We start from the raw sequence: 72,089 nt of genomic DNA, 5'->3' as shown, positions 1-72,089 counted from the left end.
ATGTCATGCAATAAAATGCAAATTAATTACTTAAAAATCATACAATGTGATTTTCTGGATTTTTGTTTTAGATTCCGTCTCTCACAGTTGAAGTGTACCTATGATAATAATTACAGACCTCTACATGCTTTGTAAGTAGGAAAACCTGCAAAATCGGCAGTGTATCAAATACTTGTTCTCCCCACTGTATAAAGATGATATCTCTATCATTCTCTGTCCCATTATGGCGTCTGGTTATGAACTGAGCAATAGCACCTGGGTCTGTTTTGTTTATGCCCAGTATTTTTATATCAGTAGGCCGTGTTCAATTTGTCACAACAATGGCGCATACCATAAATGGACAAATGTAAATTGCCTACTATTATATGCGCCATTGTTGTAATTTTTCGCACTTGAATAACATCAACAACATGATTCCTGACTCAGCCCACCTCAGTGGGAGGGAGGAGTGAAGGACAAGGAGCCCAGATACAGGACTCCAGGGCCAGCCGAGGATTGCAGCCTATTGCCGTCTTCGGCAGGCTGTGTGTGAGGGCCGCAACCACGGTTTTATTTTGGCTAGAACACACCACATGGAATTAGAGACAAAATGCTGCTGCAAAGAATTTACATCCCGTTATCCTAGTAAAACAAATAGTCAGCAAACACTTTTAGGATTATTGTGGGATATTTTGCGAATGTTCAGAATACAAATAGTTACTCGTTATATCATTTTGAGTGTCGTTAGGCTATCCATTCTTGGACATTTCATTAAAAGCCAATTTACGCTTGATCCGAAAATGTGGTAAGAGACTCCGTATGGAGGGCCACAGAGGCCAAATTGAGCTAATATCAAATCAAATCAACTTTTATTTGCCACATGCGCCGAATACAACAGGTGTAGACATTACCGTGAAATGCTTACTTACACAAAAAGTGTTGAGAAAAAAGGAGCAGAAGTAAAATAAAATAACAGTAGGGAGGCTATATACAGGGGGGTACCGGTGCAGAGTCAATGTGCGGGGGCACCGGCTAGTTGAGGTAATATGTACATGTGGGTAGAGTTAAAGTGACTATGCATTAATAATTAACAGAGTAGCAGCAGCGTAAAAAGATGGGGTGGGGGTGCAAATAGTCCGGGTAGCCATGATTAGCTGTTCAGGAGTCTTATGGCTTGGGGGTAGAAGCTGTTCAGAAGCCTTTTGGACCTAGACTTGGCGCTCCGGTACAGCTTGCCGTGCGGTAGCAGAGAGAACAGTCTATGACTAGGGTGGCTGGAGTCTTTGACAATTTTGAGGGCCTTCCTCTGACACCGCCTGGTATAGAGGTCCTGGATGGCAGGAAGCTTGGCCCCAGTGATGTACTGGGCCGTACGCACTACCCTCTGTAGTGCCTTGCGGTCGGAGGCCGAGCAGTTGCCATACCAGGCGGTGATGCAACCAGTCAGGATGCTCTCGATGGTGCAGCTGTAGAACTTTTTGAAGATCTGAGGACCCATGCCAAATCTTTTCAGTCTCCTGAGGGGGAATAGGCTTTGTCGTGCCCTCTTCACGGCTGTCTTGGTGTGTTTGGACCATGATAGTTCGTTGGTGATGTGGACACCAAGGAACTTAAAGCTCTCAATCTGTTCCACTACAGCCCCGTCGATGAGATTGGGGGCGTGCTCAGTCCTCTTTTTTTTGTACCACATCGCTGTGCCCCTCCCAAATTTTTTAATAATGTGGAGGGCTCCGGATAGCTCCGCATTGACATGATTGGTTGATGGTAGGTGGGGGCGGGAGGTCCTGTCTAAACACAAACTCACTTCCTTGACAACTTTCTTCACAACAGCTCTGCTCTGCAAAGCGCAAGAAGTATGAATGCCCTGACTTCTGCAAGAGGCCGTATCACCATAAATGCTGCAAGGCCAATGCAGATGTCGGATTGATGTGCTATTGTCTCGCAGTTTCTACCCAGCAGTCAGGAGATGCTTCTACATCTGCATTGCTTGCTGTTTGGGGTTTTAGGCTGGGCTTCTGTATAGCACTTTGTGACATCTGCTGACGTAAAAATGGCTTTATAAATAAAATGTGATTGATTTAAAATTTGACTCACATACAGGTGTGATGCGTGTTTTAAAAGAGAAAAATGACATTTCCGATCAATGAAATAACTCAATAATAGACCTTTATCAGGAATATGGAATCATGAGGCAAAAACGAATCTCTGATCCTATAAAAGGGCCGACTTGTGTGCCTATGCCATAAATCTCACAACAACAATAATAGCAACAACAACAGCAAGACACATTTGGAAATTAAAAATAGGCCCAGGCAAGTCTATTCAATTGTAATAAGGAACTTAACTAATTTACTATTGAGATCAATCGTTAATGATTATCAATCAATAATCATCATTATTACTGATGATTAATCACTGGTTATTTTAACAGGGTTTGAGCAGTTATTTTGAGTTAAAACTCCATGTAGTCTCAAATCAAATGTATTTGTCACATGCAACGAATACAACAGGTGTAGACTTTACCGTGAAATGCTATACAGCCCTTTTCCAACAATGCAGAGTTAAAAAGTAAAAAGAAATTGCTAAATAAAAACAGGAAATAGTAACACAATAAAATAACAATAACGAGGTTATATACAAGGAGTAACGGTACCAGGTCAATGTGCAGGGGTACGAGGTAGTTGAGGTAATTTAGGTAATATTTACATGTAGGTATGGGTAAAAGTGACTAGGGAATCAGGATAGATAATAAACAGAGTAAAAGCAGCGTATGTGAAGAGTGTGAAAGTGTGTCTATGGTCATGTCTACACTTGACACTTACATGCGACTACTGCTATCAGAATACGAAGATCGCATTGAAAAGACGGGTCTAGACGCACAAAGTTTAGCTGGCAGGTTAGCTGCAGTAGTTAGCTACTGCCATCAGTTGTTGTTGTGTCCAGCTACAGGGGGTGGCTTGGGTCTAAAAGGATTTTGTGAGCCTTCTGATTCCAATGCAGGGTGAAAGGGGGCCACAAAATTGTGAACCGCTATAAAAAATGGTATAGAAAAGTATTTTGTATTTTGAAAATACAAATTACAGCTCTCAAAAATATCTTGTTACAATATACATTGGAGTGTAGTTCAGCCCAGTGTAATACAAATCACAAAATACGAAGAAGTAATTGTAATACATATTTCAAATACATGTAACAGAAATACTGCCCATCTCTGGGCACAGGGACTATGGTGGTCTACTTGAAACATAAACCAAAAGTATGTGAACACCTGCTCGTCGAACATCTCATTCCAAAATTATGGCCATTAATATGGAGTCCATTAATATGGAGTTGGTCCCCTCTTTACTGCTATAACAGCCTCCACTCTTCTAGGAAGCCTTTCCACAAGATGTTGGAACATTGCTGCGGGGACTTGCTTCCATTCAGCCACAAAAGCATTAGTGAGGTTGGGCACTGATGTTGGGCGATTATGCCTGGTTCGCAGTCGGCGTTCCAATTCATCCCAAAGCTGTTCGATGGGGTTGAGGTCAGGGCTATGTGCAGGCCAGTCAAGTTTTTCAACATCAATCTCGACAAACCATTTCTGTATGGACCTCGCTTTGTGCACAAGGGCATTGTCATGCTGAAACAGCAAAGGGCCTTCACCAAACTGTTGCCGCAAAGTTGTAAGCCCAGAATCGTCTAGAATGTCATTGTATGCTGTAGCGTTAAGATCTCTCTTCACTGGAACTACAGGGCTTAGGCCGAACCATGAAAAACAGCCCCAGAACATTATTCCTCCTCCACCAAACTTTACAGTTGGCACTATGCATTGGGGCAGGTAGCGTTCTCCTGGCTTCCGCCAAACCCAGATTTGTACGTCGGACTGCCAGATGGTGAAGCGTGAATCATCACTCCAGAGAACGCGTTTCTACTGCTCTAGAGTCCAATGGCGGCGAGCTTTACACCACTCCAGCCGACACTTGGCATTGCGCATGGTGATCTTAGGCTTGTGTGCGGCTGCTCGGCTATGGAAACCCATTTAATGAAGCTCCCAATGAACAGTTATTGTGCTGACGTTGCTTCCAGATGCAGTTTGGAACTCGGTAGTGAGTGTTGCAACCGAGGACAGAGCATTTTTACGTGCTACGCGCTTCAGCACTCGGCGGTCCTGTTCTGTGAGCTTCTGTGGCCTACCACTTCGCGGCTGAGCCGTTGTTGCTCCTAGACATTTCCACTTCCCAATAACAGTGCTTACAGTTGACCGGGGCAGCTCTAGCAGGGAAGACGTTTTACGAACTGACTTGTTGGAAAGGTGGCATCCTATGACGGTGCCACGTTGAAAGTCACTGAGCTCTTCAGTAAGGTCATTCTACTGTCAATGTTTGTCTATGGAGATTGTATGGCTGTGTTCTCGATTTGATTAATCTGTCAGCAATGGTGTGGCTGAAATAGCCGAATCCACTCATTTGAAGGGGTGTCCACATACTTCTGTATTTATAGTGTAGGTATTACAGACTGGGTCACGGAGAGGTTGAAAATGTCAGTGAAGACAAATGCCAGCTGGTCAGCGCATGCTCTGAGTACGCATCCTGGTAATTAGTCTGGCCCTGCGGCCTTGTGATTGTTAACCTGTTTAAAGGTCTTACTCGTATCGGCTACGGAGAGCGGGATCACATAGTCTTCCGGAACAGCTGGTGCTCTCATGCATAGTTCAGTGTTGCTTGCCTCGAAGCGAGCATAGAAGGCATTTAGCTCGTCTGGTAGGTTCACGTCACTGGGCAGCTCGCGGCTGGGTTTCCCTTTGTAATCAATGATTTGTAAGCCCTGCCACATCCAACGAGCGTCAGCGCTGGTGTAGTAGGATTTGATCTTAGTCCTGTGGTGGCGCTTTGCCTGTTTGATGGTTCATCGGAGGGCATAGCAGCATTTCTTATAAGCGTCCTGATTAGTGTCTCTGAAGCAGACATACCATTTTGTTTTGAAAGCTAGCACATCTTCCCTGTCTGACAAGAGATCTTAAAATTTGGTAATGTAGCTTAGATTATTATGTTGAGTTTGAATCTCAAGGTTACTTTTGTAACCACGGTTCTCTGATAATATGAGTGAGATGTATCACATACAGTGCATTCGGAAAGTATTCAGACCACTTGACTTTTTCCACATTTTGTTACGTTACAGTCTTATTCTAAAATTGATAAAATAAATTTTTTTCCTCATCAATCTACACACAATGACAAAGCGAAAACAGGTTTTTAGAATTTTTTGCAAATGTATTAACAATAAAAAAACAGAAATACCTTATTTACATAAGTACAGACCCTTTGCTATGAGACTCAGGTGCATGCTGTTTCCATTGATCATCCTTGACATTTTTCTACAACTTGATTTGAGTCCACCTGTGGTAAATTCAATTGATTGGACATGATTTGGAAAGGCAGACACCTGTCTATATAGGGTCCCTGTGATGGGTGATTTGAAGGAGTTAGGCGCAGGAGGGTAAATCACAGAATAACATAGTTTATTGCGCACTGGAACCAACAAGGCACACGGGGAAATACCCCGGCAATACAAAATACAAGGAGCTCAACCGAGCTTCACTCTCCTCACAATAAACAATCACACACAAAGACAAGGGGGCAGAGGGAACACTTATACAGGTACTGATGAGGGGATATGAACCAGGTGTGTGTAATAAACAAGACAAAACAAATGGAATGATGAGATGAGGAGCGGCAGGGCTAGAAGGCCGGTGACGACGAACGCCGAAGCCTGCCCGAACCAGGAGAGGAGGCAGCTTCGGAGGAAGTCGTGACAGTCCCACAGTTGACAGTGCAAGCCATGAGGTCGAAGGAATTGTCCGTAGAGCTCCGAGACAGGATTGTGTCAAGGCATAGATCTGGGGAAGTGTACCAAAAAATGTCAGCAGCATTGAAGGTCCCCAAAAACACAGTGGCCTCCATCATTCTTAAATGGAAGATGTTCGGAACCACCAAAACTCTTCCTAGAGCTGTCCGCCTGGCCAAATTGAGCAATCGGAGGAGATGGGCCTTGGTCAGGGAGGTGACCAAGAACCCGATGGTCACTCTGACAGAGCTCCAGAGTTCCTCTGTGGAGCTGGGAGAACCTTCCAGATGGACAACCATCTCTGCAGCACTCCACCAGTCAGGCATTTATGGTAGAATGGCCAGACGGAAGCTACTCCTCAGTAAAAGGCACTTGACAGCCCGCTTGGAGTTTGCCAAAAGGCACCTAAAGACTCTCAGACCATGAGAAACAAGATTCTCTGGTCTGATGAAACCAAGATTGAACACTTTGGCCTGAATTCCAAGCATCACATCTAGAGGAAACCTGGCATCATTCCTACGGTGAAGCATGGTAATGGCAGCATCATGCTGTGGATATGTTTTTCAGTGGCAGGGACTGGGAGACTAGTCAGGATTGAGGGAAAGATGAACAGAGCAAAGTACAGAGAGATTCTTGATGAAAACCTACTCCAAGCGCTCAGGACCTCAGACTGGGTTGAAGGTTCACCTTCCAACAGGACAATGACCCTAGACACAAAGCCAAGACAACGCAGGAGTGGCTTCGGGACAAGTCTCTCAATGTCCTTGAGTGGCCCAGGCAAAGCCCGGACTTGAACCCGATTGAACATCTCCGGAGAGACCTGAAAATAGCTGTGCAGCGACGCTCCCAATCCAACCTGACAGAGCTTGAGAGGATCTGCAGAGAAGAATGGGAGACCCTCCCCAAATACAGGTGTGCCAAGCTTGTAGTGTCATACCCAAGAAGTCTCGAGGCTGTAATTGCTGCCAAAAGTGCTTCAACAAAGTACTGAGTAAAGGGTCTGAATACTTATGTAAATGTCATATCAGTTTTGTTTAAAAAAATTCAAAAACCTGTTTTTGCTTTGTCATTATGGGGTATTGTGTGTAGATTGATGAGGAGAAAAAACAATTTAATCAATTTTAGAATAAGGTTGTTATGTAACAAAATGTGGAAAAAGTCAAGGGGTCTGAATAGTTTTTGAATGCACTGTATGGGGATTCACTGGTAGGCGGATCTCTACGAAGAGACCAATCACACAATGTCTGGTGGAGACAGACAGGACGAGTGGTGAATGAGGTTAGCCCCTCCCTCTTTATAAGGCGCCACTCGCCTGTCCTCTGGTCAATCTCAAGCATGCTTCTACTCCTTGCTCTCTTGCGAGCAGGGAAATGCAGTGATACAGTACATCTCTGATATTATCAGAGAACCCAGGTTACGAAAGTAACCTTGAGTTCTCTTTCAAATACTTGTTTCGATGTATCATATATGGGGATATGGCCAACTCCTGTATCGCAGACACGCTTTCCGAAGCCAGGGTAGTCCCAACAGCATCACCCCTCAGAGGCTCAGACTCTGAGGACAGTATGCCCCAACGAAGGTGCAGTGAAGTCTAGTCGGTAAAACTTCAAACGTATAAGGGGTGGCCCAACATACCGAATCGGAAATCTATTGTAAAGTGAACATTGCCCAAGAGGTAGCCATACCTCTGGTGGAATGAGCCCTTGATATTATAAACCAATGGGATAGCTGTTGGGATAGCTGTTGAAGAGAAAGGGGCTTCCCCCTTGCAGGGAGTTGCCCAAGAAACAAAGATTTGGTTGCTCTTGAAAAAAGCTCTCATTCTATCCAAGTAAATGTGCAAATCGCATACTGGACATAAATGCCGGAAATGCTCTTCTTCTGTAGAAGACAGGGAATATTTCTAATAAGTTTGGTTTTTAATCAAATGTAATTAAAATAAATATCAATATGTTTTTTAAACCAACAACATTTCTAAATAGGATTCAGTCAGAAGTATGATAACACAAATCACTTCTCTCATTCCATGGCACTGTCTGCCACCTAGTCGGCTCGGGGATTAGAACCTGCAATCTTTCGGTTACTGGCACAACGCTCTTAACCACTAAACTACTGGCCGCCCCTAGTAGGAGTGGGAACAATGGACGGGATTATTCAGTGAAGTGTTTGTTGTCATTCAACGAGAGACAACTAGTTTCTATGCAAAACATTCTACTTAGATGTAAAATAATGTGACTAAGACCTTGGCAAAAACATCAGAATTAATTACAGATTTCTTGATTTATCTTAGATGAATTTGGACTATTTTGAGGCTGTTGTTGTTGCTATGGTGTCGCAAGAGGGACAAACAGTAATATTACCACTTTTTTCAAGTTTTTCAAGCAAAGGTATTTTAAGGGAGTATGCGAGGCAAAGACGTTCGCTTGACCTAGCCACGTTCTGCTAGGAGCAAACCTAACCTAGTAGGCGGGCGCCTTTAGTGCCAGCCGAAAATAGAGCTCCTAGTGGTACAACTGAGATGGTGAACACCATCAACCCCAGCACTCAGAAACACTGTGGAACAGGGAGAGGCACTGTTGGAACGACATAATGCGGTGTAGCCTGATAAGAGAGAGAATCCAGCTTGACGCCTAGGTATTCTATTCTCTGTGTGGGCACTAAACAGCTATTTATCTGGTTGATATTGAACCCTAACTCAGTGAGGTTGGTTACAAGGGAAGCCAAGTCTCACACTGCTAGCTCCTGTGACGGGGAGAAAAGCAGGTAATTGTCTATGTAGGTGGATACACTTAGTCCCCTGATTATCAGGGGTGCCAGAGCTGCCTCCACACACTTGCTGAACATCCGGGGAGCTAACCCGAAGGGGACAGCGAGGTATTCGTAAACTGTGCCCTGAAACCAAACCTGAGAAATCTCCTGTGTGCTGGCAGAATACTTATGTGAAAATAAATGTCCTGCAGGTCGACGGAAGTGAACCAGTTGCCTCGACGAATAGAGCGAGACAGCACATTGAACATTCATTTTCTCAGATAGCTGTTGAGGACCCATAGGTCCAGAGTGGGTGCCCCCTATTTTGCAACCTGTATGGCGCAACTGTCAACATTTTGGTCCTCAAATGAAACTGGTATATTTTTCAATTTATGAAGAAAAAAAAAATCATGCAATTTTGGTCTTTAATATAACATACTTTCTCCTCTTTTGACTTGCCTTCTCCATTTCTGTGGTAATGCTGCAATCAGTTGGTTATACAGTAGCTTTGGATAGAGCAAACATTCCCATTTATTTTTGATAGCTGCATGTGTGACATAACGTCACCATTCATATTTATAATATCATTAGTAAAGAATGTTTTTTTAGCAATCAGTATATTTGAGTTTAACCATAATATTTGTTGTAATTTTTGATCTGGCTTTCCAGAGGGATGAAATTGAAATTGTAACCAGCTTTGCATTTCTTGTTTTAGAAAAGGAGATACTTTGAACAAGGTTTCATTTTCAATTAACCAAAAATGAGAGGTTGTAATCTGGATAAAGGCAAAAGGGCCATTTCTGAACAGCTGGTGAGCAATTCTTATTAATCTGCTGGAGAACCAGTTTGGGTTTAAGTATAACTTTTGTATGACTGAAGCTGAAAGGGTTTAGTGAAAGGGTGTAATGCTTTCATATTTAATAATTTTAGCCCCCAAACTCGTATCCATTATATAAATAAGCACATTTAATTTTGTCTGGTTTACTGTTCCAAATAGTTTTTGCTCATATAATTTGAAAAACAAGTCGTCTGGAGTAGGCAGCGACATAAGTAAATAAGTCAACTGTGCTATGACTAAAGAGTTATCATTGTAATTTTACCATAAATAGACAGGTATTTACCTCTCCATGGTTGCAAGTTCTTGTCTATTTTTGCTAACTTTCTTTTGAAATTTGTTGTAAGGAGTTCATTTATTTATTTAGGGATATGAATAGCAAGTATGTCGACTTCACCATCAGACAATTTTATTGGTAAACTGTAGGGTAATGTAAAAGTTGTGTATTTTAACGATCCAATATGTTAGTTAGGTTTTAGTCAAGAGAGGCTAGAGAAATTATCTAGATCTCCAATGAGATTGTGAAGGGATCCAGATTGCGGACTTAAGAGAACTAGAGTCATCGGCATACATTGACACTTTTATTTTTAAGCCCTGGATTACTAACCCCTTGATATTATTGTTGGATCTGATTTTAATAGCTAACATTTCGATGGCCATAAAAAATAGATATGGAGACAGTGGACAACCTTGTTTAACTCCTCTTGACAGTCAATAATTACCATTACTTTATATTTTAAATCTGGTGTTGCTATACATAACTTTAAGCCATTGTATAAGAGATTCACCAAAATAAAAATTGTCCAGGCATTTATATATAAATTCTAGTTATACTTTATCAAAGGCCTTTTCAAAATCTGCTATGAAGACCACGCCTGGTTTCTTCAATGTTTCATAGTGTTCTGTTGTTTCAAGTAATTGTCTTATATTATCTCCAATGTAGCATCCATGTAAAAAACCTGTCTTATCAGGATGAATAATATCTGGTAAAACCTTTTTAACTCTATGTGATATGCATTTTGACAGGATATTTGCATCACTACATTGAAGTATAAGGGGACTCCAGTTTTTTAAGTGGACTGGATCTTTATACTTAACACCAGGTTCCTGTTTCAGTAATAGTGAAATCAGACCTTCTTGCTGAGTATCTGATAGTCTACCATTTGTATAGGAGTAGTTAAAACATCCTAATAGTGGATTGTTTAGTACAATGGTATGCAATCAAGCCCTGGTGTTTTTCCAGACTGAAAACATTGAATAGCATCAATAAGTTCCTCCTCTATAATTTGGCCTTCACTCAAATCTTTATGTTCAGTTTTACACTATCATTAGGAAAACAAAGTCTTTACAGTTAATATCATTCAGTGAAGATGGAGGAAACTGAAAAGAGAACATACAGTGGGGAAAAAAAGTATTTAGTCAGCCACCAATTGTGCAAGTTCTCCCACTTAAAAAGATGAGAGAGGCCTGTAATTTTCATCATAGGTGCACTTCAACTATGACAGACAAAATGAGAAAAAGAAATCCAGAAAATCACATTGTAGGATTTTTAATGAATTTATTTGCAAGTTATGGTGGAAAATAAGTATTTGGTTAATAACCAAAGTTTCTCAATACTTTGTTATATACCCTTTGTTGGCAATGACACAGGTCAAACGTTTTCTGTAAGGCTTCACAAGGTTTTCACACACTGTTGCTGGTATTTTGGCCCATTCCTCCATGCAGATCTCCTCTAGAGCAGTGATGTTTTGGGGCTGTCGCTGGGCAACACGGACTTTCAACTCCCTCCAAAGATTTTCTATGGGGTTGAGATCTGGAGACTGGCTAGGCCACTCCAGGACCTTGAAATGCTTCTTACGAAGCCACTCCTTCGTTGCCCGGGCGGTGTGTTTGGGATCATTGTCATGCTGAAAGACCCAGCCACGTTTCATCTTCAATGCCCTTGCTGATGGAAGGAGGTTTTCACTCAAAATCTCACGATACATGGCCCCATTCATTCTTTCCTTTACACGGATCAGTCGTCCTGGTCCCTTTGCAGAAAAACAGCCCCAAAGCATGATGTTTCCACCCCCATGCTTCACAGTAGGTATGGTGTTCTTTGGATGCAACTCAGCATTCTTTGTCCTCGAAACACGACGAGTTGAGTTTTTACCAAAAAGTTATATTTTGGTTTCATCTGACCATATGACATTCTCCCAATCCTCTTCTGGATCATCCAAATGCACTCTAGCAAACTTCAGACGGGCCTGGACATGTACTGGCTTAAGCAGGGGGACATGTCTGGCACTGCAGGATTTGAGTCTCTGGCGGTGTAGTGTGTTACTGATGGTAGGCTTTGTTACATTGGTCCCAGCTCTCTGCAGGTCATTCACTAGGTCCCCCCGTGTGGTTCTGGGATTTTTGCTCACCGTTCTTGTGATCATTTTGACCCCACGGGGTGAGATCTTGCGTGGAGCCCCAGATCGAGGGAGATTATCAGTGGTCTTGTATGTCTTCCATTTCCTAATAATTGCTCCCACAGTTGATTCCTTCAAACCAAGCTGCTTACCTATTGCAGATTCAGTCTTCCCAGCCTGGTGCAGGTCTACAATTTTGTTTCTTGTGTCCTTTGACAGCTCTTTGGTCTTGGCCATAGTGGAGTTTGGAGTGTGACTGTTTGAAGTTGTGGACAGGTGTCTTTTATACTGATAACAAGTTCAAACAGGTGCCATTAATACAGGTAACGAGTGGAGGACAGAGGAGCCTCTTAAAGAAGAAGTTACAGGTCTGTGAGAGCCAGAAATCTTGCTTGTTTGTAGGTGACCAAATACTTATTTTCCACCATAATTTGCAAATAAATTAATTAAAAATCCTACAATGTGATTTTCTGGATTTTCTTATCAATTTGTCTGTCATAGATGACGTGTACCTATGATGAAAATTTCAGGCCTCTCTCATCTTTTTAAGTGGGAGAACTTGCACAATTGGTGGCTGACTAAATACTTTTTTCCCCCACTGTATGCTTAAAATATTTTGCTTCTTATTTCAAGATATCAATCGGTTTATCATGGTTGACTCCATCATTTGTAACGAATTTCTGTAAATTCTTTTTGGTAGCATTTTTATGTTGAAAATTCCAAACAACTTTGGCACATATTTCTACATTTTCCATCCAGTTCGCTTTATTTTTGTAATATATTACACTTGATCTTTCTTGAATAAGATTCTCCAGTTCTTTTTGTTTTAACTCTAACTTATTCTGTGCCTCTATGGTACAGTTTTTATTGCCATCCACTTGTGATGTTAGTTCCTCTATTTCCTTTGTTAGTCTAATCTCTTTTGACCTAAATTCGCCACGGGGGGCCAGTTCATTTCGCCACGGGGGGCCAGTATGAAAATGTATGCACTCACTAACTGTAAGTCGCTCTGGATAAGAGCGTCTGCAAAATGTACATGTAAATTAAGAACAGATTGCTATCCAGTAGGCTTTGATTACATTTCCAATATCCCCGCCCACGTGGGAATTCTGTAAGAGTTATGTGGATGCCAATTAGATGTTGGTCCGATCGCATTCTCTCCCCTATCAACACTTTTTAAACTTTTGGTGCCAGCAAAAAGGACACAAGAAAGTAGTCAAGATGACTATATCTCACTAGGTCAGGGTTTTTAAGCCTCCAAATATCCACTAGTTCTAATGTGACCATGATAGTCGTGGTCTCCTTAAGTGCATGAGGGTGATAGTTTGTAGTTTGATATCCTTTTCGGTCCATTGAAGCGCTCAAACCGTGTTATAATCTCCCACTATATTAATAGGATAATTTGTGGCTTGCAAGCTACAGTGGGGAAAAAAAGTATTTAGTCAGCCACCAATTGTGCAAGTTCTCCCACTTAAAAATATGAGAGAGGCCTGTAATTTTCATCATAGGTACACGTCAACTATGACAGACAAATTGAGAAAAGAAAATCCAGAAAATCACATTGTAGGATTTTTTATGAATTTATTTGCAAATTATGGTGGAAAATAAGTATTTGGTCACCTACAAACAAGCAAGATTTCTGGCTCTCACAGACCTGTAACTTCTTCTTTAAGAGGCTCCTCTGTCCTCCACTCGTTCCCTGTATTAATGGCACCTGTTTGAACTTGTTATCAGTATAAAAGACACCTGTCCACAACCTCAAACAGTCACACTCCAAACTCCACTATGGCCAAGACCAAAGAGCTGTCAAAGGACACCAGAAACAAAATTGTAGACCTGCACCAGGCTGGGAAGACTGAATCTGAAATAGGTAAGCAGCTTGGTTTGAAGAAATCAACTGTGGGAGCAATTATTAGGAAATGGAAGACATACAAGACCACTGATAATCTCCCTCGATCTGGGGCTCCACGCAAGATCTCACCCCGTGGGGTCAAAATGATCACAAGAACGGTGAGCAAAAATCCCAGAACCACACGGGGGGACCTAGTGAATGACCTGCAGAGAGCTGGGACCAAAGTAACAAAGCATACCATCAGTAACACACTACGCCGCCAGGGACTCAAATCCTGCAGAGCGAGACGTGTCCCCCTGCTTAAGCCAGTACATGTCCAGGCCCGTCTGAAGTTTGCTAGAGTGCATTTGGATGATCCAGAAGAGGATTGGGAGAATGTCATATGGTCAGATGAAACCAAAATAGAACTTTTTGGTAAAAACTCAACTCGTCGTGTTTGGAGGACAAAGAATGCTGAGTTGCATCCAAAGAACACCATACCTACTGTGAAGCATGGGGGTGGAAACATCATGCTTTGGGGCTGTTTTTCTGCAAAGGGACCAGGATGACTGATCCGTGTAAAGGAAAGAATGAATGGGGCCATGTATCGTGAGATTTTGAGTGAAAACCTCCTTCCATCAGCAAGGGCATTGAAGATGAAACATGGCTGGGTCTTTCAGCATGACAATGATCCCAAACACACCGCCCGGGCAACGAAGGAGTGGCTTCGTAAGAAGCATTTCAAGGTCCTGGAGTGGCCTAGCCAGTCTCCAGATCTCAACCCCATGGAAATCTTTGGAGGGAGTTGAAAGTCTGTGTTGCCCAGCGACAGCCCCAAAACATCACTGCTCTAGAGGAGATCTGCATGGAGGAATGGGCCAAAATACCAGCAACAGTGTATGAAAACCTTGTGAAGACTTACAGAAAACGTTTGACCTGTGTCATTGCCAACAAAGGGTATATAACAAAGTATTGAGAAACTTTTGTTATTGACCAAATACTTATTTTCCACCATACTTTGCAAATAAATTCATAAAAAATCCTACAATGTGATTTTCTGGAATTTTCTTTCTCATTTTGTCTGTCATAGTTGACGTGTACCTATGATGAAAATTACAGGCCTCTCTCATCTTTTTAAGTGGGAGAACTTGCACAATTGGTGGCTGACTAAATACTTTTTTTCCCCACTGTAGGTAGATTGTTATCTATGTATATTTTCAAAGAAGTGTGGATCATCATTATTAAGACCGTATAGATTAATGAGAAAACATTTTATATTGTCCACTAGCATTTTTTAAAGATCCACCTTCCTTGCGGGTCTGTTTGGAAAATTTGCACATTAGGATCGAAATGATTGTTAATTAATATCATCACCCCTTTTGAACTTCTTTGCCCATGACAGAAATAAATTTCTCCCTCCCAGACCTTTTTCTTAACAGCTTCTATCACCAAGATATAAGACTGCTGAACAGCTGATCAAATGGCTACCCGGACTATTTACGCTGCTGCCGTTTATTATCTATGCATAGTCACGTTACCCCTACCTACAGGTACAGTACCAGTCAAAAGTTTGGACACACCTACTCATTCAAGGGTTTTTCTTTATTTTTACTATTTTCTACATTGTACAATAGTAGTGAAGACATCAAAACTATGCTGTAAAGAAACCACTACTAAAGGACACCAATAAGAAGAAGAGACTTGCTTGGGACAAGAAACACAAGTAATTGACATTAGACCGGTGGAAATATGTCCTTTGGAGTCCAAATTTGAGATTTTTGGTTCCAACTGCTGTATCTTTGTGATACGCAGTGTGGGTGATTGGATGATCTCCACATGTGTAGTTCCCACCGTGAAGCATGGAGGAGGAGGTGTGATGGTGTAGGGGTGCTTTGCTGGTGACACTGTCTGTGATTTATTTAGAATTCAAGGCACACTTAACCAGCATGGCTACCACAGCATTCTGCAGTGATACGCCATCCCATCTGGTTTGGGCTTAGTAGGACTATCATTTCTTTTTCAACAGGACAATGACCCAACACACGTCCAGGCTGTGTAAGGGCTATTTTACCAAGAAGGAGAGTGATTGAGTGCTGCCGAGTGGTGCAGTGGTCTAAGGCACTGCATCGAAGTGCTAGCTGTGCCACTAGAGATCCTGGTTCGAATCCAGACTCTGTCGTAGCCGGCCGCGACCGGGAGACCCATGGGGTGTCCAGGGTAGGGGAGGGAATGGCTGGCAGGGATGTAGCTCAGTTGGTAGAGCATGGTGTTTGCAACGCCAGGGTCGTGGGTTCGATTCCCACGGGGGGCCAGCATGAAAAAAAAATATATAATAATAATAATGTATGCACTCACTAACTGTAAGTCGCTCTGGATAAGAGCGTCTGCTAAATGAGTTAAATGTAAATGTGCTGCATCAGATGACCTGGCCTCCACAATCACCCAACCTCAACCCAATTGAGATGGTTTGGGATGAGTTGGACTGCAGAGTGAAGGAAAAGCAGCCAACAAGTGCTCAGCATATGTGGGAACTCCTTCAAGACTGTTGGAAAAGCATTCCTCATGAAGCTGGTTGAGAGAATGCCAAGAGTGTGCAAAGCTGTCATCAAGGCAATGGGTGGCTACTTTGAAGAATCTCAAATATAAAATGTATTTTGATTTGTTTAACACTTTTTTTGGTTACTACATTATTCCATATCTGCTATTTCATAGTTTCGATGTCTTCACTATTATTCTACAATGTAATAGTAAAAAATAGTAAAAAATAAAGAAAACCCCTTGAATGGGTTGGTGTGTCCAAAGTTTTGACTGGTACTGTACATATTACCTCAACTACCTCGACTAACGTGTACCCCCGCACATTGACTTGGTACCGCTACCCCCTGTATATAGCCTCATTATTGTTTTTTACTTTAGTTTATTTAGTCAATATTTTTCTTAAGTCTTATTTTTCTTAAAAACTGCATTGTTGGTTAAGGGCTTGTAAGTAAGCATTTCACGGTAAGGTCTACTACACCTGTTGTATTCGACGCATGTGACAAATACAATTTGATTTGATTTGATTTTCCGCACAACCTCATCTATAGTTGTAGAGTGAGTTTCCTGTAAACAATATATATTATATTCCTTCTCTTTTAGCCAGGTAAAGACTGATTGTCTTTTTTTATAATCTCCATCTTAACTCCTCCTTCACATTTACTGGATTGGTTGAATAGTGCAGAAGAGAACCTCCCCTGACATTTTTTTTCTTCTTGTTGTGAAGTCCAGTATGTAGATGATCTAATTTCAGGCATTTCTTTTACGCCTGCTACATTAGGTTACTGTTACATGCTGACCATACCGCCCGCGTCGCGTGTGCGAGCATTGCAAAATAAATGTACACATATCATATCATCATTGCATCCACACTGCTCGCGCACGTCAACGAGCGTCTGCGTAGCCTGGCGCTAAAATAGAACTTGATTATATTTGTGACGCCTGATGAGCTGCAAATCCCGCCTCTCCCATCTCCTCATTGTTTTTTTGGAGCATATACCCACGTGGGTGATTGAAAGATGAACTGAGGTCCACACTCCAGTCCAGGATTAATTGTCGGAGTAGAGGACCTTGTGCATTTCAGGTAAAATAATAACCCAATGTTTATATCCCAGGACAAATTAGGTAGTAACAGCAAGCTTGCTAGCTAAATTGCCATAAATGTTTAATGCTTTCTGACCTGTCCCCAAATTAATATAGTTGGTTCAGAGTTCGTTTTGATATTTCAACCTGCGTGTCCTGATCGCGTCTGGTGTGGGTGGACAAAATCAACATGCGCACTATGTACGCCTGTATTGAACACCACACATAGGCTACATCATATAAATCAAAAGCTATTTCCATGTGAAAATGTTATGGGATTTGCTCCATTTGAAGTTCAAGTTTCCGATCACAAGACCAAAAATTTAGAGGGAACATTGGACACAAGTGTAGCCGGCTGCATACAGTCTAGTTGGACGCAGATGACAAACAACATAAATGGAATAATAGCGCAATCTGTCGGGCTGGTTGGGCTAGACCTACGGCTGCTTGACAATATGAAAATCCGACCCATTTGTGTTCATAACTACATAATTTCTTGTAATGACAGCTTTATATTACAGCATTACTACCTTGCTAGCTAATTACTTTCATTGATCTGTAGCATGTTATCTTGAATGGGCCAGTCAGCTACGACACTCACCAGTGGAAATTTGAGCTAATGCGTTTTCATATTGGGCATCTTCCTGGCTGACTTGTCGAAAAACCTTATAAATGAATTATTTACCTCCTGTAATCATAACATATTTTCACATTACAATAAAGTACATGGTTTAAAGTATCCAAAACAACCAAAATCTCAATTTCTTCAAAAACAAATGTTCATAGCACACCATGGCTGATAGTTCCCACTATGATTTCATTTGACCATTTAAAATGTTACACCAGGCAACAGATACCAACGTTTTTGAGGATACATAAACAAAAAAGTAAAGAGACTTGTTTCCATTGTGGTCCTCTATTGGTAGGCAAGGGCTGTAGGGCAAAGTCAAGTGTTATGGGCACTCTGTGCCATACGTTCAACCAAAGGTCAAATATTTACATACACAGTATTAAAAAAAGCAAATATACACGCCTAACAAATAACTCTACTAGCGCAGAGTTGTTTTTGTTTTTTAGGGGGTTGTTAACACTAGAACATTATCTCATCATTAACCAAGCCTTGCAGGAGTGTTTGAACCTATGACTGGCAGAAACGGTTTTAATTGCAGCCAGTAGTTTTTTCCACTCTACCACTGCCGTATATAAAAAAGTGTTCTGACCAGTACAACTCTTAAATCGACATGGCACAAAGTCTATGGCACTGCCTCTCGTGGCGTTCGAATAAGAGTCCCTAACTGAAGTAAAATATTTTTCCAGATACTAGGGGACTGTGCCATATAAGATGTTGTGGGTCAATCCCAACTTCAATTGAATGACCCTTTTATCAACCGTTAGCCACTGGAGGTCTCAGATTCAGTATCACCCATGCCATTTTATTGTGTGCTGTTTTATAGTTTGTACCAAGTAGTGCAAGCATATTCATATTGAGGCTGCACTATTGCTATTGCAAGTGTTTTCAAGGTACCCTTATCCAGAAATGTGGCTTTTACTTCCTAGAATTGGGCTTTTACTTCTTAAAATTAATTCCAAGAAAATAGACAATCACCTACACCTAACAACACCTAGGGTTGATAAATTAGCCTCAACTTCTTTAAATGTTTAAGAGAAAACAAGTTATTCCCTATCCCATACTAATACTGCACTCCTAACATACCAGAGCCTCCAAGAAAATAGATTGCTCCTAACACCTAAGCCTACGTTTTTGTTTTCTTCCATTACCTCTTAAAGTGTTTCAGAGAAAACAGGTTACTCCCTATCCCATACACATAAGGGCTGATGGTGGTACAAGACGTGGTGATGAAGAACTCCACCTCGGACCAGGAGGGGAAGTCGTAGGGGCTGAAGGCCAGGTAGAGGACCAAATAGAGGGTCCAACTATCTGGAAGAACCCCATGGCTGCCAGGATGCCCACCGTGCTCCTCTCAACCCCTTCTTTCTCGGAGGCTGCCCCCCTGCTGCACTTAGCGCTGGCACCACCACCCTCCTCTACCCCAGCAGCACCTGGTGCACCAACATTTAGCTGACTTTTATATAATGAGTTATAATACTGTAGGTGCATTCAACTAAAGGAGGTGAGACAAACACATACCAAGACACTGTGTCAGCTGGACACCCCTGAGAAAAGTGTGGTCAAAGACCACAGATCTGGAATCAGATTACTCTACCCCCAAAACTGACCTTATAAACCATTAGACCAGAGGGATAAAGAAATATCTGACCCTGGATCAGGGGTTAGGGGTAACTTCTCCGACTCGATGGGGGTTACAGACCTTTACAATGAGACAGCTGGTGGCTGTGACGATGAATAGAAGCAGCAGGTTGCAGAGCAGGATGAAAAGGTACCTGTGGACTTGGTTAATGGTCGGGCAGTTCTCCTTGGGACACTGGAAGAAGTCTGGAGGGCAGCCGCCGTCATGTGTATAGTTATCCATATGACCGTCCAGGTTCATGAGATGGGTAGGAGCTCCTAGGAGTATGGCTAGCATCACACACAACCCACTCACAGCCCAGGCTGACTGGATGTTGTCCAGAAAGATGGGTAAGTTGCCCCTCGTCTCAGGATCTCGGCGCTTCTGGTAACGGAAGATGCTGATGAGGACAGTGAAGAGGATGCTGGCAATTTTGCCGAACACTAACATTCCAAACCAATAGATCCAAACATGATCACATTATAACATTATCTCCGCCTGACCAGGGCGCAAACTCATATAACCCTCTGCACTGTAAGAAACAAGAAGCACTAGCAATAGCCTAGAAATAGCCCACCACTGACCAAGAAAAGCTAAGCCATCCAGGGTGACAGTACTTCTAGGTCTCAGGAAGGCAGTAGCAATGCACTTTAACCATCAGCTGCTGTACTACTTTACTCTCACCGTGAAGAACTCTTACACTTGTGTGTAAGCCAGCCAGAAGAGAATGGCCTCCCTCTCTTAAGCCTAGTGCCGTTTGGAGGTTGTTCCTTGCCACTGCTGCCTCTGCTTGCTTGTTGGGAATCTAGGCCCAGATTATTTGCACAAAGAACTATACACATCAAATTTGATTGATTGAGGAACAGTTGATCTGTCGTTCTCCACACACCAACACACTGCTTGTGTGTGTGTGTGTGTGTGTGTGTGTTTGTGAGAGCTTGTAGTTTATCTGTTCTCCACATCTTTGTACCTTTCTGCCTCAGTAACCTCAAGCTCTGTTGCCATGCCTTCCAAGGCATCTGAACCCAGATTGCTGATTGGTTAAGCTCATTAGGTGACAAGGAAGCAGAGGATGCTGGAAAAGCAGAGGCCTGGGACTGGGAGTCCCTTAAATTGCAACTTGAAGCTTTGTTTGGAGAGCCTCAACTCTGAGATGAAACTTTCAAGGTGTGTCACCGCATGCCACCCACAAATTAGCTGGCATAATTCAATTGGTTTGTTTCGTAACGAGGTAGAGGTTGATTTCCACCCATTCAACTCCTTGGCAAACATTTGTCACCTTAAAGCATATGGAAGCAGAAAGCAGTACCTACAAGAATATACATCGTCTTTGAGGTCTATTTAACCCTTCATTCAATTCTGATGATCATTATATGGGTTGAATTCAGACCTAGTATGTAAAAGCCCATGAATAAAACCTCTCCACCCACTTAGAATGAAGTCAGACAAGTTCCATATGAGGCCCTTCTTGTGAGGACAACATAGAAAATAAATACAGTTTATAGGTTATCAGCGGTAACACAGTGAGGATTAATAGAAAGACTTAGCAACGGGAAAAGGAGCGAGAGCATAAAATGTAGGCAACATTATCATCAGTATATCATGCAGGTATTTGCATTTAGTGCACCTAAAACACACCTAGCTCAACATCACTGAACGTTCACTCATCCTTTCACCTTCTCCCTAGTTTCTCTCGTCAGTCCCTCACTCTTCTGTTCTTTAATACCTCATCCTCACTCCCTCATGTCTTTTTCCTCAACCTCTCATCCCTTCATTCCATCTCTCTGTCCTAATTCTCATGACCTCACTCTCACACTGCAACGCTCTCTCCATCTTTCACTCCTCTACCCTCTCACCCTCACTATTTTAATCGCTTCATCCTCCTCTCTCATTTAGTTTTCTCTTGATTGGATGGAAGACACAATAGGACAGCAAGTAAAAATATGTGGTTTGATTCTGAGTGGATAGCAACACAGTGCAGAAATCTGTAATAACACAATATCACCACACTGGTGAATTGTGAGGGAGGAGTGGAGATCGTGATGAAAAGCTTTTGCCAATTTCAGCAGGCCGTTTATGATTCACAGGTAGACAGTGTTATGCCATCTTAGAAGGGCACATCTCAATAGTCTACAGTGGCACCCTCTCCTAATCTCCTTTTCTCCATCAGCACTGACAGGTCTATTTTGAAAAACATACCTGGTCTAATTTACGATCTGCAAAGGGGAGTGAATGAGAGCAGAAGGGAAGGGATAACTTTTTAGAATGAGATTGAGATGCAGTCAGAGAGAGAGGGAGAGAGAGAGAGAGTGTGTCCAGTGGTAGAGTGCAGATAAATGACAAGGAGAGGAAACAATTTTAGTAGATTCAGATACATACAGAGTGAGTGCTGGGTAGTGTGTGTGTGAGTGAGGACAGGAGACAATGGTAGGAATCCATTTTAGATGATTGAGATACAGCCACAGCCAGAGTGAGTAAGTGCCCTCTGGTGCGTGAGCAGTCGTGTAAGATGCACCCCATCAGTGGCTCCCAAGCTTTATTTTATTTTAAGCCATGGCAAAATGTTTAGAATTACAGGAAATATTCTTTAAAACTGGAACATTTTCTCTCAGCCTCATGGCAAAATGTGTAGAATAGCATATGATTATCTATAAAACTGCCAATGTTTTTTCTCTGCCCCATGGTAAAATGTGTAGAATTGCAAGAAGTTAGCTGTTTCCCTAAAAATAAACAAATATATATATATTTTTAATTGGGCGGGGGGGGGGGGGGGGGGGGGCACTACGCCACTGTGCGGGAGGATAGGAGACAAGGGGTGGAAGCAGAGGATGAAATGCATGAATTTATTTCTAATGTGCCTAGTGGTTAAGAGCGTTGGGCCAGTAACCGAGAAGTCGCTGGTTCGAATCCTCGGGCTAAGTGGGTGAAAAATCAGCTGAAGTGCCCTTGAGCAAGGCACTTAAGCCTTGTCGCTCTGGATAAGAGACTCTGCTAAATGCCGTAAATGTAAAATGCATTCCCATCAAGAAGAGTGAGTGAATGTCCCTTGGTGCATGAGTGAGGACAGGAGACAAGGAAAACATTTGAGGAAGCTTCTGTAGTGGATTGAGATATGTACATACAGTGATTAAATGCATGAGTGAGGAAAACGAGACAAGGAAAGGAATCTACTTTAGACTATTGAGATGCAACCCAGAAAGAATGAGTGTCCACTGGTGAGTGAGGAGATGGAACATCCTCAGCCCAGCTGTTCTAACCCTATTGCCCATTAGATCTTGTCTGTTTGTTCCGCCAGTCTCAACAAGGTCTCCAGCCAGCACAGCTTTGTTAACAGCGCTCTCTTCTCATCTCCTCTCTTACAAATAGACCTGCTTTCCTCCTGCATCAGCTTAATCACCAAATATTATGTGTTTGATGTGTTGTTATGTACTGTATATACACTGTGTCTGCTGTTGAAACCATGTGGAAACTGAATATTAATCTTTCTGTTTTTACCCTGAAATGGACAATAAAGCTTTAGAATAGGTGAAAAATCTGATGATGTGCCCTTGAGCAAGGCACTTAACCCTAATTGCTCCTGTAAGTCGCTCTGGATAAGAGCGTCTGCTAAATGACTCAAATGTAAAATGTAGAACTTTCAGTCCTCCAAGTGTGTGCTTTTCTTTTATCTTAATAAAGTTTAGAGCTTCCAAAGGGCTTGTAATGCCTTCGAATACCTCAAACAAAAATCTTAAAGACAAGTGATTCGTTGCGTAATAGGGAACAGGCTATGCTCCTTGTGCCCTTGCTGTTGGCCCTTTGCCATTCTCTCTTTTAACATAAAGAGGACAAAATGGCCACTTGACTGACCTCCACATATTGTCAGTGTTCTAACAGTGGCACGTCAGACTGCATGGGCCAAAAATCTGAACATGCTCAAGTGGCTTTACCTAATACTGCTGTTAGAACTGAAATGATATGGCTTCATAAAAATATTACAAGGGACTTTTTAGCAGTTTAGCCCATCTATACAGCTTAAAATGACCTCTGCCATCCTCTGATGAAGGCCTACCTGAAATAGCGGACTAAATCATTGGATCTGATTAATTCGATTCAATGCAATTTCATCTTTGATAACGGCAACTTCCTATCTATTTGAAATGTTATGGTTATTTTGCTCAAATCTTATTGGGTTGCATATGGAACTGGGGCCATGTAAATAATTGTAAGGCTACTAATTTTTAATTCACAGGTGGCACCTTGTGTGACCATAAAAGCCTGTGTGCGATTGGACACTGTAATACCGTAATATTGTTGCAAAAGTTACTGGTCTGCCATACAGCATAGAAGGCCCTTGATGACACCTGGAATGCATTTCAATTAACAGGTGTGCCTTCTTAAAAGTTAATTTGTGGAATTTCTTTCCTTCTTAATGCGTTTGAGCCAATCAGTTGTATTGTGACAAGGTGGGGGGGTATACAGTAGATGGCCCTATTTGGTGAAATACCAAGTCCATATTATGGCAAGAACAGCTCAAATAAGCAAAGAGAAACGACAGTGTATCATTACTTTAAGACATGAAGGTCAGTCAAGACGGAACATTTCAAGAACTTTAAAAGTTTATTCAAGTGCAGTCGCAAAAACTATCAAGTGCTATGATGAAACTGGCTCTCATGAGGACCACCACAGTAATGGAAGACCCAGTTACCTCTGCTGCAGAGGATAAGTTCATCTAGGCTTTATCTTGGCCAGGTCGCAGTTGTAAATGAGAACTTGTTCTCAACTGGCTTACCTAGTTAAATAAAGGTGAAATAAATAAATACATAAATTAGAGTTACCAGCCTCAGAAATTGCAGCCCAAATAAATGCTTCACAGAGTTCAAGTAACAGACACATCTCAACATCAACTGTTCAGAGGGGACTGTGTGAATCAGGCCTTCATGGTCGAATTGCTACAAAGAAACCACTACTAAAGGACATCAATAAGAAGAAGAGACCTGCTTGGGGCAAGAAACACGAGCAATAGACATTAGACCGGTGGAAATGTGTCCTTTGGTCTGAAGTCCAAATAGGAGATTTTTGGATCCAACCGCTGTGTCTTTGTCAGACGCGGTGTGGGTAAACGGATGATCTCCCACCGTAAAGCATGGAGGAGGAGGTGTTATGGTGTAGGGGTGCTTTGCTGGTGACACTGTCTGTGATTTAATTAGAATTCAAGGCACACTTAACCAGCATGGCTACCTGTTACAGGAGGGGGTCGCAGTTCCGGAGCGACCCACTAGGTGTCATCCTCCGACAACCTTACGCACCTCCTCACTCACAGTCTGGACTAATCAGTATCCTATTGGTGTCACCTGTCTCTACCTGTTCACCTGTGTATTTATGCCCTCACTTCCCTGTGTTCCCTTGCGCCGTTTTCTCTATGTCCAGCAGTACTACTCAGTGTCTGATCGGAGACCTATGTACAGGTACTTGAGAAGTGTTCTCCCTGTTTCGTTATTTGTTTCAGTCGTAGGTAGTATTTCGTATTTTGGCTGTCAGCCGTTTTTTGGAGACTTATTTGCTCCGCCTTTCTTTTATCGTGGTAAGTCCGTTATTTTGTATTCTGGCTTCGGGACCACAAGTAAAGATCCTTGTTTCACCATCTCTGCCTACTACCTACTGTATATCCTGCACTGTACCTGGGTCACACCTCACACCAACACCAACAGCTACCACAGCATTCTGCAGCGTTATGCCATTCCATCTGGTTTGGGCTTAGTGGGACTATCATTTATTTTTCAACAAGACAATGTCCTAACACACCTCCAGGCTGTGTAAGGGCTATATTACCAAGAAGGAGAGTGATGGAGTGCTGCATCAGATGACCTGGCCTCCACAATCCCCCGACCTCAACCCAATTGAGATGGTTTGGGATGAGTCGGACGGTAGAATGAAGGAAAAGCAGCCAACAAGTGCTAAGCATATGTGGGAACTCCTTTGAGACTGTTGGAAAAGCATTACAGGTGAAGCTGGTTGAGAGAATGCCAAGAGTGTGCAAAGCTGTCATCAAGGCAAAGGGTGGCTATTTGAAAAATCTCAAATATAAAATATATTTTGATTTGTTTAACACTTTTTTGGTTACTACATGATTCCATATGTGTTATTTCATAGTTTTGATGTCTTCACTATCATTCTACAATGTAGAAAATAGTAAAACAAATAAAGAAAAACCCTTGAATGAGTAGGTGTGTCCAAACTTTTGACTAATACTTTATATAAACTCAGCAAAAAAAGAAACATCCCTTTTTCAGGACCCTGTCTTTCAAAGAGAATTCGTAAAAATCAAAATAACGTCACAGATTTTCATTGTAAAGGGTTTAAACACTGTTTCCCATGCTTGTTCAATGAACCATAAACAATTAATGAACATGCACCTGTGGAACGGTCGTTAAGACACTAACAGCTTACAGACGGTAGGCAATTAAGGGCACAGTTATAAAAACTTAGGACACTAAAGAGGCCTTTCTACTGACTCTGATAAACACCAAAAGAAAGATGCCCAGGGTCCCTGCTCATCTGCGTGAACGTGCTTTAGGCATGCTGCAAGGAGGCATGAGGACTGCAGATGTGGCCAGGTCAATAAATTGCAATGTCCGTACTGTGAGACGCCTAAGACAGCGCTACAGAGAGACAGGATGGACAGCTGATCATCCTCGCATTGGCAGACCACGTGTAACAACACCTGCACAGGATCGGTACATCCGAACATCACACCTGCGGGACAGGTACAGGATGGCAACAACAACTGCCCGAGTTACACCAGGAACGCACAATCCCTCCATCAGTGCTCAGACTGTCCGCAATAGGCGTAGAGAGGCTGGACTGAGGGCTTGTAGGCCTGTTGTAAGGCAGGTCCTCACCAGACATCACCGGCAACAACGTCGCCTATGGGCACAAACCCACCGTCGCTGGACCAGACAGGACTGGCAAAAAGTGCTCTTCACTGTCATACAAATATTTACACATGTTAAGTTTGCTGAAAATAAACGCAGTTGACAGTGAGAGGACGTTTCATTTCCACCGGTCTAATGTCCATTGCGTGTGTTTCTTGGCCCAAGTCTCTTCTTCTTATTGGTGTATTTTAGTAGTGGTTTCTTTGCAGCAATTTGACCATGAAGGCCTGATTCACACAGTCCCCTCTGAACAGTTGATGTTGAGATGTGTCTGTTACTTGAACTCTGTGAAGCATTTATTTGGGCTGCAATTTCAGAGGCTGGTAACTCTATTGAACTTATCCTCTGCAGCAGAGATAACTCTGGGTCTTCCTTTCCTGTGGTGGTCCTCATGAGAGCCAGTTTCATCATAGCACTTGATGGTTTTTGCAACTGCACTTGAAGAAACTTTCAAAGATGGCATTCAGGCCAAAGAGTTCAAACTTGGTTTCATCAGACCAGAGAATCTTGTTTCTCATGGTCTGAGTCCTTTAGGTGCCTTTTGGCAAACTCTAAGCGGGCTGTCATGTGCCTTTTACTGAGGAGTGGCTTCTGTCTGGCCACTCTACCATAAAGGCCTGATTGGTGGAGTGCTGCAGAGATGGTTGTCCTTCTGGAAGATTCTCCCATCTCCACAGTGGAACTCTGGAGCTCTGTCAGAATGACCATCGGGTTCTTGGTCACCTTTTTCGGGTTCTTGGTCACCGATTGCTCAGTTTGGCCAGGCGGCCAGCTCTAGGAAGAGTCTTGGTGGTTCCAAACTTCTTCCATGGAATAATCATGGAGGCCACTGTGTTCTTGGGGACCTTCAATGCTGCAGAAATGTTTTGGTACCCTTCCCCAGATCTGTGCCTAGACACAATCCTGTCTCTGAGCTCTACGGACAATTCCTTCAACCTCATGGCTTGGTTTTCGCTCTGACATGCACTGTCAACTGTGGGACCTTATATAGACAGGTGTGTGCCTTTCCAAATCATGTCCAATCAATTGAATTTACCACAGATGGACTCCAATCAAATTGTAGAAACAAACAGGTATTTTCAGTTTTTTATTTTTAATAAGTTTGCAAAAAAATCTAAAACCCTGTTTTGGCTTTATCATTATGGAGTACTGTGTGTAGATTGATGAGGAAAATTATGTATATAATCCATTTTAGAATAAGGCTGTAACGTAACGAAATGTGGAAAAGGGAAGGTGTCTGAATACTTTCCGAATGCACTGTATAAAAATATGGTCAGAACCATGTTTGTTTAGGCCTGTGATTCCTCATATATACTAAATGAAAGGAAAATGTCAATTTCCAAAGGTATAGCTTGTGTTTGAGTGTCTCCACCTGTTAATTTTGTGGTAGCATTGTTGTCTATAATGTATGAAAGCCCAAATGTCGATACTATCAACAACAACAAAAATGATACCCAAGTCAACATTTCGAGATAGTAGAACATACAGCACATATAGGATATGTTTCTTCATTTGCAGCATATCTACGCTGCAGAGATCAGCACAGCAGGGCAGCTGGCAAACATCTGGTGAACTGGGATTGCCCCAGCACTTTTGATTCACACAATAGGGTTGAAAAGAGGGACAAAGTACTGTTGTTTAGACTGATTTACCTCATGAGTTGTCAACTCGTGCACAATTAATTTGTGATTCAGTCTGATCAACTGTAGCCTACTGATAACAACCACAGCTGCAGGTAGCCTAGAGAAGCCTATGCGCTCTGATCCCCTCTGGCCAGAGGAAATGAGGCGGTAACGTCATGTATTTATAGCCTAAGCTATGTATTTATAGCCTAAAATAGGCCTATTTATTTGTGTTAGGAGAAAATGTGAATGTGATCAAATGTGGTTTATATTCAAACTTAGGATGGCTAGGCTACCAATACCTTATCAATCCAAAAGTATTGACTGCATTAATCAATCAACAAAATAGTGATGACATACTGTGCAAGTAACTTTTTAATTGCAGATGCAATTATGCAATCCTGCATGAAGCAAGCTCAGCCCTGTTAGTTCAGTTGAAAAAAATCTGTTCCCATCACAGCTCATATAAAACCGTTTACAGCTGATTTATTACTATGTCTGGTAAACTACGTTTATTACTAGGGCCCGAAGTTTTACCTGGTTAGGTTAGCCTACCAGACCAGGAAAACTCTGGCCCCCAGGAAAACACCTCTGAAATCACCACACAATCTGTTACAAATAAAGAAACCTATCCTATAAGTATGGTCTACTATCTCAAATGTTGAGTTATTATCTCGAAATTTGAACTTGTCTATCTCGAAATGTCGACTTAGTCTCTACATTTTTAGATAGTATCTCGACATTTTGAGATAGTAGGCTATCGACATTTTAAAAAAGGGTGGCGGGAATGGGCTTCCATAATCATGGATGCATGTTTATAACTCAAGCTAGGCTATGCCTATGCTATAAAAAGTTGCACGCAGGGGACCCATTTTCGCCCTTGTCCATTATTGCTGTTGAACAGTTGCCTGACCAAGCGCTGGTGCCCCTTTAAAAGGCTCTCCATGTTGCCCTCACATGTGATCGGACTTACAGCGGCTCCTGGATGATGCTGTTATGTAAAAGACTCTACACCGCAAAATAAGGTGTTTTGTTTTACATGCTGCAGAAAAAATGTATGCGGGAAAAAAAATCCTGCTTTGAAGACCGTTCGGCGGATGATTTTTACACTTTTGACAGCCAGTGCAATAGAATTTGCTAACAACACTTTGTTTGCGAACAGCCTTGTTTGTGACTGGTGCACAACTGAAAACTGCCTTGCACTGCCATAACCGATAAAGCGACGTGTATCTCTACACGTCAGCCCCCCTCAATCAGCGGTATCAACTCGTGTGTGGAAATAGATCCGTGTTTGAGTTGATGTAACGCTGGTAAACAGTTACAGGGAGTAGGCTACCTTTCGGAGAATAGGAGGGTGCTTGGAGTGTTTTGCTTCTTTCGTCGATTATTTTTTTTGGGTTCCTCGAATAGAGTGTGGGAAGGCTAGAGGAAGCCAAATCTAATCATTCGGCAACATTGACTTTCGCGGAAGGCTGAGTGAAGTCAAGAACAGAAGCCAGCAGCCCCAGCGTCGGACTAAGGTTGGAAGCTAGTTCGTCGTGGTTAGCGATCTATCCACCTCTAACAACAAGGTGTCCTGGTCAGGATTATACTGTAGATAGCCTACCTATAGATCGCAGATTGAAAAACTTGCCTAGGAAGGAGAGTGCCACAGAGAACCACACGGGTGAGTAGCTTGCGTTGCTGTCTCTTTTCTCCTTGCTTTGAGTTCGTTCGGGGAGTAGCTAGCTAATGCCATTAAACTAGCCCATACTATTTTGCCGTTCTTCCAGTGATGGTTATGGCGTTTGCTGTGTTTGTTTCGAGTCGAGTGTGTGGGCATTCATGAGGCAAATGGCCATGGAAATAGGAAGATGTTTTGGGGAGTGGTAGCTACTTGGCGGTGCAGCTAGCCAGCCAGCGTGCGCGATGTACACTGGCCATCCACACCAGCTCAGCTACTGTAACTGCTACTCGTGTTAGCCAAGTGAGAATTCGGAGCAATAATAGACTCGATGTTGTAGCTATGATCCTAAAGCATGCAATTAGTTTTGATATCTGGTGTAGTTAGCAATAAGTGGATGTTAGTCTTCTGTTACTACAATATTATCCATCGTGAAACAGGCATTATTGGCTTGCATGTTCTACAGGAGAATAACGTTAAGATAATTGGATAGGTCGACTGTTAAACAACTTTGTCCTTATGATCCCTTATAACATGTGTTAAGCTTATTGAACCTATTGTTATTTGGCGCATGTTTCTCTCTGTCAGTAGTATCATGGTAGTGTGTGCACACGCCATGGGTATGCAGGAGAAACGGAAAAGTGCGCAGATCAGTTCGCTATTTTGCATCATCTAGCGTTGATATATCACATCTGTTCTAAAATTGGCTTCCACAGATGCTGATAAAGATACGTCACTTTTCTAAAGAGAACATTTCTTCTGCAGTTTGAATTGTGGGTGAACCAGTAGTCATTCACTCACTGTGACACATGCAGGCAGGTGCATTGAATAGTCGATGTCACAATATCTTATGATGGCCAACGTTCCATTTACGGCATAAAGATGACATCATACATGCATTCCAATCCCACATCACAGGTTGCATTGTAACGTGCCTTCCTGGTAAATAACTTGAGAGCTCCTGTCAGTTGAAACAGTGGTTGCCTACTAAGGGCTGACATTCAAGCTAAGGAACTGCCATATTATGATGAACATATCCAGTTATTCAGCTGTTACACACATCCAGACAACCACAGGAACTGGCCATCATATTGATTAATTATTGGTTAAATCAAAACTATTGCTCACATATGACCGAAACATGTCACTCGACTACTGCAATAATGTGGCACAATTATGTCATGTCAGTTGTTATGGTAGCTGACTACTGTTAGCCTACATTTCCATCGGCTTCATGGTTGAGGGCTCAGGTTGAAGGGGAATTTTTAGTGACTGCTGAAGGGATATAGAAACGGCTAGGTGTGAGACTGAGCAGCATGTCACAACAACACCTCCAATGCAATGAGTCCATGTCCACGATACTGTATAAACTGGTCTAAGCTGTTTAGGTGGTGCTGAAATCTGGTTTGGAACTTTTTAAGAATTCTGTAGATGTCCCCCCCCCCCCCCCCCCCCCCCCCCCCACACACAGTTTATCTCTCACTGGTGTAGATGAAGTTTGTGGTGCAATTACAAGTCCAGTCAGACCTTAATGGATGACAAGAGAATGGGAACTATGTCATTTAAGGGTGTCACTGTGATAAAACTCCCCAGGAAACAACAGCAGGGAAATTTCCCTTGCCATTAGGTAGGTAGGTGGGGAAGATGGTACAGCATGGATGTGTCGTCAGATAAATGGTCTGGGAAATTACCACTTTGTATTTGTCACTCTGCTTTCTCTCTCCTTCCTGCTACATCTTACCAGAGCTGAAAAACAACTCTGTCATGGCTTTATGTTGTTTGTGAACAGCCCACAGATAGTTTGCCTTATTTCACCATAAGAGTGTTGTTTGAATCATGTCCATGCAAGGATTTGTGGATCCTTGTTTTTATTTTACTGAAGCAATGTTTCTCTCCTTTTGCAGGTTTTGGTTTAACAAATTAATAGTTACTCTTTGACACACCCTGGTTTATTGCAGTTTAGACAATCTCTGGGTATATAAAAGTTATTCTTCAGTCACTAGCTGTAGTTGTCTTGAGTGTTTGCATTAGTTTGGTTGTATCACAGAGGTCTCATCACTCTATAATGCAGTGGACTCCAGATAAATGTACCGGTGTTAATTTCGTCAACAAAAATTGTGACTACAATATTTGTCCACCTATTTTTCAGTGGCAATTGATGAGACTTTAACTGACTAAATAGACCCCAAAATATTTTTCATTTCAGTTTACTAAAACAAGATGAGATTAAATTAGCTCTGTGACAAAATCTGACTACTAAGTGGACTGGACAGTAGTTTTTGGAGAGATTGAGAGCTTTTCAGTGATAAGCACAATTAATATTAGCAGCACAGATCCGCAGTTCTGTTTAGCAGTTGGAAGGAATCGCCACACCCGGCACACACAGCCTATATCACTCAGGCGACTCTTTTGCTTCCCTGTAGCGAACCAGTCTCCACCAGCCTTCTACACTGAACAAAAATATAAAGGCAACAATTTCAAAATGTTTACTGAGTTACAGTTCATATAAGGAAATCAGTCAATTTAAATAAATAAATTAGGCCCTTATCTATGGAAATACAGATATGTATCTGTTGGTCACAGATACCTTTAAAAAAAAAAAAGGTAGGGTCGTGGATCAGAACCAGTCAGTATCTGATGTGACCACCATTTGCCTCATGCAGCGTGACACAGAGTTGATCTGGCTGTTGATTGTGGCCTGTGGAATGTTGTCCCACTCCTCTTCAATGGCTGTGTGAAGTTGCTGGATATTGGCGGAAACTAGAACACACTGTCGTACACGTTGAAAAAGAGTATCCCAAACATGCTCAATGGGTGACATGTTTGAGAATGCAGGCCATGGAAGAACTGGGACATTTTCAGCTTCCAGGAATTGTTTACAGATCCTTGCGCCATGGGGCCATGCATTATCATGCTGAAACATGAGGTGATGGCGGCGGATGAATGGCACGAAAATAGGCCTCAGGATCTTGTCACGGTATCTCTGTGCATTCAAATTGCCATCGATAAAATGCAGTTGTGTTAATTGTCCGTAGCTTATGCCTGCCCATACCATAACCCCACCGCCACCATGGTGCACTTTGTTCACAACTTTTACATCAGTAAACTGCTCGCCCACACAACGCCATACACGCTGTCTGCCATCTGCCCAGTACAGTTGAAATCGCTACACCCGCAATAACATCTGCTAAATATGTGCATGTGAACAATAAGATTTGATTTGATTAATCCGTGAAGAGCACACTGCTCCTCCGTAAAGAGCACACTGTACCAGTGGCCATCTAAGATGAGCATTTGCCTATTGAAATCTGTTACGACGCCGAACTGCAGTCATGTCAAGACTCTGGTTAGGACAACGAGCACGCAGGTGAGCGTCCCTGAGACAGTTTCTGACAGTTTGTGCATAAATTCTTTGGTTGTGCAAACCCACAGTTTCATCAGCTGTCCGGGTGGCTGGTCTCAAACGATTTCGCAGGTGAAGAAGCTGGTTGTGGAGGTCCTGGGCTGGCGTGGTTACACGTGGTCTGCGGTAGTGAGGCCGGTTCGACGTACTGCCAAATTCTCTAAAACGAAGGTGGCTTATGGTAGAGAAATGAACTTTACATTCTCTGGCAACAGCTCTGGTGGACATTCCTGCAGTCAGCATGCCAATTGCACGCTCCCTCAACTTGAGACATCTGTGGCATTGTGTTGTGACAAAACTGCACATTATAGAGTGGCTTTTTATTGTCCCCAGCACATGGTGCACCTGTGTAATGATCATGCTGTTTAATCAGCTTCTTGATATGGCACACCCGCCAGGTGGATGGATTATCTTGGCAAAGGAGAAATGCTCAAAATGTTTGAGATAAACAAGCTTTTTGTGCGTATGGAACATTTCTGGGATCTTTTTATTTCAGAACATGAAACATAGGACCAACACTTTACATGTTGCGTTTGTATTTCTGTTCAGTGTAGTTAACTAGGCAAAGGGTAGCTAAGAAACACAAGCTGCTTTACGAAATTACAAACCAATGGCAGCATTGAGTTTAATAGTAAAACAACAGTCCAGCTATGTTTTTCTCTCCCTAGAGTATAGAAAAGTAGGCTGTCTTTGATTTTGTAGTCTCAGTCAACCCTCCCACTTTCCACACTACATTTCATAGCCAGGTTCTGTAGCCAAGTCTCAATCTTTTGCTCAGATAAAATGGCTTCATAACCATTCAAAAGATATGACCCATAATACCGGCGTACATTTTTTATCTTTCTATCGTGCATTGGTGGTCCGTATTGTAAATTCATAAAGCATATCGCGGGCCGTTCTAAAACTAGGCTACTTGCGGACCGGACTGTTATCCATTTGTTTAGGCTACGCTACACCTTGTTCTGTCATGTTACGTCATGTGCTAGCTATAGCGAACAACCTGGGGTGCGTTCAGGAGGACGCAACGTTTTGGAACGTTCAAACATGCCACTGAACGTGGACCTGGTAACATTACCGGTAGCCAATATGCAAACATTTGGTAGCACAGAAAGACCAACCCGGCATCCCACTGCTGCCTCTGAAGCTAAGCATGGTAGGTCCTGGTCGGTCCCTAGATGGGAGACCAGATGCTACTGGAAGTGGTGTTGGAGGGCCAGTAGGGAGCATCCTTCCCTCTGGTCTAATGAGATCCCAATGCCCCAGGGCAGTGAAGGGGACATTGCCCTGCGTAGGGTGCAGTCTTTCAGGTGGGACGTTAAACGGGTGTCCTGACTATCGTAAGATTAGGGGTGTTAACCCCGGTGTCATGGGATATACTGCTAGGCAAATCCCCGCCTTATCTTAGCTCATTGGTCACCATAGCAACACCCACCTGTAGTATGCGCTCCAGCAGGTATATCTCACTGGTCATCCCCAAAGCCAACACCTCCTTTGGCCGCCATTCCTTCCAGTTCTCTGCTGCTAATGACTGGAACGAACTGCAAAAATCTCTGAAGCTGGAGAATCTTATCTCCCTCACTAACTTTAAGCATCAGTTGTCAGAGCACCTTACCGATCACTGCACCTGTACACAGCCCATCTGTAATTAGCCCACCCAACTACCTCATCCCCATATTGTTATTTATTTTGCTCATTTGCACCCCAGTATCTCTATTTGCACATCTTCTTCTGCACATCTATCACTCCAGTGTTAATACTAAATTGTAATTATTTTGCACTATGGCCTATTTATTGCCTTACCTCCATAACTTACTACATTTGCACACACTGTATATAGATTTTCTATTGTGTTATTGACTGTATGTTTTGTTTTATCCCATGTGTAACTCTGTTGTTTTTATCGCACTGCTTTGCTTTATCTTGGCCAGGTCGCAGTTGTAAATGAGAACTTGTTCTCAACTGGCTTACCTGGTTAAATAAAGGTAAAAAAATAAAAGAAAAAAAGGCTAAATTCCCAACTTGGCCCCATTTCATTTGGCATATATCACTTCTCAATCTGATAGCTGATGTGTGGTGAGCGTTCGGGCACAAAAATGGTTTCCGTGCATCACCAAGGTGGGTGCTACACATTGGTGGTGGATGAGGTGAGTTTCCCCCTATTATGTAAAGCGCTTTGAGTTGAAAAGTTGGTAGAAAAGGGCTATATAAATTAATTCATTATATCTGACTGGGTAAATAACTTTATTTTGAGTTAATGTGGACCCAGGGATTCAGACTTTGGACCAGAACTCGGGCACTGGGACTCGGACTTCAGCCATAGGGACTTGTGGCTCGACTCGTGACTCACCCATTGGTGACTCGGACTCGAGCACAGGGTACTTGGGACTCGATTTGGACTTGAGGTTTAGTGACTTAACTAAATCACTGGGCGAAACAGTCATTAGCTCCCGTTGTACTTTTGGACACCAATGTGGAGGTGATTGAGGTGCAACCCGTACTACTTTGCGGCACCATCTGGTGATTGTGAATGTGAAGGCAATGTACCTTCAGAAAGTATTCACACCTCTTGACGTTTTTCACATTTTGTTGTTACAGCCTGAATTTAAAATGGATTTGTCACTGGCCAACACACAATACCCCATAATGTCGAAGTGGAATTATGTTTTTCGATGAAAATGAAAAGCTGAAATGTCTTGAGTCAATAAGTATTCAACCCCTTTGTTATGGCATGCCTAAATAAAAGTTCAGAAGTAAAAATGTGCTTAACAAGTCACATAATAATTTGAATGGACTCACTGTGTGTGGATTTCACCATGAGGTTGATTTTTAAAACAGAGTTTAATGGCTGTGATAGGCAATAACTGAGGATGGATCAACAACATTGTAGTTACTCTACAATACTAACCTAATTGACATAGTGAAAAGAAGGAAGCCTGTACATAATAAAAATATTTCAAAACATGCATCCTGTTTGCAACAAGGCACTAAAGTAATACTGCAAAAAATGTGGCAAAGCAATTCACTTTTTGTCCTGAACACAGTTGTTTGGTAAGTCTAATACAACACATTACTGAGTACCACTCTCCATATTTTCAAGCATAGTGGTGGCTGCATTATGTTATGGGTATGCTTGTCATTGTTAACACTAGAACTGCTGGGCCTTAATAGACTCCCCTTCAAGCTAATGGGCAGTCATTCTGACTGCAACATTCTAACAGTGTAATTCATATGCTATTGCAAAAATAATCACTTGGTTGTGTTTATGAAGGCCTTGGGTAACATTTAGAATACGATTTTTATTTTATTTCTGTAACGTAGACGCTGGGAGCCGAGAAGCAGGTTGTACGCTTTTAATATAACAAAGAACAATACAACATAGTAGTAGCATCTTGACATGAAACACAGAAACAATACTGCCTGGGGAAAGAACCTAAGGGAGTGCCAGATAAAGGGGAGGTAATGAGTGAGGTAATGGAGTCCAGGTGTGCCTCATGTTGAAGTGCAGGTGCGCGTAATGATTGATGCCAGGTGCGCGTAATGATGGTTACCTTGACCGGTGGTTAGTAAACCCGGCGACATCGAACGCCGGAGGGGAGGAGCGTGAGTAGACGGTCCGAGGACGAGGAGCGGACCGGTCTGGGCGGCGAAGATGGAAATCATGGATGATGTTGGGATCCAGAATGTCCTCCACCAGGTACTGGAGCCAACCCCCACGATGTCGGGAGTCCAGTAAGGATCTGAAAGCATAGGTGGGACCTCCCTCAACGTCCGGGGGGGGGGAATCACCGGCCTGAGAAGGGAGACATTAAAAGAAGGGGGGCTCAGCTTCTTGCAGGGCAGGAGGAGTAGGAGGTTACTGATAGAGATCAAGACACGATCCCCAGGTGCTCCTTCTGACGGTGGACAGCGTGCTGGAGTCTCACTTGAAACCATCATTATGGGTGCACTCTGAACAGGACCCTCTCCTGAATCGTAGAGATGGGACAGGGCATTGGCTTTGGTGTTCTTTGAACCTGGGCGATAGGTCAGCGTGAAGTCAAATCTAGTAAAGAAGAGGGCCCACCTTGCTTGGCGAGGATTCAGCCTCCTAGCTGTCCGTATGTACTCCAGATTCCGATGGTCGGTGAGGATGGCGAATGGGTCCTTGGCGCCCTCCAGCCAGTGTCTCCACTCCTCTAATGCCAACTTCACCGCCAGGAGCTCTCGATTGCCGACGTCGTATTTCCTCTCTGCAGGGGACAGTTTCTTAGAGTAATACGCACACGGAAACAATTTTTGTGGATTACCTTGTCGTTGAGACAGAACTGCCCCCACGACCACCTCTAAAGCATCCACCTCCACCACAAAGGGTATTGTGGGATCTGGGTGCTTTGAGCAATGGGGCGGAGGTGAAACGTCCCTTCAGTAGGCGGAAGGCCTCGTTAGCTGCTGGACTCCACACCAACCTATTTGACCACCCTTGAGGAGAGAGGTGAGAGGGGCGGCGATGGAGATAAAGTTCCTGATGAAACGGCGGTAGAAGTTGGAAAACCCCAAAAGCCATTGTAACCCCTTTATGGTGGTTGGGACTGGCCATGACCTGACCGCATCTACCTTCTTGACGTCCATCTTCACTCCTTGCGGACTGATTTGGTAGCCTAGGAAGGAGACAGCCTCCTGATGAAACTGGCACTTCTCAGCCTTGACAAACAGTTGGTTAGCCAGGAGGCTTTCCAGGACTACTCGGACATGAGCGACGTGATCCTCCAATGTAGCCGAGTAGACCAGGATGTCATCGATATACACGACCACCTGGCGTCCGAGCATGTCCCGGAACACCTCATTGACGAATGACTGGAACACTGATGGAGCATTGGCTAAGCCAAATGGCATCACAAAGTACTCGTAGTGACCAGACAGCTAAAAGCTGTCTTCCCTCATCCCCCTCCCGGATGTGGATGAGATTGTATGCACTCCTCAGGTCCAATTTGGTAAAGAAACAGGCCCCGCGGAGCTGTTCGATGGCTGCCGGCACCAACGGGAGAGGGTAACGGTACTTGGTGGTGATCTCATTGAGTCCTCTGTAATCAAAACACGAGCGTAACCCTCCATCCTTCTTGGCCACGAAGAAGAAGCCTGCAGATGCAGGAGAATTGGACGTGTGGATGAAACCTTGTTGGAGCGCCTCATGGATGTACTCCTCCATGGCCTTGGTCTCAGCCACTGACAGAGGTTAGATGCATCTGCGCGGGGCCGCAGAGCCTGCAAGCAAGTCGATGGCACAGTCCCAGGGGCGATGAGGGAGACAGGTGGCACGGGTTTTGGAAAATACCTCCCGCAGGTCCTGGTATACCTCCGGGATGTTGGGCTGAAGGGCAACCACAGGACTCTCAACCGACGTGGAACCACAGGGGAGAGGAAAGCAGGTCCTCTGGCATTCGGGTGCCCAATCTCTGATTTTCATCCTCTACCATGAGATGGTGGAGTTATGGCGTTGAAGCCAAGGGAGGCCGAGGATGATCTTGTGAGCTGGTGCACTGGTGATGAAGGGAGTGTTCTCCTGATGGATGGACTCCACGATGAGGGTGAGTGGTTTGGTGATGTGTGTGATGGTCCCGGAACCTAAAGGCCGATTTATCGAGGGCTTGAACCGGGAAAGGAAAGGAGAGCGGGTATGAGGTGATGTTAAGAGAGGAGGCAAGGGTCTGGTCAATTAAGTTCCCTGCGGCACCGGAATCCACTAACGCTGTAGAAACCGAACATGAGGGACAGTCAACTAGTGCGATCGACACCAAAAAGGGTTTGGCAGAAAGTGATAAAGAGGGGATACTCACACCTGCCCAAGGAGGTGGAAGATCACGTGACCGTCCCTCTGCTCACGTGGATCACGAGTTGGGACGTACCGGACACTGCTGGAGCTGGTGCCCTCCTTGACCACAATAGAGACAGAGCCCCAGCTGTCTCCATCTGCGTTGCTCGGCCACGGGGAAGCGTGTGACCCCTACCTCCATGGGTTGAGGCTCTGATCCAAAGTGTTCACTGAGGGAGGGAGAGAAGCGATGAGAGTGCCGACGCTCCCGAAGTAGGTTATCTAGACGGATGGCCATCGCGATGAGTGCTTCCAAGGAGAGGTTGTCGTCTCGACAGACCAGTTCTGTCTGGATCTCCTCGCACAGTCCTCTTCTGAATACAATACGAAGCGCCGGATCATTCCATCCGCTGGATGCTGCTACTGTTCGGAAGGTGAGCGCGTACTCGGCAGCAGTCTGTTCCTCCTGCTGTAGTTGGAGTAGGCGCTCACCCCCCTCTGCCCTCCGGTGGATGATCGACGATACCTCTGAACAGAGCCATAAACCCCTCATACGAATCCAGCTCCTCCTCTCCTCTCTCCCAGACGGCCGTGGCCCATTCCAACACCCGCCCAGTCAGCAGAGAAATAACCGTGTCAACCTTAGACCTCTCGGTGGTGGGGGCTCCCATCTGGTGCACAAAGTAGAGGGAACATTGTAGTAGGAAGCCACGGCATTTAGATGGGGTGCCGTCATATTTATCTGGGAGGGACAAACGGGCATCGCTGACCTGGGCGGGTTGCTGAATGGGCTGGTGTGCTGGCTCGCTGGATTGACTGGTGGTAGAGTATCCTCCGTTAGTTGAAGGCAACACCTCTTGGGTATTTTCGAGAAACGTTGAACACTGCGAAGAACCTCTTCCATAGGCGTCCCCAGTTGTGCCAGCTAGTCGTGGTGTTGACGAAGTAGGTATCCCTGCTCGTCAACCATCTGGAAGACGTTCTGATTACTGCCTCGCAAAATGGAAGCAGCAGGTATTCTGTAACGTAGACGCTGGGAGTCGAGAAGCAGGTGGTAAGTTTAAAAGAACAAAGGAGTAGCGTCTTGACATGAGACAGGTTCTTTCCCCAGGCAGTATTGTTTCTAAGGGAGTGCCAGATAAAGGGGAGGTAATGAGTGAGGGAATGGAGTCCAGGTGTGCTTCATGATGAAGCGCAGGTGAACGTAATGATGGTTACCTGGACCGGTGGTTAGTAAACCGGTGATGTCGAACGCCGGAGGAGGGGAGGAGCGGGAGTAGACGTGACAATTTCAAATAACACAATAGCGTTTTAATAGTTTGTTACTGTTGGCTATATGTAAAAACAAAAAAACACTTTTTTTCAATTTTGTTTGTGGAGTGCCTTTGTTACAACTATGAAACAGAAAGTATCTGTGTTGGAACATGGTAACAGCTTCTTTAAATAAAAATACCCCAACCACCAATATTCACGGTCAAACGACAACATCGGTATCCTAAACATCATCATAAGCGCCAAGTGGCCTTGATAAATAGTGTAACTCGGCACAAAAGCAATAAAGGCATTATGACTAATATAAGTGTCGACATGACAGCAGTCCAAAATAGTCTGTCAGCTCGTGCTTGTATTGTGTGCATTTTCACGCAATGACATCAGTTGGATTTTATTTAGCTGTTACCATTGTCCTAACAGTTGACACAATTTTTGTAACGTTCACTTGCTTGACACATTTTTACATACCTTTTTTTGGTTGTAGTGCGAAATAGTCTCCGGTTTTCTCTTCGTGTTGCCGTTGTCCTGTCATTGTCTTGTCATTCTTCAGCACCGTTGTACGGCTGTGCAGGTGCCTTATTTTGTGCAGAGGGAGGGAGTTCCCGTCTCACTTTGTTCATGGTGCTGGCCAGACTTGTTTTCTTTGCAAGCAAATTGTTCGCCATTGCCTGTGAAGTTAAGAAATTGTCCATGGTGACATTTCTCCCCTTGCCAATGTAAGGTCTCCGCTCACCTGCTGCCCGATGTAGATGTTTTCCCAGATATTGAAAGCCGTTCAGCGTGTACAATTACGCACGCTCTCACTGTGTAGCCTACTCCAAGTAGGCCAGAGTAGACTGATAAGACTGCTTTGATTCGGTGGGCTGATATAGGGTACATACCATTTTAAAGATTATAATTAGAATGGATCAATACAACAGAATGGCCCGCCCTGTTCTTCATTCACAGTTGGTGATTACATAGTTATGCATAATTTGCTTCCCCTCGCTCATCTCACCCATTCTCCCCCCTTCTCCCCATAATACTTTACTTAACTTCTGTTATGTGTGAAATTTCTGTATATTTTAGGTTCAGCTTTGAGGTGATTATCAGCTGGGCACTGCACTTTCAACTGTCTAGATAAAGGAGCGGAGCAGGCCCTACTGTCAGGAGAAGGAGGGGCAAAGGAAAAAATAAAATGGAAATGCCCTCCTAAAACTGGTTATAACGCCAGTTCTGTTTGTGATATTAAGATTCTAACACTGTGTTTTATATAGACTTATTTAGGGAAAGGCACTTTTTTAGGGTTCTAACTAGTTCTGAACTTTATTTACCTGGTCGGAACAGTTGAAGGGAACCAAAAAAATAATGGTTCTGTTTAGAACAAACTGATTGGAAAATAATTTAGGTTTCAACCCCAGGCACTCAATGTTTTTGCATAAACACATTCTAAATTCAAATCTGCTGCTGATGGAGCTCATGAGCTGGGCCTCTCTGAGCTGGAGCTGTCTGAGCTGACTTCAAATCTAATCAAAATGTAATGAAATGTTATTTGTCACACGATTCGTAAACAATAGGTGTAGACTAAAAGTGAAATGCTTTCTTACGGATCCTTTTCCAACAATGCAGAGTTAAGATTTTTTTTTTAAAGTATAGAAATAGTGGCATGAGGAATAAATACACAGTGAATAATGAATAACAATAATGAGTCAAAGTAACATGGCTATATACAGGGAGTACCAGTACCGAGTCGATGTGCAGGGGTACGAGGTAATTGAGGTAGCTATGTACATATAGGTAGGGGTAAAGTGACTAGGCAACAGGATAGATAATAGACAGTAGCAGCAGTGTTTGTGTGTGTGTGTGTGGCGTCAGTATGCATGTATGCGCGTGCTGTGTGTGTGGGCGTATGTAGTGTGTGTATGTTGGGGTGTAAATATGTGTGGGTAGAGTCCAGTGTGTGTGCATAGAGTCCAAGCAAGAGAGTTAGTGCAAAAAAGGATCAGTGCAGGTAGGCTGGGTAGCCATTTGGTTAGCTATTTAGCAGTCTTGTTTAGTAGTCTTGTGGCTTGGGGGTAGAAGTTGTTCAGGCTCCTGTTGGTTCCAGACTTGGTGTACTAGTACCGCTTGCCATGCGGTAGCAGAGAGAACAGTCTATGGCTTGGGTGACTGGAGTCTTTGACAATGTTTAGGGCCTTCCTCTGACACCGCCTGGTATAGAGGTTCTGGATGGCAGGAAGCTCAGCCCTAGTGATGTACTGGACCATACTCACAACCAGTATTCCCTCCAATTTTTGGGGGCACTGAGCAAATTTTAGGACTTGTGAGCGGAAACTTGAACGTTGTGAGAATTTTGTGCAACTTCCGGCACGCATTTACAGTGAACACTGAGGCTGTACCCTTAAAGTTTTAGACAGTAGCCATTAGGCTATTTGAGCATAATTTAGGCCTACCAACAAAACCAATGGAGCAAATCCCATAACATTTTCACATGGAAATAGCTTTTGATTTCTATGATGTAGCCTACTGTAGCCTATATGTGCTGTTCAATGCAGGTCTGTCTACATTGCATGAGACTTTTAAAAAGTTAACATTATGAAGGTCTTGACATCAATGTAATGTTTTTTTACTTAGTCTGTAACACCATGGGCCAAATACAGTGACTTCAGAAAGTATTCATACCCCTTGACTTATTCCACGTTTTGTTGTGTTAGAATCTGTTTTGAATTCAGGCTGTTTCTCCCTCATCTACACTCACCCCATAATGTCAATGTGAAAACACGTTTTTAGAAATGTTGGCAAATGTATTGAAAATGAAATACAGAAATATAGAATTTACATAAATATTCACACCCCTGAGTCAATACGTTGTAGAAGCACCTTTGCCAGCGATTACAGCTGTGAGTCTTTCTGGGTAAGTCTCTAAGAGCTGTCCACACCTGAATTATGCAACATTTACCCATTATTATTTTTTAAATTCTTCAAGCTCTGTCAAGTTGGTTGTTGATCATTGCTGGACAGCCATTTTCAAGTTTTGCCATAGATTTTAAAGTAGATTCAAGTAAAACTGTAACTCGGTCACATTCTATGTCTTCTTGGTAAGCAACTCCAGTGTAGATTTGGCCTTGTGTTTTAGGGTATTGTCCTGCTGAAAGGTGAATTCATCTCCCAGTGTCTGGTGGAAAGCAGACTGAACCAGGTTTTCCTCTAGGATTCTGCCTGTGCTTAGCTCCATTCCGTTTCTTTTTTATTCTGGAAAACTCCACAGTCCTTAACGATTACAAGTTGACCTATAACATGATGCAGCCACCACTATGCTTGGAAATATGGATGGAGGTACTCCGTAATGTGTTGTATTGGATTTGCCCCTAACATAACACTTTGTATTCAGTACAAAAAGTTAATTGCTTTGCCACATTTTTTGCAGTATTACTTTAGTGCCTTGTTGCAAACAGGATGCATGTTTTGGGATATTTGTATTCTGTACAGGCTTCCGTCTTTTCACTCTGTCTTTTAGGTTTGTATTGTGGAGTAACTACAATGTTGTTGATCCATTCTCAGTTTTCTCCTATCACAGCCATTAAACTCTAACTGTTTTAAAGTCACCATTGGCCTCATGGTGAAATCCCTGAGCGGTTTCCATTCTTTCCAGCAACTGAGTTAGGAAGGACGCCTGTGTCTTTGTAGTGACTGGGTGTATTGATACACTATCCAAAGTGTAATTAATAACTTCACCATGCTCAAAGTGATATCTGCTTAGATATTTTTTGCCCATCTACCAATAGGTGCCCTTCTTTGCGAGGCATCTCCCTGGTCTTTGTGGTTGAATCTGTGTTTGAAATTCTCTGCTCGACTGAGTGACCTTACAGACAATTGTATGTGTGGGGTACAGAGATGAGGTAGTCATTCAAAAATCATGTTTAAACACTATTATTGCACACAGAGTGAGTCCATGCGACTTACTATGTGACTTGTTAAGATTTGTTTTATTCCTGAACTTATTTAGGCTTGCCATAACAAAGGGGTTAAATACTTATTTACTCAAGACATTTCAGCTTTTCATTTTTTATTTGTACAAATATCAAAAAACATAATTCCACTTTGACGTTATGGGGTATTGTGTGTAGGCCAGTGACACAACCTCAATTTAATAAATTTTAAATTCAGGCTGTAACACAACAAATGTGGAAGAATTCAAGGGGTTTGAATACTTTCTGAAGGCACTGTAGGTGACTGTAAATGTAATTGTATTGTGTCGTATGATGCAAGAAACCACTTTACAAAATACAATTTATTATTACTACTACCATACAGAGAATTAGTGGATTATTTGCATATTCAAACCTGTCTCAAAATACAACACTGCCCCTATAATTAAGACCCAAGCTTTTTACCTGACTCGCTTTTCAAAAACAGCTTGAAATGTAGCCCACACGTTTTGTGCTCTTTTAGGAAGCAGTAACTCCCCATTGCTGACTTATACTTACAGTGCATTCGGGAAAGTATTCAGACCCCTTGACTTGTTCCACATTTTGTTATGTTACAGCCTTATTCTAAAATTGATTAAATTGCCCCCCCCCCCCCGACTCATCAATCTACACACAATACCCCATAATGACAAAGCAAAAAAACAGTTTAAGATTTTTTTTCAAATGTATTAAAAATACAAAACTGTTATTACATTTACATAGGTATTCAGACCCTTTACTCAGTACTTTGTTGAAGCACCTTTGGCAGCGATTACAGCCTCCAATCTTCTTGGGTATGACGCTACAAGCTTGGCACACATGTATTTGGGAAGTTTGTCCCATTCTTCTCTGCAGATCCTCTCAAGCTCTGTCAGGTTGCATGGGGAGCGTTGCTGCACAGCTATTTTCCGGTCTCTCCAGAGATGTTCGATCGGGTTCAAGTCTGGGCTCTGGCTGGGCCACTCAAGGACATTCAGAGACTTGTCCCGAAGTCACTCCTGCGTTGTCTTGGCTGTGTACTTAGTGTCGTTGTCCTGTTGGAAGGTGTTCCTTCGACCCAGTCTGAGGTCCTGAGTGCTCTGGAGCAGGTTTTCATTAAGGATCTCTCTGTGCTTTGCTCTGTTCATCTTTCCCTCGATCCTGATAGTCTCCCAGTCCCTGCCACTGAAAAACATCCCCACAGCATGATGCTGCCACCATCATGCTTCACTGTAGGGATGGTGCCAGGTTTCCTCCAGACGTGACGCTTGGCATTCAGGTCAAAGAGTTCAATCTTGGTTTCATCAGACCAGACAATCTTGTTTCTCATGGCCTGAGAGTCCTTTAGGTGCCTTTTGGCAAACTCCAAGCGGGCTGTCATGTGCCTTTTACTGAGGAGTGGCTTCTTTCTGGCCACTACCATAAAGGCCTGATTGGTGGAGTGCTGCAGAGATGGTTGTCCTTCTGGAAGGTTCTCCCATCTCCACAGAGGAACTCTGGAGCTCTGTCAGAGTGACCATGGGGTTCTTGGTCACCTCCCTGACCAAGGCCCTTCTCCCCCGATTGCTCAGTTTGGCCGGGCAGCCAGCTCTAGGAAGAGTCTTGGTGGTTCCAAACTTCTTCCATTTAAGAATGATGGAGGCCACTGTGTTCTTGGGGACCTTCAATGCTGCAGAAATGTTTTGGTACCCTTCCCCAGATCTGTGCCTCGACACAATCTTGTCTCCGAGCTCTACGGACAATTCCTTCGACCTCATGGCTTGGTTTTTGCTGATGTGTACTGTCAACTGTGGGACCTTATATAGACAGGTGTGTGCATTTCCAAATCTTGTCCAATCAGTTGATTTTACCACAGGTGGACTCCAATCAAGTTGTAGAAACATCTCAACGATGATCAATGGAAACAGAATGCACCTGAGCTCAATTTTGAGTTTCATAGCAGAGGGTCTGAATACTTATGTAAATATGTTTTTTTATTTGTAAAAAAACAAAACATTTGAACCTGTTTTTCCTTTGTCATTTATGGGGTATTGAGAGTGTATATATATATATATATATATATAATGTGTGTATGTATGTATATGTGATGAGCACTGAGGATACGAAGAGGCAGGACGCAGATGCAGGAATCAACAATGTAAAGGTTTACTTAACACTGAGCAAGAGAACAACAAAGAGCGAGTACATGACATGACACTAACAATCACACACAACACAACACTGAACATTCCAGGGCTATATAGGGGTGGTGACGAGATGATGAGGTGCAGGTGCGCTGGAGGTGATTAGGGTGCGTTGGGTTTCCATTCCGGTGTTGCCGAGGTGGTGCACTCAGACCGGTGGCTCAGTAGACCGGCGAATCAGAGCACCGGCGAATCAGAGCGCCGGAGGGGAGAGTGTGCAAAGCTGTCATCAATGCAAAGGGTGGCTATTTGAAGAATCTCAAATATAAAATACATTTTGATTTGTTTAACACTTGTTTGGTTACTACATGATTCCATGTGTGTTATTTCATAGTTTTGATGTCTTCACTATTATTCTACAACATGGAAAATAGTAAAAAATAAAGGGAAAAACCCTTGAATTAGTAGGTGTCCAAACTTGACTGGTACTGTGTGTGTGTGTGTGTGTGTGTGTGTGCAGTGGGGAGAACAAGTATTTGATACACTGCCGATTTTGCAGGTTTTCCTACTTACAAAGCATGTAGAGGTCTGTAATTATTATCATAGGTACACTTCAACTGTGAGAGACGGAAACTAAAACCAAAATCCAGAAAATCACATTGTATGATTTTTAAGTAATTAATTTGCATTTTATTGCATGACATAAGTATTTGATCACCTACCAACCAGTAAGTATTCCGGCTCTCACAGACCTGTTAGTTTTTCTTTAAGAAGCCCTCCTGTTCTCCACACATTACCTGTATTAACTGCACCTGTTTGAACTCGTTACCTGTATAAAAGACACCTGTCCACACACTCAATCAAACAGACTCCAACCTCTCCACAATAGCCAAGACCAGAGAGCTGTGTAAGGACATCAGGGATAAAACTGTAGACCTGCACAAGGCTGGGATGGGCTACAGGACAATAGGCAAGCAGCTTGGTGAGAAGGCAACAACTGTTGGCGCAATTATTAGAAAATGGAAGAAGTTCAAGATGACTGTCAATCACCCTCGGTCTGGGGCTCCATGTAAGATCTCACCTCGTGGGGCATCAATGATCATGAGGAAGGTGAGGGATCAGCCCAGAACTACACGACAGGACCTGGTCAATGACCTGAAGAGAGCTGGGACCACAGTCTCAAAGAAAACCATTAGTAAAACACTACGCCGTCATGGATTAAAATCCTGCAGCGCACGCAAGGTCCCCCTGCTCAAGCCAGCGCATGTCCAGGCCCGTCTGAAGTTTGCCAATGACCATCTGGATGATCCAGAGGAGGAATGGGAGAAGGTCATGTGGTCTGATGAGACAAAAATAGAGCTTTTTGGTCTAAACTCCACTCGCCGTGTTTGGAGGAAGAAGAAGGATGAGTACAACCCCAAGAACACCATCCCAACCGTGAAACATGGAGGTTGAAACATCATTCTTTGGGGATGCTTTTCTGCAAAGGGGACAGGACGACTGCACCGTATTGAGGGGAGGATGGATGGGGCCATGTATCGCGAGATCTTGGCCAACAACCTCCTTCCCTCAGTAAGAGCATTGAAGATGGGTCGTGGCTGGGTCTTCCAACATGACAATGACCCGAAACACACAGCCAGGGCAACTAAGGAGTGGATCCGTAAGAAGCATCTCAAGGTCCTGGAGTGGCCTAGCCAGTCTCCAGACCTGAACCCAATAGAAAATCTTTGGAGGGAGCTGAAAGTCCGTATTGCCCAGCGACAGCCCCGAAACCTGAAGGATCTGGAGAAGGTCTGTATGGAGGAATGGGCCAAAATCCCTGCTGCAGTGTGTGCAAACCTGGTCAAGACCTACAGGAAACATATGATCTCTGTAATTGCAAACAAATGTTTCTGTACCAAATATTAAGTTCTGCTTTTCTGATGCATCAAATACTTATGTCATGCAATAAAATGCAAATTAATTACTTAAAAATCATACAATGTGATTTTCTGGATTTTTGTTTTAGATTCCGTCTCTCACAGTTGAAGTGTACCTATGATAAAAATTACAGACCTCTACATGCTTTGTAAGTAGGAAAACCTGCAAAATTGGCAGTGTATCAAATACTTGTTCTCCCCACTGTATCCACATAATATTCATTCCTCATGATGCCATCTATTTTGTGAAGTGCACCAGTCTCTCCTGCAGCAAAGCACCCCCACAGCATGATGCTGCCACCCCCGTGCTTCACGGTTGGAATGGTGTTCTTCGACTTGCAAGCACCCCCTTTTTCCTCCAAACATAACAATGGTCATTATCGCCAAACAGTTCTATTTTTGTTTCAGCAGACCAGCGGACATTTCTCCAAAAAGTACGATCTTTGTCCCCATGTGCAGTTGCAAACCGTAGTCTGGCTTTTTTATGGCTGTTTTGGAGCAGTGGCTTCTTCCTTGCTGAGTGGCCTTTCAGGTTATGTCGCTATAGGACTCTTTCTACTGTGGATATAGATACTTTTGTACCTGTTTCTTCCAGCATCTTCACAAGGTCCTTTGCTGCTGTTCTGGGATTGATTTGCACTTTTCACACCAAAGTACGTTAATCTCTAGGAGACAGAACGCGTCTCATTCCTGAGCGGTATGACGGCTGTGTGGTCCCATGGTGTTTATACTTGCGTACTATTGTTTGTACAGATGAACGTGGTACCTTCAGGCGTTTGGAAATTGCTCCCAAGGATGAACCAGACTTGTAGAGGTTTACAAAAAAATGTCTGAGGTCTTGGGTGATTTCTTTTGATTTTCCCATGATGTCAAGCAAAGAGGCACTGAGTTTGAAGGTAGGCCTTGAAATACATCCACAGGTACACCTGCAATTGACTCAAATGATGTCAATTAGCCTATCAGAAGCTTCTAAAGCAATGACATCATTTTCTGGAATTTTCCAAGCTGTTTAAAGGCACAGTCAAATGCGTGTGTGTAAACTTCTGACCCACTGGAATTGTGATACAGTGAAATAATCTGTCTGTAAACAATTGTTGGAAAAATTACTTGTCATGCACAAAGTAGATGTCCTAACCGACTTGCCAAAACTATAGTTTGTTAACAAGATATTTGTGGAGTGGTTGAAAAACGAGTTTTAATGACTCCAACCTAAGTGTATATAAACTTCCGTCTTCAACTATATATAGATAGATATAGATATAGATAGGTGTGTGTGTGTGATATATATCACAGAAAATAGCTTCTTGATATCAGAACAGCGATTACTCACCTCGAACTGGACGAAGATTTTTCATTTAACGAGTCTGATGCGAAGGATTTACTCCAGATACCCGACCAGGCCCAAATCCCCCGTCATTCACATGAAGAGAAGACACCGATACAGGGGACGTAGGTCCGGGTGCCTTGTGAGAATTCGTCGGCGAGTGGTAACCCGCCTCTACCATCCGTCCTATTGGCCAACGTGCAGTCATTGGAGAATAAACTGGATGAGCTCCGTTCAAGACTATCCTACCAACAGGACATTAAGAACTGTAATATATTTTGTTTCACCGAGTTGTGGCTGAACGACAACATGGATAATATACAGTTGGCTGGTTTTTCCGTGCATTGGCAGGACAGAATAGCTACGTCTGATAAGACGACGGGTGGGGGTGTGTGTCTATTTGTAAATAACAGCTGGTGCTCTATGTCTTATATTAAAGTGTTCTCGAGATATTTCTCACCTGAGGTAGAGTACCTCATGATAAGATGTGGACCACACTAACTATGATGAGAGTTTTCATTTATATTTTTCGTAGCTGTTTATTTACCACCACAAACCGATGCTGGCACTAAGACCAGACTCAACGAGCTGTAAAAACCATAAGCAAACAAGAAAATGCTCATCCAGAGGCGGCACTCCTAGTGGCCGGGGACTTTAAGGCAGGCAAACTTAAATCCGTTTGACGTAATTTCTACCAGCATGTCACATGTGCAACCAGAGGAGAAAAAAAACTCTAGACCACCTTCACTCCACACACAGAGATGCGTACAAAGCTCTCCCTCACCCTCATTTGGAAAATCTGACCATAATTCTATCCTCCTGCTTACAATCAAAAACTAAAGCAGGAAGTACCAGTGACTCACTCAATACGGAAGTGGTCAGATGACGCGGATGCTACACTACATGACTGTTTCGCTAGCACAGACTGGAATATGTTCTGGGATTCATCCAATGGCATTGAGGTGTATACCACTTCAGTCACCAGCTTCATCAATAAGTGCATTGACGACGTCGTCCCCACGGTGACCGTAGGTACATATCCCAACCAGAAGCCATGGATTACAGGCAACATCCGCACCGAGCTAAAGGCTAGAGCTACCGCTTTCAAGGATCGGGACCCTAATCCGGACTCTTATAAGAAATCCCGCTATGCCCTCAGACGAACCATCAAACAGGCAAAGCGTCAATACAGGACTAAGATTGAATGCTATTACACCGGCTCTGATGCTCGTCGGATGTGGCAGGGCTTGCAAATTATTACAGGCTACAAAGGGAAACCCAGCTGCGAGCTGCCCAGTGACACGAGCTAAATGTATTTTATGCTCGCTTCGATGCAAGCAACACTGAAGCATGCATGAGAGCACCAGCTGTTCCGGACGACTGTATGATCACGCTCTCCGTAGCCAATGTGAGCAAGACCTTTTAAACAGGGCAATAGTCACAAGGGTGCGGGGCCAGACGGATTACCAGGAAGTGTACTCAGAGCATGTGCGGACCAACTGGCAAGTGTCTTCATTGACATTTTCAACCTCTCCCTGACCCAAGTCTGTAATACCACTAACTTATTGGTAGGGCTACAATTACTTGTTACTTCTGTGAGCTTTCATTATCCTCCCTCCCTCACGAGAGAGAGAAATTATAAAATATCTTAAAGATATGTGGGTTTTTGGTAATGGAATTACAAGGCAAACAATTTCTCCAAAACAAAATAGAAGTGTTGATGTTAGTAGGGAGGAGTCTTTACTAGCGGTGTAACAGGTCACCAAACCCACGGTTCGGTACGTTTTTCGGGTCACGGTTTGGTTACAGTAAAGCACCCTATTTGTGGCCCAAGTCCAGCTTCTTTGACAGCATTCACAATGTTTCTGGCATTTACTTTTTTGATGGGGATTGTTATGTTGAGTCACTTGGAGGCGGAGGAGGGGCCTTGCGGTGTGTGTACTTTGAGCGAGTGACACGGGCAGTGAGGGAGAGACAGCAACCAACCATACCAAGCCGACTCAAGCTAGTAGACTAACTTCTAGCTGGTCTTGACTGCATCAAACCTAGAGAAGCTAGTTATCTAATCACCTCCATTCAGATTAAGTAGCAGCCTACCTGTTGGCTCTTGGTCATTGTAGCATATCCTTGTCATTTAACTTTTAATTCCATCTTCCATTGATTAGATCATCTCCTAACTTACTTTGCCACTCAGAGGCTCTATCCCAGATAGCAAAACATTTCTTCCTGCTTGCTATTTTCCTCTTTCACTCAAGGCTATAAATTCCTACCGCCAGCGGGCAAGCGGAGTTTGCCTTAAAGATGTGATTTACGTCTCTGGCGGGTAGCCCCCACTCTTAGGACCGCTATAAGCCCTTGGCAGGCCGCTTTTGCATCTCTGGTGTTTAGCCTCCACTCAGAGGACAGCTATAAACCCTCTGCAAGCCATCTAGCCACGAGTTAATTTGAAAGACAATAGCAAGGAATTTCTCTAATCTCAAATTCAGCCTGCCACCTTCGAGCTAACCACAGCCAGCCAGAGGCTGCAAGCTGTTTTTGTTTCTATAAGTAATTTACATTTGTTGGCATTTTTATTTTATTATATTTATTTGCTAATTTTGAAAACAATACAACCACACGTGGACATAATGCATTTAAAATCATTGAGGATTACACAAAAAGTGATACCCCTAATAATTTACAGTTTTAAGTAGATTACTGATACATTGATTATGCACCAAAATAGCCTAAATTTTTGCCATTTTATTTAATATACTATATTTTAATATAGTGGAGAGAACTCGATATACCCACTTTTTAAACTCCTTTGCCAAAGTCATGTTATTTGCATGAAGGTTTTTGATATAGGCTACAATCTATGATTCATACAGTCAATCCTGCCAATAGAGAAATGTACAGTAGGCGGTGGCGCCTCTTAAACCTAACAGAAGAAGCCGAAAAGCCCAACTTCAACGCAGAATCGTGTTAGTCGAAACCAAGACTGTTCTCAGGGCAGGCCTGGTTGCAGCTAGATATTTTCAAGTTGCGTCAGGGACAATTTGGGCATTTTAACTAACACACTGCCCTTTATTCTAATTATTCTAATCTGCCACATTCGTTCTCATAACCTACTACGAAAAGTCACTTCTGCTGGTCAAAACTGGCAGATTTGCCCTGAGAGCAGTCTGAGTATCCACTAATGCGATACAGAAACTTCAACAGGAAGTTACCATTCTTGGCTAGTAGAAAAAATAATGGCGATTTGCGAGTTTTGGAAAGAAAACACCACAGGCTTTTCAGGGCTCAACTTTAATGCTTGTCCACTTGCCCGGGGAAGTAAAAATAATTGTCGGACAAGCAGATTCTAGATTAAGTTGTCCGAATGGACAAAATGGCCTAAAAATATAAAAAATATTTCACAATATCAAACAATTAGGCTAGACCGATCAGAATTGTATCAAAGTGTCCTTCAGATGCGATGTGTTGCGCACATACGTCACACTCTCTGCAGAGCGCATTGGAGTATAATTATTGTAGGTCTGCATTGACAGATCTCACAGGGCATTGGAGTATAATTATTGTAGGTCTGCATTGACAGATCTCACAGGGCATTGGAGTATAATTATTGTAGGTCAGCATTGACAGATCTCACAGGGCATTGGAGTATAATTATTGTAGGTCAGCATTGACAGATCTCACAGGGCATTGGAGTATAATTATTGTAGGTCTGCATTGACAGATCTCACAGGGCATTGGAGTATAATTATTGTAGGCCTGCATCGACAGATCTCACAGGGCATTGGAGTATAATTATTGTAGGCCTGCATCGACAGGCACAAGCAGTCTTTCAATCATGCAGTGGCGAGATGCGTTTTTGAAATCAAAGTGTTGATATTCATTGCTAGTTAGTGAGTTATTTGCCCAGTTACAGTATCTCACTATTGTATATACTATCATATTCTGCTTCGGCACTATCTTATTCCACTCACTATGCACATGGGCAAACTATGTCCATACTATATCCCTATAGGCAATCTTTTTTCTTATTTTATTTGATCTACATGCCTTTTGTACTTGATTTAGTTTATAATTTTTAGTATGTTATATATTTACAATGTCACTTATTGGATTGCTTTCCTATGTTACTTATTTGATTACTATGTCACTTTTCCACCATTGCACTGTGAGAAGCCTGCAAGAACATGAAAATAAAATTAGATTTGACTTGACTTGTCACCAGTGGATCCAGGTGACCAGGACTGACTCTCGTTATCTGATATATTTTGCACACACACATTTACAGTACTTTTCCAGAAACCTTTTTCAAATGGACATGGCATCCAATGTATCTTAAATAATACAAATATATACAGTGAGGGGAAAAAAGTATTTGATCCCCTGCTGATTTTGTACGTTTGCCCACTGACAAAGAAATGATCAGTCTATAATTTTAATGGTAGGTTTATTTGAACAGTGAGATACAGAATAACAACAAAAAAATCCAGAAAAACGCATGTCAAAAATGTTATAAATTGATTTGCATTTTAATGAAGGAAATTAAGTATTTGAACCCCTCTCAATCACAAAGATTTCTGGCTCCCAGGTGTCTTTTATACAGGTAACGAGCTGAGATTAGGAGCACACTCTTAAAGGGAGTGCTCCTAATCTCAGTTTGTTACCTGTATAAAAGACACCTGTCCACAGAAGCAATCAATCAATCAGATTCCAAACTCTCCACCATGGCCAAGACCAAAGAGCTCTCCAAGGATGTCAGGGACAAGATTGTAGACCTACACAAGGCTGGAATGGGCTACAAGACCATCGCCAAGCAGCTTGGTGAGAAGGTGACAACAGTTGGTGCGATTATTCGCAAATGGAAGAAACACAAAATAACTGTCAATCTCCCTGGGCCTGGGGTTCCATGCAAGATCTCACCTCGTGGAGTTGCAGTGATCATGAGAACGGTGAGGAATCAGCCCAGAACTACACGGGAGGATCTTGTCAATGATCTCAAGGCAGCTGGGACCATAGTCACCAAGAAAACAATTGGTAACACACTACGCCGTGAAGGACTGAAATCCTGCAGCGCCCGCAAGGTCCCCCTGCTCAAGAAGAAGCACATTAAGGTCCTGGAGTGGCCTAGCCAGTCTCCAGACCTTAATCCCATAGAAAATCTGTGGAGGGAGCTGAAGGTTTGAGTTGCCAAACGTCAGCCTCAACCTTAATGACTTGGAGAAGATCTGCAAAGAGGAGTGGAACAAAATCCATCCTGAGATGTGTGCAATCCTGGTGGCCAACTACAAGAAACGTCTGACCTGTGTGATTGCCACCAAGAACTAAGTCAAATACTTATTTCCCTCATTAAAATGCAAATCAATATATAACATTTTTGACATGCGTTTTTCTGGATTTTTTTGTTGTTATTCTGTATCTCACTGTTCAAATAAACCTACCATTAAAATTATAGACTGATCATGTCTTTGTCAGTGGGCAAACGTACAAAATCAGCAGGGGATCAAATACTTTTTTCCCTCACTGTAAATGTATAAAAAATAAGTGGCGACAGGGAGTCTGTCACTCTGACTTGCAGGTGTAGCGTCGCCGGTCAGGAGAAGGGCGTGTGGGCTGTGTGAGGGAAAACTGCACGTGCAAAAAGTAGCCTATCGCGGTTGCCCCATGAATGATGCGATAGGCAAAAAAGCTGTCGCATGGCGCTCGACCACTCTGGAGGGACGCCGGCCTCCCGAGTGCTCATTGCTAACTGGAATGACTGTAGCAGTGCCCCTTTGATGACTTGTGATTGGCCGACAATAACAACAAGCTACACGCGCCACTCTGGATAGGCTATTCTCATTGAGCTGTGGCAACATATTGTTAACGTTTTATCCATAACTCTGTCCATTGCCGTTGTAATCTAGGCATTTAGCTCATCTGGTAGGCTGAGTGGATGCATGCATAGATGGGGATAATGAGGGGTGTTGAGAGGTGCAAAACAAATTAACACAAAGAAGCCCCAAAATGCCACAAAGTAGTTTTCTTTGTAGCATTATCGTTAGCCGGCTCATAGATCGCGTCACCGCGCATGCAGAGAACACCTCTGGGAAACTCTGCTCGCTCTCATCGAGAATCCCTACAAACGACGGCTTAGCGGAAACCACTAGAGGTGGAGACACGACAGGCCATACATGCTCACCAGCCAAGTTATTCCCAAGGATAACGTTGATACCCTCAATAGGCAACAAAGGACGCAGCCCTACAACTACCTTGCCTTTCACCAGTTCAGAATCCAATATCAGTTTATGCAATGGATCTGACCGTGTTCATTCCGATTCCCCTAATTAAAACACTATTCCCCCAAATCAGTCTCAGCAGAGAAGGGTAACACAGCCTCTAACAGAAACGACTCAGAGGCAGCTGTGTCCCTCAGGATTTTCACTGGTACTGGGTCCTTACTTCCTAACAGAGACACAAAACCCTCCGTAATAATAGGTAAATAATCTGGGTCAATTGGGACTTTCACATGCACCTGGGCATGAGACGAAGTAACAGGAGTGAACGGATGTGGGACAGGCGCCGCTAACGCCGTAGGCTTAGGTTTAACGTTAGCGTAAGTACTAAATTTACCCTTTGCCCTGAGAACAGGACATTCGTTTTTCCAATGACCTGAACCGTGACAGTGTTGACACTCTTGACTAATGTCAGCTTTACAACGGGAGCCAGGCTCAACCGTAGATGAAGCTCTGCCCGTGAACCAGAGTACCTCGGTGGGCGAGGCCCAAATCTCTCCAAACGCCCCCACTCATTCCGAATACAGGGCGCTGCAAAAACACTTTTGTGAGTCAAAACATACTCGTCCGCCAAAACCGCAGCTTCAGAGATAGTCTTCACTTTTCGTTCGGTAATGTACGTGGCCATTCGATCAGGGATCGTGTCCTTAAATTGCTCTAGCATAATCAGATCACACAGCCCCTGAAAACTCATAACCACAGAGGCGGAACACCAGCGATTAAACTGTGACGATAACTCTCGCGCAAACTCAACATGAGTCTGTTTATCAGCCCTTTTTAAAGTTCTAAATCGTTGGCGGTAAACTAGAGCCTGTAAGACCTGCCTTGTTGATAGTGCTGTTAAGCGCTTTATTATGGCTCAGGAACCAATTTGTAACACAGCCATTTTATCCTTATCATAGCTGACACTGTCGACTACACCAAGAGCTGAATATGCTTCCTGCGCTTTACCAGTCAACACACACTGCAACATTCGATCAGAATCAGGCCAACTCCTAGCATCAGCAACACGCACAACGAAAAGAACGTGTCAAGGTCCTTCTCATTACATTTTGGCAACAGCCGTAAGTTTTCAACAATATAAAATATGTCCGGAGCACGACCGAGAGAGGAGCGACCCCTAGGTAAATCAGGGTCACCTTCCCAAAGCAAACTCTCCCCCGAGAGCTTTCTTTCTCTAACCAATTCTAACCGCTCTTGTTGCAGCTTGATTTAAATGCGCTCCAAATCCTGTTTAATTTCCAATTCCTTTTCATGCTTAACACGATCATACTCACGATCATGCTCTTGCTGTAAGAGAAGCAGTTCTTTCTGCTGTTCAAAAGAAAGACTACTAGGGCTAACAGACGGAGCGGCCATTGAAACGAAACGAGGAGACGGCTGGGGAGGTGGTGAGTCCTCGGCAGAGGCTGCACCAGTGGTAACTTCTAGTATACCACTCTCCATCAGATTGGCCTTCAATATCAACCTAACAATTTTTTCAGACATGTATCACTAATTTCAACCTGGTAGTGTTCAGCGATCTTCAACAGCCGTTCTTTAGTACATAATTCGAACAGTTCCTCTGATGGAACGCGAATGAACTCGTCTACATTAGACGCCATAGTCACAAGTAACTGCTAAAAAAAATACTTTCTCTTGCCCTCTACTGAGCACACCAGACCGGACCACAACAAGAGAAGTGGCAATCCCACTGGGCACCACAGGAGAGAGATGAGATATAAGAAGCCTCCCCAAATCCTACAATAACTCAATCCTATTCTTCGTGCAGATTCACGGTGGGTAATTACGCACTGTAGCCCACTGGCATGGAAAACCACCCCAGCATGCTGGCGGATTCCCCCCCAAGCCACGGATGTGCCCCTGAGACAACTGCTCTGTCCAAGGACACCACAAAAATAACAAACAAAATAACCATGCCCAACGTATTCCAAAGTGGAACACGTCGCTAAGCCTAACAGGGGAAAAGAAAGGCTATAGCTCCGGGTAGCAAATTGCACAACCGTACCCAGATTTCCCACTGAGGTACACAGCAGATTGTACTCGGTTCCTCAGACCTATGTCCCAACAGTGAGTAGAGCAAGAGTTTCCAGCCTGGGCAGGGGCCTGGAAACTAACCAATATTCCTCTCTCCAACACAGCACACAACCTACTATCCACCACAGTGAATACCAACCAAAGCGCATCCCAATTAGCATTAAACCATCATAATGCAACAAAATACTATACGCCAAAATGTCTATGAACCAACCTTACGATCCCGGACGAGCCACGACTTGTTACAAACCAGCTCATTGCCCGTAACAAAGAGGGAGACAATGCAGAGATAAAGAAATGACAAACATATTTATTAAATCAAGTAAACTATATCCATGTAACAATGCTGTGTAGTCAGTAGTGTAAGTGAGTGGATGCGTGCCTAGATGGGGATAATGAGGGGTGTTGAGGTGCAAAACAAATTAACACAAAGAAGCCCCAAAATGCCACAACCAAAAGTCTCCTCGATGTATGGGGGAAAAGGTGTATTTATCCCCGGGACACACCCGAGCCCATGTGTGTCCCATTTTGCTGACGACCCTCCCGGCTCCGCCCACCGACATCCTATTAAGGAAAGAGGGTCGTCACAGTTCCTTAACATTTAGAGATTGCACGCCAACTGTTGTTAACAGAGACATACCCCTCCCCCTCTTGCCTTATCCGAGTCTTATCCAGACTGAACCATTTGAATTAAAAATCTTCATCCAAATCGAGGTTAGTCCTGATGTCCACAAGCTGTTTTCAGTCATAGGATATGATGGCGGAGCCATTGTGTAACAAAAAGATCAGCGTAAAAAGAAAACACACAAAATAAGACTGCAGCAATCCACAGCAGCGCCATCTTCATAATGGTGTGTGTTTTAAATTATGTATGTCTATGGTATATGTACTATCTAGGTACCTGAGCTGAGTCAAAAGGGAGACTAGGCATCTACCACCCCACTACCACCATCTGATTAGTTCTTTAAGTTCTTTTTTTGTCCCCCTACTTTGGATCTGAAATCATCATCACCCACTAATTAACTTGTCATTTTTGCAGATTAAGTGTTTGAGCTAATAATGTATCAGTGTTGCACGGTATACCAAAACGTCTGTACTTTTTCGATACTAGAACATGAAAAATGGTTCGGTACTAGAATTGTTTTTACTTTCGGTACTAATGTCAAATGTCTCACAGATCAAGCCTGTCTATCAGCATAGCCAACCCTTTATTATAGTGTGCACCGTGCCTGTTCCACTTACTCACTGCTAGCCTGCACTGGGAGCCTGGGCTGTATCATGTTAGCTCTCCACTCATGCTGCACAGAAGTTAACACACTTGAATAATGTGACATGGCATGTAGAAATGTTTAAACTATTAATTACTGTTAGCAAAACAATGTCCATACGGGCTAGCCTAGAACACTTTATAATGCATGAAGATACTGGTAGCTTCCAGCTTCTAGGCTAACTTTCATGGCTAGCTGACAGCTAAAGCTATCATCAATCTTTTACCCTAGTACTTTGTGATAATGCAAACCATAATGCAAAATATGCTGATTTCAAAGCTGATTGCCACCAAAAACCTTATTAATTCACATTCGGTCTCTCTCTCATCTCTCCCAAAGATGTTCTATTGCTTCAGCGAACTGACTGTGCCTCGACAGGCCGCCCCCCCCTCTTGCTTCATGAATAACGTCATTACTGGTTAAAGAGTGACTGCCCCTAAAAAACAACTAATCCCATTCAAAACGGCCTATGTGGCATCGATATGAGTCAAACGTATTCTAGTGTCAAAATGTACTACAAAGTGCAAAAGGGATCATTTAAAGTCAATCTCGTCTAAAATGGAGTTTGGAACCTCAGTGCGTCACAATGAGTAAATGAAGGTTGGGTTAGGATTGCAATTATGTCAACAAATCATGTCCCCTTTTGCCAAGCTCCACGTGCAAATCGCCCCTTCACTCACTTCGCTTCCCTTCATTGAATGGGGCTCTGTTGTTTCATCGCCCCCAACCATCGCGTTCAAAGGATCATGGCCGTTTAAGACTGAAAAGCCCATGCAATGCATGCTTCCAGCAGGATGCACAGCCTATGGTTTGGATGCCCTGCCGAAAAACCCCATCATCATGCAGAATAGGTGGTTGGAGTTAGTTGGTCCCCAGTGGTGGTGAGTATACTAGTAGCAAGACCATAGACTGCTGGTTATGTATCTGGTTATGTATATTTTGATAATCATTATCATCGCTAGCATAGCTGACGTTAGCTAGCTACCAACTAGCTAGCCAGTTAACGTTAGCCTACCTTAATACAACTCGGATTTGGCTTGGAAGCATGATAACATTTCAAAAGAAGGCAAATAATTAGTAGGAAAACCTTTTGTCATGATTGTGACGTCGCCAGACTGACGTTAGATGCAGTATAACTTTAGCCAACTAACTAAGATTGAGGGGACCACTGTATTTTAGCTAGCTAACATTAGCATTGCTAGCTATTTTGACGACGACATAATATGGCAAAGTTGTTTCCTACTAATTATTTACTTTAGCAATGTTATTGTATCTCCATGCCACTCTGTTAGTGTAATTAAGATGAAACAGTCACTAGCCTCCGAGGTGCAACCAATTTTTTTTTTTATGCAGCTATGGTGGTACTGGCTAACTCATGTCTGACTACAACAGCGTATTACCTACCAGCAACAAACTCAAAACATGTCACAGTTGGTTGGTTATATATGTAAAGCATAGAATTAGCTTCCAAACGAGATTACGTTATTTCTTGAGCTATGTTTATAATTGAGGGATGATGATAATCGTTGACCCTGTTTTTCTGTCAGACAAATTGCACAGTTGGGTGCCAGACTGAACCCCTGGTCATGAACGGATGCCGGGACCTACCAGAAGGAGCAAAGGTGGGAATCATAACATGTCCAGCAATTTGATTTCTATTTGTATTTATTAAGGATCTGCCAAGGCAGCAGCTACTCTTCCTGGGGTCCGGAAACATTAAGGCAGTTTACAATACATTCATAACAGATTTCACAACGCACTGTGTGCCCTCAGGCCCCTACTACACTACCACATATCTACAACACAAAATCCATGTGTACGTGTGTGTATAGTGCGTATGTTATCATGTGTGTGTATGCATGTGTCTGTGCCTATGTTTGTGTTGCTTCACAGTCCCCGCTGTTCCATAAGGTGTATTTAGTTACCTGATGTGGAATAGAGTTCCATGTAGTCATGGCTCTATGTAGTACTGTGCACCTCCCATAGTCTGTTCTGGACTTGGGGACTGTGACGAGACGTCTTGTGGGGTATGCATGGGTGTCTGAGCTGTGGGCTAGTCGTTTAAACAGACAGCTCGGTGCTTTCAACATGTCAATACCTCTCACAAATACAAGTAGTGATGAAGTCAAACTCTCCTCCACTTTGAGCCAGGAGAGATTGACATGCATATTATTAATGTTAGCTCTCGGTGTACATCCAAGGGCCAGCCGTGCTGCCCTGTTCTGAGCCAATTGCAATTTTCCTAAGTCCCTCTTTGTGGCACCTGACCACACGACTGAACAGTAGTCCAGGTGCGACCAAACTAGAGCCTGTAGGACCTGCCTTGTTGATAGTGCTGTTAAGAAGGCAGAGCAGCGCTTTATTATGGACAGACTTCTCCCCATCTTAGCTACTGTTGTATCAATATGTTTTGACCATGAAAGTTTACAATCCAGGGTTACTCCAAGAAGTTTAGTCACCTCAACTTGCTGAATTTCCACATTATTTATTACAAGATTTAGTTGAGGTTTAGTGAATGATTTGTCCCAAATACAATGCTTTTAGTTTTTGAAATATTTAGGACTAACTTATTCCTTGCCACCCATTCTGAAACTAACTGCAGCTCTTTGTTAACTGTTGCAGTCATTTCAGTCGCTGTAGTAGCTGACGTGTATAGTGTTGAGTCATCCGCATACATAGACACACTGGCATTACTCAAAGCCAGTGGCATGTCGTTAGTAAAGATTGAAAAAGTAAGGGGCCTAGACAATTGCCCTGGGGAATTCCTGATTCTACCTGGATTATGTTGGAGCGGCTTCCATTAAAGAACATCCTCTGTGTCCTGTTAGACCGGTAACTCTTTATCCACAATATAGCAGGGAATGTAAAGCCATAACACATACGTTTTTCCAGCAGCAGACTATGATCGATAATGTCAAAAGCTGCACTGAAGTCTAACAAAACAGCCCCCACAATATTTTTATCATCAATTTCTCTCAGCCAATCATCAGTCATTTGTGTAAGTGCTGTGCTTGTTGAATGTCCTTCCCTAGCGTGCTGAAAGTCTGTTGTCAATTTGTTTACTGTAAAATAGCATTGTATCTGGTCAAACACAATTTTTACCAAAACTTTACGAAGGGTTGGTAACAGGCTGATTGGTCGGCTATTTGAGTCAGTAAAGGGGGCTTTACTATTCTTAGTAATGGTTACGCAACCTACAAAATAATTTAATTCACTGTTCACTTGCTATTTTCACAGCTTGTCAGGCAAGACCTCCGAATAAAAGTGTGTCATGCGACACAAGTACCCTTGTGTGACACCTAATCGGTTGTCTCCCTGGACTCCTATGAAAAGGACACGCCATCATGAGGCCTCTGATAGTGATCTGAGTTACTGCCCTGATGACACATACAGCTTCATCAACAACGACAGGTAATGTGTGTGTTATGTAAAAAGTTGTATTAAGAAATAAACGTCTTGATAAAATAGTAGGCTAATTCCCCAGCCAAGCAGATGCAACTAGTTGTCATTTTGGTTGTGAAGTGCATTAGCAAATAAAATTGACCTTTCTTTAGAATAAAATGCTATTTACTACTTGGCTGTATATTATATCACCCTGTCACAGGCCCTCCCAGTCAACACCACCCCATAAGAATGCCTGCTGCAGTTGTTCGAGAGATGTCCAGTTTGCAGCCGAACATACAGCATAGAGATCAACAAGGGAGCTCTCATCAGCACGATGCAGACATGCCCTCGCTGTGAGCATTCCTATGAATGGAACAGTCAGCCACATGTTGGCAAGTATCCGGCCAGCAACCTTCACCTGTCAGCGGCAACAGCTTTCACAGGCTCATCATTTGTACAAATATAGAAGGTAACCCACTTCATTACTTTGATACATTTGATAACCCAGTTGTGAAACATGATTTATGTAAACTGACATTTTGTTGCTTATTTCCTACTTCTTAGATGCATATAATGTCCAGGGTGTAACATAGCCTGGTGGAACCAGCTTGATCGCTGTGTTCACCTTTCTAGTTCACTTCACATTTTATGATATCTGAAGTGAAATAGAAAGGTGAACGCAGCGATCAGGTTGGTTCCACCAGGCTAATCATAACCACCATTGATAATGTAATCAGTGCACTGTTTGTGTGTGACCGACCAGTATCTTTGATGTGGGGCCAGGAGCTGATCTACACTGCTATGTCCATCAATGCGGCTCTGGCAAAGACCTCAGCTCTTGCCTGCTCACCAACGGTCGTCGATGGGAAGAACAAAATTAGTTAGGTTTAGTCTGACCTGTTCAAACTTCAACATAGTACCTGTTTGTGTATCAGATATTACCCATCCTAACTGCCATTGGTAATATAGCAGTGACTATGTGTGTATGTGTTCACAGAAACATTTATTGAGCCAGCACAAGGAAAATTGCAAGATGATGTGATGACGTCCAGACTGACAGACGGGCTTGATACTGATGTCTCTGAATGGAGAGAGACCTGGCACTTGGCATTAGTTTTACTAGACACAACTTTTACTTGTATTGTCTTTTTCTATTATTGGATTGGATGGTATTAGTTAATATGGGGAGGGAGAAACCCTTTGTATTCTGCACCAGGATCAGGGAACTCCTGTTGTATACAGGACACAACACAGGAAGGTATGACCACTCTGATATGTTTGCCAAGGTAGCCCCATTACCACCAGACAAAATGCTGATAGGCACAGTATCTGTACCGGCTGGGAATTACAATGGAAGATGAAATGTGGACATTGTTATATTAGCAGAACACTGCTTCTATGGTATTATGTAAAGGGTTGTTCATTCTACATGGACATGTCACTACATTTGAAAGTTATCAAAACACTTAGTTTAGAATATCTATATAAATTCAGCAATTCTTCTTATATTACTCTGTAAGCTACTGACCTATTCAAAGCTTCCTCTGGCATCTCACCATACATCTGCCTGTAGTTATTGAACTCAACCTGCTGGAAGTGTATTTGTTGTGATTGAGTGGAGGAAACTGCTGCTGGCCAGTTTCTGACAGATGGGTGTGTCTTGGTGGTGGCAAGGACGCACCCAAAAAACACCCACATCAAACCATACCCCTAAGCCAACCCATGTTTGGCTTCTGTCATGGCCGGCAGCATTTCTTGAGGAGCAAGGCAAAAAATTAGGCCAAATCAGCAAGTGCAGTTCCTCTTTAAAGAGGCCACACACATTTTTATAAAAGAAGCTACTTCTGTTCAAATGTAGTTGATCAGTGCAATACAATAAGTCCCAAATGGAAGGGAAACAGATTGTAGCCCCATGAAATCAGACCGAACAAGTTTAATAACTCAATGTATGAACACCCCTATTGAATATGCATTCACCTGTATTGTGGATAGGCCTAGGCTACATATTGATTTACCCAGTTTATCAATAGCGATTACCATTAAAATAAATAATTACCTTTTATGTTGTAAGATTGGTAAAAAAAATGTCTAATTTATTCATTAAAGGTATCCTGGATGGATATAGATCTCATTCCGTCAGTAGAGGATGCCTGGTTGTTCTTTAAAAGTAATTTCCTCTCAATCTTAAATAGACATGCCCCATTCAAAAAATACAGAACTAAGAACAGATATAGCCCCTGGTTCTCCTCAGACTTGACTGCCCTTGACCAGCACAAAAACATCCTGTGGCGTACTGCATTAGCATCAAATAGCCCCCGCGATATGCAACTTTTCAGGGAAGTTAGGAACCAATATACACAAGCAGTTAGGAAAGCAAAGGCTAACTTTTTCAAACAGAAATTTGCATCCTGTAGCACTAACTCCAAAAAGTTTTGGGACACTGTAAAGTCCATGGAAAATAAGAGCACTTCCTCCCAGCTGCCCACTGCACTGAGGCTAGGAAACACTATCACCACCGATAAATCTACAATAATCGAGAATTTCAACAAGCATTTTGCTACGGCTGGCCATGCTTTCCACCTGGCTACCACTACCCCGGCCACCAGCTCTGCACCCTCCGCTGCAACTTGCCCATGCCCCCCCCCGCTTCTCCTTCACACAAATCCAGACAGCTGATGTTCTAAAAGAGCTGCAAAATCTGGACCCCTACAAATCATCTGGGCTAGACAATCTGGACCCTTTCTTTCTAAAACTAGCCGCCGAAATTGTCGCAACCCCTATTACTAGCCTGTTCAACCTCTCTTTCGTAACGTCTGAGATCCCCAGAGATTGGAAAGCTGCCGCGGTCATCCCCCTCTTCAAAGGGGGTGACACTCTAGATCCAAACTGTTACAGACCCATATCCATCCTGCCCTGCCCTTCAAAAGTTTTTGAAAGCCAAGTCAACAAACAGATCACCGACCATTTCGAATCCCACCGTACCTTCTCCGCTATGCAATCCGGTTTCCGAGCTGGTCATGGGTGCACTTCAGCCACGCTCAAGGTCCTAAACGATATTATAACCGCGATCGATAATAGACAGTACTGTGCAGCCGTTTTCATTGACCTGGCCAAGGCTTTCGACTCTGTCAACCACCGCATTCTTATTGGCAGACTAAATAGCCTTGGTTTCTCAAATGACTGCCTCGCCTGGTTCACCAACTACTTCTCAGATAGAGTTCAATGTGTCAAATCGGAGGGCCTGTTGTCTGGACCTATGGCAGTCTCTATGGGGGTGCCACAGGGTTCAATTCTTGGGCCGACTCTTTTCTCTGTGTATATCAATGACGTCGCTCTTGCTGCTGGTGACTCTCAGATCCACCTCTACGCAGACGACACCATTTTGTATACATCTGGCCCTTCATTGGACACTGTGTTAACAAACCTCCAAACGAGCTTCAATTCCATACAACACTCCTTCCGTAGCCTCCAACTGCTCTTAAACGCTAATAAATCTAAATGCATGCTCTTCAACCGAACGCTGCTTGCACCCGTCCACCCGACTAGAATCACTACTCTCGACGGGTCTGACCTAGAGTATGTGGACAACTACAAATATCTAGGTGTCTGGTTAGACTGTAAACTCTCCTTCCAGACTCACATTAAGAATCTCCAATCCAAAGTTAAATCTAGAATCGGTTTCCTATTTCGCAACAAAGCCTCCTTCACTCATGCTGCCAAACATGCCCTCGTAAAACTGACTATCCTACTGATCCTTGACTTCGGCGATGTCATTTACAAAATAGCCTCCAACACTCTACTCAGCAAATTGGATGTAGTCTATCACAGTGCCATCCGTTTTGTCTCCAAAGCCCCATATACTACCCACCACTGTGACCTGTACGCTCTTGTTGGCTGGTCCTCACTACATATTCGTCGCCAAACCCACTGGCTCCAGGCCATCTATAAATCACTGCTAGGCAAATCCCCGCCTTATCTTAGCTCATTGGTCACCATAGCAACACCCACCCGTAGTCTGCGCTCCAGCGGGTATATCTCACTGGTCATCCCCAAAGCCAACACCTCCTTTGGCCGCAATTCCTTCCAGTTCTCTGCTGCCAATGACTGGAACAAATTGCAAAAATCTCTGAAGCTGGAGACTCTTATCTCCCTCACTAACTTTAAGCATCAGTTGTCAGAGCACCTTACCGGTCACTGCACCTGTACACAGCCCATCTGAAATTAGCCCGCCCAACTACCTCATCCCTATATTGTTATTTATTTTGCTCATTTGTACCCCAGTATCTCTATTTGCACATCATCTCTTGCACATCTATCATTCCAGTGTTAATACTAATTGTAATTATTTTGCACTATAGCCTATTTTATTGCCTTACCTCCATAACTTGCTAAATTTGCACACACTGTATATTATATGTATTTCTGTTGTATTTTTGACTTTGTTTTGTTTTACCCCATATGTAACTCTGTTGTTGTTTTTAATCGCACTGCTTTGCTTTATCTTGGCCAGGTCGCAGTTGTAAATGAGAACTTGTTCTCAACTGGTTTACCTGGTTAAATAAAGGTGAAATAAAAAATAAATAACTAAAAAAATTAATGCATACATGGCTGTCTCTGAAAAATATTTTACATAAAAAAATGCAAATGTAATATATTGAACTCAAAAGATGCCCAACGATTGAACAGAGTAGTAGCTGAGTTGATCTGTCTAGATGAAGTGCCATTCTGTGACTTTGGCTAATATGCCTTCTTTTTTTTGCCTTGGTATCGAGTATCGTGATGGTATCGAGTACTATGATACTAAACCTGCACTGAAAAAGGTTCATAAGGTTCCTTGGAGAACTCTTGCACAATAAATAACCTTTGTTGGGTTCTTGACGTGGCATCTACGGTTCTTCAGAATTCTAAAAGGTTCTTGAAATGTATGGAAGCCTGCAGATGTTTCCCTTTCATAGCACACAGCAAATTAGCCAATGTTAACTAGTGTTTATTTTTTGGTGTAACATTTCTAGTGTTGATTCAAGCATTAAATTAACACTGTAAATAGTTAAATTAACACTCAGTGGTATAAAATAATCCCAGTGTTGGTGTTAATAATCAGAGTTGAACCAAAACCACGCCCATCATCATATTTCCCAGCATGCTCTATTGCAGGTTGACTTTTAGAATTGTTTGTTTCAATATCTATGTTTCTGCATTGATTAATTGATCTTATGCTACTCAAATATAAATAACATACATTTTTCTGAAGTATTCCAATCTGTTACTTGGACTTATTGCACCTGTTACTGAAATGGTTGTTCTAGTTCAGATGTTTAAAGTAATCTCATATCTTCAACTTCCCAACCCTGGCAATCATTCTGAATGCAGGTTGAGGGTGAATGTTTTTTAAATGTTGGATATCCCTACCCTGGCTGGATTCCAATAGGAATTACACGTTCCTTTGCAAGCCAGCATAATGTTAATTGCAGGCCTGATGTAGCCTGTAATGAGTTTCAGGCCACTGTATTAGGGTAAAACTAGGCCCTCATCAGGAGGCCTTATGAAATATATTGTATTGTCTTAATTTTTTATTTTATTGACAACATATTCATTTAGGATCTCACTTGGTGAAAGCCACAGGACTGACAATGAATGAATGCAACAACCATGTCTCTGTCACTACCAAACCGTCATGGTAACTCTAAAATTCACTGATAAGGCACCCTGGGAAATATGCAAATAAAACCCTATAGCAGGGCTATTCAATTCTGGTCCTGGAGGGCCGAAACATTTCTGGTTTGGGATTTTTGTATGGTTCTTCAAAGAGCCATCCCATTTATGGTTCTTCAGAGACCCTAAAATGTTTCCCCTATGACATCGCTCTCAAGTACCTTATTTGGTTCCAACTTGCACCTTTATTTTTAATTACCCTTTACACTCATAAACAAACAGGTTGAAAATGGCAGATTTGGACACTGATAAATGCCTAAATTGGAACGCAGTGGCTGGACAGTAACATGCTATACATGATGTCAGAGCTCAGGGTCTCTGCTTCACAGCGCTGTATGGGTTTTGACTGACAGCCGTTCTGAAGTTGAGCACCTCGCGAGACAAGAAATTGCCCCCATCCCTCCTGCTAATTGAGTAACTTTAGCAACAACAAAAAATATGTTTGAGTGAGGGAAATGCTGTAAATTAAGAGGACTATGTATTTTGAAAGATGAGACGTTGAGGATTATAATAAATACAGCTTTGATGTCATACAAGCAAGCCAAACACCTGTGAGTCCAAATTTGCACTTCACATTTCCATAGTATAAAACTCATGTCCTATACAGTGCCAACGTTTCTGATCACTATGTTTGATGTACAGTTACAAGATGACATGGCGTCATACACTGGGTTGTTCTGAACAGAATGAGCCTGTTTTTCTATTGTGAATACAATTTGCCGCAGCACACGCACCTGAATGCACTAATCACTCCTTTCTATCCGTACCCAAATTACGATCTGTTTCTCTGAATTGCATTGTGAAAGCCTGACACTGTAATATCGTATTGTATAACTTAGCTAGTCATGTTGGCAATAGAACAAACTTTCAAATTCTGCCTACCTGACGCAGATTGCGATTTTTAATGGACCGTTTTTGGATTGCGTAAACAACAGTAATTGTGTGATGGCGGGGATGGAGGGTTGTGTTCCAACCAAAACTACAAGTGTGCTTGCTCTAGTTCCTCAACGGGCACAGCTAGGAGAGCTAAAAAAAAAAACGTTATAGTTGAAGACACTTCTTTGAGTCATAAAAATGCATTGAAATTAATTTACGAACTGTGCACACTTTGGAGAGGTGTGTGGACACTTGGAGACACCAGTTAGTCCTCTCACTCAAACCCTTGTAATTTTTTTGTCATATATTGCACCTACCCCACATTTTCCAAAAATATTCTTATGTTACTGAACGTGTCAAGTATTTTAAGATTTCGTTATCAACAAATGCAGCAAAAAGTACAGTAAATGTAAAATGCACATAAAATCAACTGTGTAAATTTGGATTCAGTCTTGTGTCAGGTGAGCTGTTGTGTCCCCACCTTTTGGTCTAATCATTTTTCCATGATCTCAAAACTGTTCCCTTTCAATTGCTAACATGCTTATGCTTTTCATATTTCTTCTGTAAGAAACATTTCAATTTAGCCCTATCCATATAGGTCAATTCCCACAAGTGTAAAGGGTTAACAGTGGTAACAAAGTAAAAATTCTGGTGTATCAATATTTATTATTTATTTATCATTTACAAATTAGCTATGACATAGCCAATGAATATATAGCACAGCTTTAGATTTCACCCACATCTCAAAATCGAATGGTTTTAGCCATTTGGAAGTTTTAACAGAGTGATTTTTTTCTTATCTGGCTATTGCCATGCAGTGGGCCTCGCAAAAGTGATTGCTGTCCTCCTTATGAAATTATCTACTTTACCCTGTATATCTATATATGACCATATACACTGATTGTTTAAAGCAAAACTACCAAATCTATTGCTGATGGTGAACCTGAATAATCCAAATAAAATATATTGTAAACCCCATTCAGCAAGTATAGCCAGATGAGTTGTCTCCTGTAGCTTACTTTTATTCCGGTAAAATACAACATTTTTAACAGGGCATAGATAACAATAACCTAGCAAATTACATAGGTTGTCAATCAACTAATAAACCTTAATATCATGCAAGCCATTTTAGCATTTGAATGCTGGAAAGGGCCGCGCAGATGTGCAAGATCAGGAACACGGCGCCTACTTCGCGTTGGTCAGCGCGCGAAACTGGGCACAGTGCATAGTTTGACTAGGCTACTGATATTGCCTGGGGTTGTTCGGCATGCAAAATGACTTGTAGATCAATGACTGTCAACACAATTACATGCAGTTCGACACTGAAAGAGAGGACGCGTCAGTTGTCACAAAATATTAGGTATTTTCAGAAGGTAGAAAGAATTTGATAGGAGCAACAACAACAAAATGTGAACCCGTGATTCGTAACTTTTGAATATAATTTCTGACCGATGCATGCTACCTTTGGGTCGGTTTGAGGTTCTTGGGACCGATGCACTTGTATCTTAGACATTTGAATCTGGGGTGACTCGTTAGGTCTACATCCCTAAGAAAAACGGTAATGCACTTAGCCTATCTGATGTGCACTTTTCAGGAGTTCACTACTGCATGTACCTTCAGTCATAGAGGCCTGCAGAATGATGTCATAAATTAAACATTGAAAACAGTCAGTCATGACTAGCTGCTTCAAGTCATCTGATATTGTCATTTTACGTTCTGTTCAGTTTGCAGCCGAAGTCCTTTTCTGACTGCAATGTTGAAATTGTAGGGACAGATATTCATCTAGATATTTAAACAAAATTACCTTGGGTTCAAATGGGATATTCTGGAAACATCAGAAAGGGCAACGTTTGGTGGTTGCTTGGTCAGATGTCTTGGCCATGAAATCACACATGTTCATCTTCATGCAAGGCGTGGGGGTGGTAAAACAGTATAGGGTCCATCTGGATAGTCTACAACAGCTTCCTCTCCTTGTCTTCTCTCCTTCATTTCGATAGTCTAAAGGAGCTTCCTCACCTCTCCTTCATCAACGCAGATCTGAAAACACATAACAAGGAAAAGCAATGGTGGATACCCTGGGGATTTGATTTAAACTGCCCAGTTCATATCTATGCAGCTGAAGGAAAGGAGACAAGCAGAGGAAGGAAACCACTCCGGACTATTGAATATCGCTGCTTATGCATTATTGTAATCACCTGACACCTTCACAAAACCAAGACCCCTAGTGTGCTCAGTGTTTGGATCTTTATAATTTGTCATAATAATTTGCCCGTTTTCAAACGTGGTGTGGAGGCCCGCATATTATTGTTGTGCTGGATAAGGCTAATTTCCTCTGCAACAGGACTGGGTCATGTTTGCTTTTAGCCATAATAAAGCAATAGATCATTTAATAAAGCAATAAATAAAACAGATGGGCCTAATAGCGGTATTGTACATGAAGCAGCCTATATGCCATTTCATCAATCATTTGGACCTTTTTGTATTAGATTGATTAAAAAATAGAATTATTTCCATATCCAATTAACTTTTTGGGCACGCAAAAAATCTATTAGGCTAATAACATTATGGACTGTGATCTGAAAAGCATGATTATTTTATTCCACTACAGGGAATGGGAATGAACTGGTGTTGTTTCCCTGCATGTTTTACACTCTTGGGTGTACATAACAATGTTTTTGTGATATCTGTACACACCAGGCGATGCGTGAAAACATGGGTTGTGGGTTTACTGGATGTGGTCTGGGTTGGGTCTGGTCACGACATAATGACAGGGTGAGGCTGGCGTTGAGGGGGGCAACATCGCTCCATAGCCCGTGCATTAATCGAGTTGAATCAAGTAATTCAAGCCACTTCGCAGCGGGACGCAAATTCTACAAATATTTTGGTTTTATTCTTGAAATAAACAGTCTGTCCTTTTCGCCATTGGAGGACTGGATGTCAGCGAGTCTTGTCTGTATAGCAAATGGTTAAGATTAAGTTTTCTTCAAATCGCTGAAGCCGAACCAGGAAGAGCAAGGCACATCGCTCAGGCAGCCACCGTCCTCTCTCTCTCTCTCTCCCTTTCTCTCTATCTCTACTCGCCTGCTCTCCCCAGTACGGAGATCAGTTCA

The 72,089-nt window shown here is 42.9% G+C and overlaps 1 long non-coding RNA gene across 1 annotated transcript; it reads left to right on the top strand.

Annotated features, from left to right (window-relative positions):
• Positions 1 to 29,503: 29,503 nt before the first annotated feature.
• Positions 29,504 to 62,967, top strand: LOC311108295. Its single transcript, XR_014610503.1, has 4 exons — positions 29,504 to 29,684; positions 60,555 to 60,629; positions 62,245 to 62,418; positions 62,612 to 62,967. It is a non-coding gene; the product is annotated as an uncharacterized lncRNA (long non-coding RNA).
• Positions 62,968 to 72,089: the final 9,122 nt, after the last annotated feature.

This window comes from Coregonus lavaretus (assembly GCF_964263955.1).
Source record: "Coregonus lavaretus genome assembly, chromosome: 33".
Taxonomy (NCBI): Eukaryota; Metazoa; Chordata; class Actinopteri; order Salmoniformes; family Salmonidae; genus Coregonus; species Coregonus lavaretus.
This window is presented reverse-complemented; position numbering and strand designations above follow the sequence as displayed.